The sequence below is a fragment of the Cyprinodon tularosa genome, unplaced genomic scaffold (genome assembly GCF_016077235.1).
Source record: "Cyprinodon tularosa strain WSP-4 unplaced genomic scaffold, ASM1607723v1 ctg217, whole genome shotgun sequence".
Classification (NCBI taxonomy): domain Eukaryota; kingdom Metazoa; phylum Chordata; class Actinopteri; order Cyprinodontiformes; family Cyprinodontidae; genus Cyprinodon; species Cyprinodon tularosa.
Window position 1 is genome coordinate 912,609 of NW_024038809.1, and position 72,089 is coordinate 984,697.

A 72,089-nucleotide genomic window follows, 5' to 3' on the forward strand; every position below is an offset into this window, starting at 1 on the left:
CCTCAAAGCCAACGCTGATTGGACATTCGTTTGGTGAACGGCTCCAAATTTTCTTCAACGAAGAGTCTCCAGACTGCTTAGCGAGTGAAATCTTGAAAGCTTGCGAGATCAGGATGGTCTGACGAGGCTAACATTTTTGTACAAGAGAAAATAAATCAGAAAAAACATACAGAACTAAGATCAAGTAATGAACTGGTGCCCTCTGTCTCACATTTGGATCTGTGTCTAAGAGATTCATCATGAACTGACCCACATTAGGTGAAACAGTTCCTGGGCATAGAAGGGGGACTAAATGTAATTGATCCCCATCCAGCAGGCAGCTACCTGGTAGGGATGATGGCTGAGGAATTTGTAGATGGAGAGGGGTTGCAATTCTGCCATCTCCTTGTGGAGTGCTTGAGATTGGGAACACTGGAGGTGGGGGGAAAGGGTGAAGTTGGCTGTTGTTGGACTTGTGAGCGTTTCTAGCTGTCCAGAGTTTTTTAATTTATAACTTAGCCTGTCCATTTTCAATACAGAGTCTCTGGAGCATTGGCACAATGCTCAGTGCGAAGTAATAAGACTCATCGCCCAGCCCTTCAGGTTCATAAGGAACCTTTGGTTCATGCAGCACACTCAGCTGGAGATCAGCAATGTCTGGTTGAGGCTCGTCCTGATGCAGTGGGTTGTGCCGTGACTCTTGGAATACGGACAGTAAAGGCCTTTCTGCTGTGCTTCATTCACACTCCCCCCGAGGTGGATGCTGCTGTACTCACCCTACCCGCCCATCGGTGGGTAGGGTGGGTTAATCCTGCATTGTAGCTGGTCGCAGATGGTCCAGATTACTCCTTGAACTGTCAAAAAAGTGAGCTGTAAAGTTTATATAGACAGACATATCACATCTTGTTTACTTTTTGGTCTTAATTGTAGTCGGTCCAACGATTCCTTTGCAGAAAGTTGCAAAACAAGTTGTGAACTGATTGTTCTACATGCGTATAACTCAAGGTCAATGTCTGCATAATGGAATGTATGTGTACCACATTGCAACCTACTCCCCACACTCCTTTAGGCTTGCGGCATGAAGTTTTGTAACTAGAGACTCCCTATTGTAAAAAGAAAGGAGAACAGCAAGGATGCTTCAGAGCAGTAGGAGATTGTAACTGAACACATCTTTGTCCATTCTCCTCGTAAATAAAAATAATCTTATGTCTGTTGTCCTTCTTCCTCAGGTTATTTGATTAGTGTTTGGGTGTTTAAACCTAACTCTATCTATCTATCTAGACTGTATGTATTGGCCCCTGAATGCCATAAATTGGCATATTTATGTTCCGTCACAATTTCTTCTTTAGAGCCACTGGATACATTGCAAGAGAAACAAACATATTTATATTTACCTCAGATTCTCTTTTTCTGTCTACAAAGGTATTTGGCATCTGAGATTCATTTATGAGACTTGCTTTCAGCTATCTTCTTGGCGTAATGACTGTTTGAAACTGTCTACATGTTCTTCTCAGCCATTGAAAGAGTTATAAGGGAGCAGTAGACACATGGAAAGAAATAGCAAAAGGTTTCTAGAAGCAATGGAACTTTCCCAAAAGTTTGTGAGCACTTGATGAGAAGCATGCTGTCATAGAAAGACTACAATGATCTGGTAGTCTGTACTTCAACTACAAATAAACATTATCAAGGGAACTGATGGCTTTGGTGGATGCATGGATGCAGACAACAGATTTCGTGTCATCAGTTTGGAGACCATGGGCTACTTCAGTACACTTTTTAGGTATCTGCAGTGGGGCAAAAAAGTATTTAGTCAGCCACCAATAGTGCAAGTTCTCCCACTTAAAAAGATGAGAGAGGCCGGTAATTTTCATCATAGATATACCTCAACTATGAGAGACAAAATGAGAAAAAAAAATCCAGAAAATCACATTGTCTGATTTTTAAAGAATTTATTTGCAAAATATGGTGGAAAATATGTATTAGGTCAATAACATAAGTTCATCTCAATACTTTGTTATATACCCTTTGTGGGCAATGACAGAGATCAAACGTTTTCTGTAAGTCTTCACAAGGTTTTCACACACTGTTGCTGGTATTTTGGCCCATTCCTCCATGCAGATCTCCTCTAGAGCAGTGATGTTCTGGGGCTGTCGCTGGGCAACACGGACTTTCAACTCCCTCCAAAGATTTTCTATGGGGTTGAGATCTGGAGACTGGCTAGGCCACTCCAGGACCTTGAAATGCTTCTTACGAAGACACTCCTTCGTTACCCGGGCGGTGTGTTTGGGATCGTTGTCATGCTGAAAGACCCAGCCACGTTTCATCTTCAATGCCCTTGCTGATGGAAGGAGGTTTTCACTCAAAATTTGACGATACATGGCCCCATTCATTCTTTCCTTCACAGAAAAGAAAGAAAGAACCTGCAATTCTATGTATTTTTATTATATTTGTTGAATCTTTTAGGATAACCTGAGGGACTACATATTACAAAGATGTTTCTGTACTTATTCTAGAATGTTCTGTTATGGGCATTGTCATTTTAGAAAATCCTCTATGTTTGATATTATGCTTGAGTATTTTCTCAAACAAGATAGAAAAAATTATAGCTATCCTCTGAATCCGTTTTAAGATCTCTTCTGTCTTCTTCCTCCATAAATCTATTTATGGTCTGTTGTTGTTGTTGTTGTTGTTGTTGTTGACTATGTTCTTTATTGGTGGGTAGGAAGGGAAAGAGTCCGTTATAATCAGCTGATTTCTTCTAAAGCACTTTCTGTGGCGCATAGCTTTATAGAACGCACTAATAAGCCCTATTAAGCTAAATCGACCAGAGTTTGTTTGTTTCTTTTGTGCAGGTCTGATTTAAGCCCAGCTAAATCTGGTCCAGACCAAATAACTGGATGGAGTCTAACTTGCTGAAATGGTCTGATCCGCTTCCTATTGGACTCTGGTGCAGGTTGCTTCAGGAATCATTACAAACTGGCCTCAGTCTCACCCAAATTCAAAAAGCTCACAGCTTTCAGGCTTAGCAAGCTACTGTTGTATTAAATGTAATACTTGGAAACTATACCTGATCCACCTTATGTTGCCTAGCAACATCGCTACCAGGAAGTGTTTAATCTTCTTGGGTGGTATAAGGCAGGTAATGAGGTCTTTGAAGACAGTAACACTTTAGTTAAATACTGTTTATAAATGTCTGCATTTGACTGTAAAACTGAAATACAAAACTATGAGAAATCTTAAAAATTATTCAAGGACAATTACATTTCAAAGCATATATTTTTCTTTGAATAACTTTTTATCTGATCAGTAAAAGAAAACCAAAAATAACCCAAATTGAACAAAGAAGAAAGTTATTGTTTAAAAAACAGCTAATCTATTTTAAAAAATGCATTCCGTGTTCAGCAGTTGGGATTAGAATGTTGGATAACACCTGGCATGTGATGTCACAAAGAGACTGCTGATGACATCACAGACTTTGGAAGGGATCTGAGCATAAACCCACCCAGTGTTCTTATCTGTTCCCGACCTTCATCGAGACAGATCCCTTTGGAGAAGCACGTTCGAACCTTAGCGAAACCAGCCAGACATCGTTCTCAGATATCACACGTCTTTTAGGTCGATATTCTGATTGATAGAAAGTTAGCCATGGAGCAAAAACAGTTTGTTTGTGGAAATGAAACCTCTCCAGCTAAACTTTCATGGGAAGACATGATTGACCTCCCCATCCAGGTCGACTATGATGCCATTATTTTCCCAACTGAAGATGACGGCTCTGTCACCAGCGAGCTGCATCTCAGCAAAGCAGAAGATGGTCCAGAGATCCAAGGGGAAGCGGTTTCTTCTGCTACCATTGAGGCTCCCCCCTTAGCGGAGGTTCAGCTGAAATCATCTATAGCTGCTGACTCTACGTCTCTAAACTCAGACGAGGTCCAGCAAGCATGTCAGCCATCTCTGAGGTTAGAAGAACCAAAGACTCGCCCCAGTGCAGGTCTTTCTTCTGAGGCACCGTACTCACACCATCATGGTAAGTGTTTTGTTGGTCAATACAAACATGCAGTTTGGCCACATTTTGATAACCCAGCTCTTTATGTGTCTTCCAAACCAGATAAAAACAGGAGAAAGCCATGGCACACCGGGACCAACAGAAAAACTGATGTTGATCGCCCCAAGTTCTATCAAAGCAACAGGATGCCACGCCATGCGTCAGCGGTTACGATGATCCCTCGCTCGATGTGCATCGAAGAGGCTATCAAACATATCAACGACCTCACTCAGCAGGTTACTGCTCTAAAACAAGAGCTGCATGAGAGAACATGTGATCTGCATGAGGAGAGAGAACAAAGAATCCAGTTTCAGGTTGACTGCAAAACTCAGATGAAACAAATCGCAGAACTGGAGAAAAGTTTAGAAAGTGAACGTCGCATGAGACTGAAAAGTGAAGAGAAAGAGAAGAAGCAGGAAACATTGACTGTAACCCAGCCTACAGGTGCGTCAAAGTTACCACGCATTCCCACAGTTACAGTGTGCGTCAGTGTCCTGCATGAGCTCGCCTTCCTGAAGAGGCAGGCTGAGAAAAACGCCAGTAGAGAAGGGAGGCTGGCAGAGGCTTTTGTAGAAGAACGAGAGCTGAGGCTCAAATATGAGGAACAGCTGAAGACTAAAACTGAAAATGACTCCAGACTCAAGGAACAGGAGGAACTGATCAAATCTCTGAAGAGTCAAGTCTCACAATTGACAGCAGAGTTGAAACTTCCTTTGAAAAAAGAACATCATGAAGCTTCCTCACAAACAGAGGAGTCCATGAAAACTGAAGCTTCCAGTCAAAAAGAGGCCCCCATGCAAAACAGGCCCCAAAGAAACAGATGTGGTTCCACAGTTAGAGGCCCCCACCATGAAAACAGGAGACAGAATCCAAACGGAGGCTTCAACCCAAACCCAAGCGTCTACATAAATGCCGGCCATCATCTGCATACAAGCCACCATCGAGACGCAGGGCTGTACATGAACCAAGGCCCCCCCACACATGGAAACCACCATCCAACCAGAGGCCTGCAGGCAAACAGGAGATTTCCTCCCTACAGAGGCTATTAGACAAACACAGGCCTCCAGCTTGAAAGTGTTTTCTGGCCTAAATAAAGGCAAAAGCTTTTAATATGAACATTAAAAAAGACCAAAAAAAACAATAAAAAAAAGAAAAAAAATTATCCCCTCCTTGTGTCAATTCATATATATGTGTAAACAAATTATATTAAGAATTGACAGTTTCAGAAAAACATGTTTATTACTTTAATTGAACACAGATGTTTGTTATTTCATTGCTTTGTTTCTACTGTAATCAGCTTTGCAAAGGTTATTCAGTTTTTCAACTGGGCAGAAACATGGTCTGATTTTCTTCCTGCTCCCCTTTGCTTATGGTGAATGTGTGACAAACTGTTTTTTCTAGTGATTTTTACCATGGAGCAATAAATGAAGACATTGCCCCCCTGCACCTTCAGATAGGGTGGGGGTCTCTGTTTTCAGAGGCAAAGAGGTGGAAGAAGTACCAGACCTACTTTGTATCCCTGCAAGGAGGTTTTGGAAAGCACCCCTTTAGGGATTTTATCATTCTGCTCAGGAATCTTAATTCCCATATGGAAAATAACAGTAATACCTGGAGCGGTGTGATCAGGGGCTGGGACGTGCAGAGGGGGGGGGGCTGAGGGTGCTTGAGCACCTGCCGCTAAGCTCCTTTATACCCAAAGTGCCCTTTGGCCTTTTTTTTTTATTTATTGTGTGCTTGTATCTATGTGCATGTGTGTGTTTGTGTGTGTGTGCATGCCCAAAATAATAATAATTTAGATCAGGGGTCACCAACATGGGGCCCGCAGGCACCAAGGGGCCCTCAAGGACCACAAGGGGGGCCCTTAGAGTCTTCTGAAAATAGAACAACTCAACAGTGAGCTATGTTTGAACTTTCACTGTATTCTGTTGCTCTTCTTTTTTTAATTGGGTTATAGAACATTTCATCATTTAATCATATATGGCATTTAAGCATTTATAGAGATTTCAACATAAAAATGTCTAAAAGAAAATGATGAATTTAAAGAAACGATAAAGATATGTTTAGGATGTATGAAGTTTAGGTGAACGTTGACCCTTGCCATTCATAGGTCAGTATTGGTAGCCCTTCCTGTGACTCAGTGCCCCTGAATTAGCCCTCAGCTGTAAAAAGGTTGGTGACCGCTGATTTAGATCTACCGTGCCACGGTAACCGTTGCTGGTCACATGATCAACTTAACGTGCCCTCCCTCACTCTGCCTTTAATGCACTGATGTGCCCTTCTGCAAATAACCAAGCGCTGCTTCAGAAAAACACTGACTTCCAGAAAAAGTAAACATCTGGTCCAGTATCTACGTTCTGCGGCGGTGTTAGTTTGTGCACAGTGTATTGCTGCAAGATAAGTAGAGTAGACTGACCAAGTTAAGTGAGCAATGAGCATCCTCTGTGCTTTCCAAATTTGCACACACCGCCTCTCTCAAGTTATAGCAGCTTGTCAGCGGCGCAAAAGTGGGTATGCACTATAATACGCCGGCCTGGCTGAACTGGAGAGAGCGCAGATCCAATCGCAGTAAAATAATTTATATTACAGCTGTCGCATCCCTGCCGCTAGCAGGTTGACTACACATGCAAAGCGTGTTATGGGGAAGAATAACGTCAGGTTTTTACTGTCTGTTTCTCCTGCCATGAGCAAAGTGCATCAGCACTAGAAATCCTGGAGAATTCCAGTTTTCCTGCAAGCCCCCCTCCCCTCTACAAGCTTGTGTATTCACTCTACCTTGCTAACTGTCCTTGTTGTAATGCTAATAACCTGTGATGTGACCAGTCCTTCTACATGAGACTGGATAAAGGCTAAAACAAACTGGTATCAGAACAAGAGCAAGCTCCAAACACTTTTCATTACCTGCCCCTGCAACATCAGACCTTTCTGCAGGAATATCTTGATAAGTCATATCTAAATCTATTATTTAAGCAAACCTATTAAACAACCAGATATCATACGGGTCCTAGTTCCTGAGCTGAGAACAGTTCATAACCATGCTTTTCCAACAAGGCAAGGCAGAGCCTATTTACATTGTCCATTCACCAACAGACTCATTTATATTGCAAAGCTCACTATGTGAAAGAAAGAACAACTTAGAAAATAATTGTATTTTGTCTTGTCTCGCCTTTTCACGTCATTCAACATTTCAGCTTAGAGAATGACAAACAGTCTGATTTCAGTATTGGAGTAACATTTATTCCACCCAAGGAAAAGCTCTACATATGAAGCTGCAATTTAGCAGTTTTCACAAACCCAAGGTGAGTCCTTCCAGTTGCAGAGATTATTGTGCACCTGACTTACTTATAAAAACAATTAAGAAATCTCAAACTGTATTTTTTTTTTTTTTTACATTTTTCATTGTTATTAAGCATAAAAAAGCCAACTATTACACTTTAGATCATTGTAGTGCCACCAAACTTGTAGCACACATAGATAACATCTAGTTCAGACTACAACTCTTACTATAGGAAAATGTGCTAAACTCTATTTTTCTTTTTTTTTTAGATTTTTCAATTTCATTATAAGCATAAAAACAGCCAATAGGGCTCGGGATCCGCGTTGCATTGTGGACCAGACGAAACACGTTCGTCTGGTCCTTCAAAGACTGCTTAAGAATAAACTCTTCGTAAAGGCTGAAAAATGTGAATTTCACCAACCATCTGTCACTTTTCTAGGGTTTGTGCTCAACCAAACTATCCCTCTCTGCAGATTACTCTGTGAAACCAAGTCCCGGACCAGTACCAGAACCTGTGCTTGATTAATTCTGTGTTTGTGCATCTTCTAAATAAACTGTTAAACTTTTACCCTGCTTCGTGTGGTGTTCTGCATGTGGGTTTGATCACAGAGACCCATCATGACAGGATTTGCTTAATTAAATAACTTGGTCCAAACTGGTTCTAACATACAAGTTGAAGGCTTAGATGACGATTATATACTGTAATTTTACTAACTCTGAAAGTTCAACCGGTTAAAAACATTCTAAACCCAATTCAGATTCTATAGTTACCTCAGATGCTGCCTCACCATCCAGAGATAAACCAGTCATATTTAGAGGGGTGCCATTGATTTAATTTTTAATACGACAAATGTATTTATAGATAATCCCATAAAATCATTACTGCTAAGAGCAGGTGGGATGTATGGTTCCACAGAGCTTTGGCTCTGGCTGAGTTTGGCAACTGTATTAAAAGAATTCTAGGATTATTCTTATTTTCCTCTAATAATGAGGAGGAATATTCTGCTCTTGCTTTATGGTCATTTTATAGAGTGGTAAACTATTTTTCCAGACTAGGTAGGAATCCTGTAGGCAGGTAGAGTGCCTTTTTCTCTACCCTCTGCAGTATTCTCCAGTGATACAGAGGATAGAGAAAGTGGAAATGATTCTTTAAAATTGATAATGATCTGCTAAAGCGAAACTTTCTCTTGGGGGAGGAGAACTCTGGGAAAGTAATTTGAAAGGTTATTAAAAAGTGTTCAGAGAGGACAGGGATTTGAGGAAATACTGTTATTACTTTGCATCCAATGCAATATGTCAGCACAAGGTCCAAAGTGTGAAGATGAGAATGTGTGGGACTATTCACATTTTGAACAAAGCCAATCGAGTCTAAGATAGCATTAAAGGCTGCTCTTAAGCTATCGCCTTCAATGTCAGCATGGATGTTAAAATTCCCCACTATATTGACCTTGTCAGTATTTAACACTAAATCAGATGAGAACTCCAGAAAATCATAAAATTCAGAGTAAGGACCTGGTGGACGATACAAAGTTAGAAAAAGAAGAGGTTTTATTGTCTTACAATTCGGATGAGGGAAACTATGGGTTAAATGTTCAACAGAGTTGTCATAGAGTTGTATTAACTGCCTTTGGGGTAATCAGTAAATCAGACTGGAAAATTGTTTCTACCTCTCTTCCTTGCCCAGAATTCCTGGGTATGTGAAAACTTAAATAACAAGAGGGTTTGCCGTTATTTATGCTCATGTAATTTTCTCATTGCACACAAGTTTCTGGAAGACAACATAAATCATTCAATCACAAATCAATTAATTAACTAACTGACGTTTTGAAGAAAGAAATCATGGCAGGTAGACAGGTTTTCAGGAATGCTGGATAAAACTCACAGATGGCTAGTGATAATCTCGCACTAGTGATTGGTATGAGAGTTGGTAAATAGTCAGATGAACAGGTGAATCAGATGTAGGCTGATTGGAAATGTGGCAGAGCTGACATCTGTGTATTGAATGCTGAATTAAACCAGCAGTAGTGCCAGGAATCATGACACAGGGCACTTTTCACTGAGATAACGCTAGACTATGAACATTTCCATAACACTACATTTTCAATATCGATATATATATATATATATCTTTCTTTCTTTTTTTTAAAAGCATATCCTTTGTTTTCCAGAAACCTAATACCTGACAGGTGTAATTATAAAACCTGAGAACTAACCATTTTGTCCTGAGACCTGAGAATAAGTGTTAGGGAAATATAGAAATATTAATTTATCAAGGAGCGAGACACTGTTTCAACAAAAAGGAAAGATCAATCTTATCTTCATAAGTTTATTCAAAGGCAGAAAGCAGTGTTCTAAGGATCAATAAACAATGTGTGCCCTGACTTGAGGTTGATCAGACTTCATAACAAATGCGGGGAGCCACTCCAACCTTTAGGAGATACGGGTAATAAAACTCTGACATGCAAACCCAACGTAAGAAATTCTGCTTCATGGCATTCAAGATGAAAGGGGTAAATAGGCATAGATCCAGGATTTTTCTAAGGGGGGTGCGCACCTCTGGGTAATGTCAAAAAGTGAAACCAAAAAAATTCTTCGTTACTCTTTATGGGAAAGCATGTGCGTGTGGGGTGGCATTTTATTTCACAAATAGGTGTTTTTCTAAAGTAATCTGATAGGATGGAAGTTATGATTGATGTTGGTTGCAGACTTGTTGGTAAACAAATCCATGCTAGGTAGATTATCTAAAATTGCAGACCAGCGTCCTCACAGAGACGGACTATGTGTTTTCACCCCTCAATTCTTACTTTTCATGATTAAAAAAAGACCTTTGGGGGATCACTATGACACGTGAGTTTATTTTTGGGGGAAATAAAACTGGATAATACTCTTCTGTGGAGTCTTACAGACAAAATGAGAATGTTTTTACCATGATCTGTCAACACCCGGCCGGCAGAAGAGGTAAACAAGGTAAGAGCTGGAAGTTATGAATCATAAATTGATGACAGAAACACATCAGCCTCAGGACCGGATTTTTGCAGTGGGACTGTAAATCTGATACTGTACTGCTGTTGAAGCTCCTCAAAGATTGTTAACACCCAGAATAGCAGTGAGAAATTATAGTTATTGACACCAGATGCTTTTATTAATAAATATAATGCCTAATTCTCATCCCAGGAATATAGACAAATTATAGATTATATCCCAATAAAAAAATCATAAATTTAGTTCAAGGTTACGTAAGTAATATTCCGGTTCCTAAACTTAAAAATACATTTATTGAGGGAATTAATATAATAGACAAAAATGCTAAAACATCTTTTAAGAAAGTGTCAACAAATATCTTATATCCCAATCCAATTAAAAGAAAACTCCAAAATGATATTGTTAGGAATCCAGTTTCTGTGTTTTCCATTTCCACCACCAGGAGGTGCCCTGTCTTCGCTGCCCCTCCCTGCACACCTGCGGCTCATTGGACCATTATCTGGAGGAGTATTTGAGCAGTGGGCTGTCACTACCTCAACGCCAGAGTGTTTGCCAGTTTTGGGTACTCTAGCCAAGCTGAGTTTAACTGAGTCTAACAAGTTTTTTGTCTTTGCTCCCGGCAGGAAGCTTTCCTGTGTTACTGGATTCCTAAACCTTCTCTCCCCTGGAAGGAAATAACCGAGTCACACTGAGCAGGGGAAAACCTCCACACGTTCCGTTCAAGTACCCATCGGAAATCCGAGTGACAGTCCGCTCCATTACTCCTGTGTGTCCAACGTTTGTCTACCTGTCCGCCCTCCAACGTGTGCACAATTCTCTGGATGTACCACACAGACTGGATTCAAGGTCTAACAAGGCCCCCCTCAAAAGTGAGTCCCATTATTGCATAATCTAAGAGCTTCCAAGATTCCGACGGACCATGAACTGACCACTGAACTTACGATCTCACTTCAAGTTCCGGGTCACCAGCTCACTGAACTCCTGTTTAACTCCCTCAATAAATCTGTTAAACTTTTCCCTTGTTCTCTGAGTGGTTTCTCTGCATGTGGGTCAGATTCGTAACCGATCATGACCGATATCTGTGCATTGAGAACCTAATATCTTAAATTTGCTATCCCGCAGAAATACAAAGAGGTTCATTTCAAAACTTTAAATGACATTTATCCTTCCAACCAGCTCATGTGCTCCATATCTAAAGTCCCTGTAGACAAATGTCATCTTTATGAGCAACAAGAGGAATAAACTAAACATCTTTGTTTTTATTATAGTAAAACCCAAAAGTTTTTATTCTCAGTTCATAACTGGTTACTCTCTAAATCCTTAAACATAATTTTAATCTCGGCGTCCGCAATGAAATTTGATATTATTGCCCAAGATAAACAAATAGAATTTATAATTAATATAAATATACACTCACCGGCCACTTTATTAGGTACCCCATGCTAGTAACGGGTTGGACCCCCTTTTGCCTTCAAAACTGCCTCAATTCTTGGTGGCATAGATTCAACAAGGTGCTGGAAGCATTCCTCAGGGAGTTTGGTCCATATTGACACGACGGCATCACACAGTTGCCGCAGATTTGTCGGCTGCACATCCATGATGCGAATCTCCCGTTCCACCACATCCCAAAGATGCTCTATTGGATTGAGATCTGGTGACTGTGGAGGCCATTTGAGTACAGTGAACTCATTGTCATGTTCAAGAACCCGGTCTGAGATGATTCCAGCTTTATGACATGGCGCATTATCCTGCTGAAAGTAGCCATCAGAAGTTGGGTACATTGTGGTCATAAAGGGATGGACATGGTCAGCAACAATACTCAGGTAGGCTGTGGCGTTGCAACGATGCTCAATTGGTACCAAGGGGCCCAAAGAGTGCCAAGAAAATATTCCCCACACCATGACACCACCACCACCAGCCTGAACCGTTGATACAAGGCAGGATGGATCCATGCTTTCATGTTGTAGACGCCAAATTCTGACCCTACCATCCGAATGTCGCAGCAGAAATCGAGACTCATCAGACCAGGCAACGTTTCTCCAATCTTCTATTGTCCAATTTCGATAAGCTTGTGCAAATTGTAGCCTCAGTTTCCTGTTCTTAGCTGAAAGGAGTGGCACCCGGTGTGGTCTTCTGCTGCTGTAGCCCATCTGCCTCAAAGTTCGACGTACTGTGCGTTCAGAGATGCTCTTCTGCCCACCTTGGTTGTAACGGGTGGTTATTTGAGTCACTGTTGCCCTTCTTTTAGCTCCAACCAGTCTGGCCATTCTCCTCTGACCTCTGGCATCAACAAGGCATTTCTGCCCACAGAACTGCCGCTCACTGGATGTTTTTTCTTTTTCGGACCATTCTCTGTAAACCCTAGAGATGGTTGTGCGTGAAAATCCCAGTAGATCAGCACTTTCTGAAATACTCAGACCAGCCCTTCTGGCACCAACAATCATGCCACGTTCAAAGTCACTCAAATCACCTTTCTTCCCCATACTGATGCTCGCTTTGAACTGCAGGAGATTGTCTTGACCATGTCTACATGCCTAAATGCACTGAGTTGCCGCCATGTGATTGGCTGCTTAGAAATTAAGTGTTAACGAGCAGTTGGACAGGTGTACCTAATAAAGTGGCCGGTGAGTGTATAGCTGTCTCTCGCCCGTAGACAGCTGGAGATAGGCACTAGCACCCCTCGCGACCCCACTTGTTATAAAGCGTGTCAGAAAATGGATGGATAAATATTATGGTCAATTTTTTCATACAATGTCGTCTTACTCTAACAACTTTCTTCTTAGATGAAACAACTGTTTTTCCAGAGACCTGACAATTTCTTTCATGGGCCTAGCAGAATTTGTTCTTAAGCATTACAACCTTTTCCCTGAAACATTTTTTTTTCTGAAGCTGACAACTTTTTCCTCTAAGTTGGCAGTTTTTTTGTTTTTTTGTTTTTCTGAGATCTGCCATCTTTTTGTTCTTTAGTTCAGACAAGACATATTTTAGACCTGGCTTTTTCCTGAGATCTGATTACTTTATCTTCACAGGTTTAACTTTTTCTTCTAAGACATGAAACCTTTTTCCCCTAAAATTTGTTTGTCTTAATTGTACACCATGTATGTGTCAGCAGCTTCATGTTTGACACTAGAAGGGACACAGCCTGTAACCACATGGCCGTTTCCAGGTCATTACTAATCCTCTCCAAGCTTCTTTTCTTCTTATTAGCCATCTTACCCACTCCGTTCCTTACTGCACTCACTGTAAAATCCCTCAAAGCTTTATTCCCTGATGCTGTTCCAACTCACACTATTCAGTGAACCTCCACCTAGAACCTATTCTAAATACCATAGTGTTACCACGGCCAGGACAGGTGAAAGGATACCTTAAGACTGGGATGATGTTGGATGGAGAAGAGGCTGGGTTAATTCTGAAAAAAAGGCCAAGAATGTATAATCTCCAACCAAACAGTGGTGAGCAGAAGATCAACAGAAAGTCCTGCATTATGGTTCCACCTGTTCCACGACGTCTGTGTGTGGAGACAATGGAGCGGGAGGAAATTTGAAGAAACTATGGCAAGAGAATGTGGTTGAAAGCAGAGGAAATTCTTCATGATTGAGAGTAAAGGAAACAAGCTATTAAACGCAAGGTACAGACACACCCACACGTAGTGGATTTTTAAAAATCAATTGTTTTTTCTGCTTGTTTTATGTCTTCATTTTGGTTGATGCACTGGTAAATGTTTTTAACATTTTTTCCATTCTGTAATTGTCAGTTTTCCCTATATATATTAGATTTTTATTGACATGTTACAAGCTTAAAGATATACCATTGAAAATTGTTAGTTTGCCGTTAAAACAATCCTTAAATTTGTATCACAATGCTTCTACTATTAAATACTCCTGTTCTGCTGTTTAGCTATTTTTGTCAAGATTCTAAATACTTGAATGCAGGCAGTTAATTTTATGTTATGATATGCTTCCAAAAGAGCTTCACAAGGAGGAGAAGGCTGCAGCTTTTCTCCGTTCAGGCATTTACACTAGAAGCTTGTGGCTTAGTCATCAGTCCATTTTTAGATTTTATTTTAATCAGTTTCTTCACTGTAGGTAATTTCATTCATGTTCAGTTTGTTCAGAGTGTTTGGGGTTGTGAGAAAACTAGACTAGACTGTGGGATTATTGCAGAGAGCCTGTTGGAAAACCACTCTTGCTTGAGAAAAGAATCCAATAGAGGTTGTTAACAGGACTTGGAAGCAGGGGCTCCTTTCTAAACAATGTCAATGTGAAAGTCTTAAATAACAGACCTGTTCTGTTCTGCCCCAACTTACCCAGCAGTTCTTCCATGTCTGATCCTGCATGATTGATTAAAACTCAAGTCAGTCGGCAAAGTTCAATAAGTTCAAACAAGTCTTATAGTTTGTTTTTTATATTTTCATTTCAAAATAATCAGGCCTGGCTCAGAAAGGCCATCCTCGAAAGGCTTGGAGTAGAGCCTCTTATCCTCCACATAAAGAGGAGCCAAGTAAGGTGGCATCTGTTTTGGATGCCCCCTTCATGCCTCCCTCGAGAGGTGTTCAAGGAACATCCTATTGGACAGAGGCCCAGGGGCAGCAAAGAACATGCTGGAAGGACTATGTCTCTCAGTTAGAGTAAAAGGTGCTTAGCAGATGGTTTCTGTTTCTTTGAAAACTGGCTCAGATTTAATTTGTTTAACTATTTCTTTACTAGAAAAAAAGCCAACTAGTTTACCGTTACTTTCTCCAACATATACCCCTTTCCCACTGGCCGAAAAACCTGTTTAAACCCGGGAACAATGGGCTTTTAGTGGCAGTGGGAACAGCTCACTGACGGGTGTCTACCCGGGACAAACGACTCAGCAGTTACCCGGGTTAAAATCGCCTCGTCTCTGATTGGCATACCATGGGAACACCAGAGCCGGGTTGACCCGCTAAACCGCTAAACCTTTCAGCTCAATGTACGGACATCAATACAACACCTCAGCCACATCTGATCTACCATGCAGAAACAACTCTGATAACATTCAATAAACATGGAGCAGCTCTGGTGAGGGGGATTCAGACAAATAAAAGAGTGAAACAATAAAGCACACTGACTACGCCCTGGCTTCCTTTCATGTTGATCTCAGTTGTTTACTTTCCTGATTTCTGTCACACTGATGACACCATCAATGCTAACCCAGTGTGGTAGTGTCACCAGACACGCAGCCACGGGGGGTCAGAGGCCACACAGCTGCCAGCGGGGTGTTAGACCCAGCTTTTTTTGCCAATGGGAATGGAGCCAATTGCCGACTGTTAGCGGTTGACCCATGTTTGAAAAACACGCACTAACCCGCCATTTCTCATAAACTTATAGAAACACTAAGGTAATGCTGAAAAGTTCTCACCACTAGCTCGTGAATAATCTCATCTGATGATGGAGGCAGGCAGGTTAAAACGGATCAGATGGGAACAAGAGGACTCAGTGGTTGAGAGGCAGAACAGGTCATCAGAACCTCTAAGGTAATGGTGAAAGGCTCTCACACTGGCTCATGAATAATCTGGCCCTGATGATTGGAAGCAGGCAGGTTAAATAAAAGTAGGAGTAGGTGGATTAGATGAATGGTAATGAGAAACTGGGTTGAGTTAGGCAGGTGAATGATATTAATTATCCAGCCAGTCACAGCGCCAAGATCATGACAGTATGCCATTGATAAAAACAGAATTGGTAAAGACACTCCAAAGAGTGTCATAAATAGATTAAACATTTTTACATTTTCCAATCTTGCTCACTACATAAAAAGATGAAAAACACTCAAACATTTAAAACTCTTTGGTGACCGATAAAGAACGACTGTTGCAATGGCACCGGGAAGGGTCATCAGTCCACTTCCTCATTGGAGGCTTGTAGAGAGTCCTCCACTGCAGTTCCTGTCCTCTGAGCTTGTCTCCTAACACACTACTAGCTCTAGCTTTTCAGGTCAGTTTATTCTTTAGCTTCACACTTATCTTGTACAATACTTTTGGACCTGTGCTGCACAAGTTCCTCTTTGGGTCCAAGTTACATAAGAGAGAAACACTGTCTATTGCTTAAACAGGCTACAGGTGAACCTCAGGAAATGGGTCTGTCTTGTCAGGCGATCGCTTGTGGAATGCAGATGCAGGAGGTGTCTCTTCCCAGCTATCATTCTCACCTTCCCTAGATCCAGAAAATGACAAATGAGTCTGAAAGACCGGATCCCCAGACCAGTTCTGTCTGGCTGCCTCCACCAGCTTTATTATGGTGACCACGCTGGACCAACGAAATGCCTCTGACAGACCTGGCACCGTACCATCACACACATCCAGACTTAAGGTTTACCTTTAGATCTAAGTCCTTCAACCAACCTGAAACAAATGAATGGTTAAAGTCCAGGCCTCTGTTAAACTTACTAACATGCAAACGAGGTAATTTTATCTCTTTTTTAAAGAGTGTTAGAGCAGGGATACATGTAAAAGCTGCAGGACAGTGTCACTCAAGGCCCGACGTTGCCTACGCCTGCTCTAAAACATTAAGTTTGTGCCACAACTGTGATGCAACTAGGCTGTTTATAACCAACACATTGCCTCTATAAGAGAGCTGAGAGTGCCTCCATCTGCAATTTTTTCTCCACATTTTCCCAGTTTTTCTGTATCATAGTTTTATCTCAGAAAAAGAACCAAGATAATTAACACCATCCCTGCTCGATGGAAAAATTTGGTGGAAAACTGGGAGATGTACAGACCATTGGCCAAGACAAAAGCTTCACTCTTTGCCCAGTTCACCCTCGTGGCAGACAAGATGCAAAAGTTCTCAGTGACATTAAGCAGCATGTCAGCATCTTGTTGATCTTTCATAAAAACAAGCATAGGTAAGCATAGGCGGACAATACCTTATTACTGTTAAAACCGAACCATGACCATTCAAACATATTTGTCGGAGGAGGGCGCATAAAACATCCCAACATACAAGCTAACATCGATCTACACCATACTCTCAATATTACTGTACAACACTTGGGTCTTCGCTATAAAACCAGTGCAGAACCCAAACTCTAGAATGACATGGTTTGACATGGTCAAAAGCCTTTTATTAGGGTGTCTGCAAACCCAAAGAACTGTAGATTCCCAAAACATCCCAAAACAGATGGATATTGTCCACCACTGACCTACTGCAGGCGCATTAGGTTAGGTCTCTTTGGATGGCCTGTTGCAATATTCCTCATATCTTATTTGCCAAGGCTTTGGAGATAATCAGGGAAGGGTCACAGGGCGCCAATTCTTAATTTTCTCCATATTTCCTTTTTACCAGGAGAGTGATAACTATGATATGACAGTGGGACCAAACCAGTGATCAATATATCATTAAAGACATCTAGTAGGTCCCCTGCTACGATGCTACAGTAGGTTTTTGAAGAATTCCACAGTGTTCCCATCGATGCCAGGGGCTCCTGCAGTCCCAGGGTCCAGACCAACTGGACTTTGGTCTCATTGGAAACATGGGACAAACCACTACAAAACTCCTCAACCAGCTCATTATTCCTTTCATATTCACTCTGGAACTAAAAAGAATAAAACTCCTTTGCCCTTTTTCCGATCTGCCTCTGCTCATTTATCTGTTGCCCTTTTGTCTGACAGTGTAGATGGAATCAGCCTCCTCTTTCCACATTTCTTCTTCAAGTTAAAGAAAGAGCTGAAAGATGCATCAATATCTCAGATATTCTGCATCCAAGACCTCACCAACATGCCTTGTTTTTTAGTGTTCAAGAGTCTTGCTAAAACTAATTTGAGAGCTTCAAAATGCTCTCGATTTCACACAATTTCTCTAATTTAACAATTTCCCCTTCCAGATCTTTGATACATCTGGTGATGTCACAAGAAACGTTAAGACACAGCGATTTTATCTGCACTTTGCCATAGTTCCTCCACAGTTGTAGACATGCAAAATTACCCTTCCTCTGTCTAAAAGAAAACTTAATCAAAATGCCATTAAGCATTTTTAGGTAAAATGTACTCATACTCATCATGTCCGGCTTAATCTGGAACTGGCTGGCGGGGGCAGCAGTCCCAGAAGAGACTCACAGATTTCCCTCTCCCCAGACACCCGCTGGAGATTATGCGCTCCCGGGCCCGCTGAGAGACATAGTCCCCCCGCTGTGTCCTGGGTCATTCCCCACTGCCTCCTCCTGCTGAGACGAGCCCAGAACATCTCCCCAGGGAGGTTTCCAAGGGACATTCAAAAAGATGTCCAAGCGACCTCAGCTGACTCCTCACCATGTTGAGGAGCAGCAGCCTCTCTCGTATGACCAAGTTCCTCACCCCATCTCTAAGGAAGTGCCCAGCCACCCTGCAGAGAAAGCTAATTTCAGTCTCTTGTGTCTATGATGTCACTCTTTCTGTCATGATCCAAATTTCATGACCATAGGTTAGGGTCACTTTCCTCAACTCTCTGAAGTGTCTGCATTGTTGCCACAACGAGATGTATATCGTTCTCCCACTTCATTCTCCCCTCACTTGTGAACAGGCTCCCAAGATGCTTGAACTCTTTCACTTGAGGCATGGACTCCCCTCCATCCTGAAGGGGACTATTGTCGTCACATCTGTGCCTAGCCCCTCCCACTTCTCATATCCTTGGGGCTACAGCAAAGTTTAATAACCTGGGTTTTTGCACCACTAGAAATATCATGACTGCAGATAGGACTATGAAATCCACCTGGTTGGGCGAACAGTACAGTAGAAACCATTCAAAATGACCCTTCCCAGTTAAACACCTCCCAACTCCCTTTGACTCCCAGCAGAATCCCCTCCAACTTGCAGCCACTAGAGGGACCCCCCTCTTCACCTGGGCCTGCATATTTATTTACTCTGACTCCAACCTTTAACTGAATTACAGGGATATGGCGTTTTAGATCTTAATGTCCACAAATCATGACAGAAAGTATATTTTAGTACAAAGATTGAAAAGAATTGTAGGAGACCAGCCAAGGGCCCACCAAGGAAAGTGGGGACATTTTGAATGGCTGATACTGTATATATTGACCATCTATCCGTCTTCTTACTGAAACCACATCCTTTTGTAACAAGTGGGTCAGGTGTATTGGCAGCCAGGATTCAACCCTTCCAGAACATTCTTCTGTTTCACGGCAGTCTTCTGTTCTCATAAATAAGCTCTTGGAAGTTTGTCAATAAAATTTTGTTGCTGAATAGTCACAAAGTTCTTTTATTAAGTTTCGGATAAAGAAAATGGTGATCGGAAACGTTACTAACGCCGTTACCTTTTTTTAGTAACGAGTAATCAAAATTATTACTCTTACTGTAACTATAACGCAGTTACCATTGCCGACACCACGTTACTGCACCTTGTTTCATGATAGGACTTGTGTGCGCCTTGTCATTAGAGAGGGGAGGATGGGGAGTGAGGAGGACTCCAGCAGCAAAACAGTGTTTTCCAGATGGTAATACTGGTGTTACGTCGAGCTGCGTTTCCCCATCAGATACGGTTTCCCCTGCATCTCCGCACAGCACAGGCGGCACGATTCACCGTGCAAGCGACAGGAAACGCGCATGCTCGCTAAAGGCGCGTAACAGCTGCCCTCTGCTAGTGCCACTGGGGAACTACGGAGAGTGTGAACGATCAAATGTTAGCCTATATGGATGGATGGATGGATGGATGGATGGATGGATGGATGGATGGATGGATGGATGGATGGATGGATGGAGAGAGGGAGGGAGTATCTATAACAACCCAAACACACAGGATTTCAGAATTGGACATCCCCAGTTATTAATTTCATATACTCATCAGATCTGAACGCCCTGTTAAAAAACTTCACACCCATGAGTAGAGGTAATGCAGCCTGATGAACGCTATCTGAGGGGGTTTATAGGCCCGTCAGATAGCGTTCCCCCCTGATGTCATTTACGTTGAGTTGCAATAAATGCTAAACTCTCTGCAGGTTCTTGTCTTTGTCGTCCGCTCTATTCAGCTGGCTTTGGAAACACACGGCGAGAAGGTGGGGGCCGGGTGGTGAGGGTTACGGGGGCGAGAAACGCAAAAGTAACGCAATAATTACTTTTACTAGTAAATAGTTACTTTTACTGTGGAGTAACTCAGTTAGTAACTCAGTTACTTTTTGGGAGAAGTAACTAGTAACTATAACTAATAACTTTTTGAAAGTAACGTGCCCAACACTGTTGATGTGGCGTGTCCAGCAGCTAAGGTTACATTTTGGAGCAAATGTACATGTTTAAATCTTGCAAATTTGCTAATTTTTTCTCCTTAATGTGTTTTTTTTTTCTTATTAATTTGCAACTTTTTCTCTTATATCTATATGTTTTGATTTTGTACATTTGTGTGTTTTTACTCGTAAATACTCGTGTTTATTCCCGTGAAAATGCAACTTTAAACAAAAAAGTGTAAATTCCGTTTTTGTTTTTTGTCTTTGAATGGCCCTAACACGCCGCCCTATAAAAAAAAAAAAAAAACTTTCCTTTTTGGGGGGGGGGGGGGGGGGGGGGGTTGGGTTAAACCACACAGCGTGTAACCACTTCCGGTCTTCCAGCTGCTGATCTCTATTTATTCACTGGATTGCCGATTGCCCGAAATAGTGAAGCCACCAGCCGCCATCTTGGTAATCCCCACTCCCACAGAGATGCGCAGTAAAATGCCTCCCTGTGCAGCATCTGGCTGCTAAAACCAGCAGTTTTCCAGCTGCAGGAAGACGCTCCTCATGTGATTTCCCAGTCAGTGGATGAACTAAGCAATAAATTCATCTATAGCCGATGGATCCTATAGTTTAGTCTGTAGACTAACATTAGTCCGGCTATCTCAGACCGACTGGAAGACATTGACCGAGTTAGACACTGACATTGGGTCTAATGTTAGAAAATATAAAGTAGAGGAAATAGAAAGTAATTTACTGTGAAATGACAATGTAGTAATTCGCTCATGATGCTGTAGTTTTTGTAGAGTTTGTTGTATTTCTCATTTGCTGAAATATATTGCAGGTTATATTGAGGGGAACAAAAACAACTGAAACATTTGACATGTATATATATATATATATATATATATATATATATATATATAACACTCATTTTATTGTGATGGATTTGTATAATATGTTATATTACATGATTTAAAAACTCAATTAACTTCATAATAACTATGCAGTGTTATGGGCCTATTTATTTTATTATAAGGTAAAGTAATCTACTGATGCTATGAAACAGCCAGTGTGTATCAAAGTGATGAATTTATCTTTATTTTAAGAACATCATCTTTGTTCGATGCAGCAGCGCACCTATTGTTTACATTCCGACCGGTCCATCTAGGGAGTACCAATATGGCGGCCGCTGGCTTCACTCCACCCCCGTACTACCAACAGGCAGTCAGCAATCCAGTGGATCAGTAGAGATCGTGGTTCCAGCGGCTGCAGATGCTTTGCGCTGGAAGGACTGATCCATAGAGGGGCTTCCTACCTGTTTTCTCCTGGATGGCTGTTTATTCAGCCTGAGGATCAGCCAGACAGCAGCGATCACATGAGGAGGCAGAACGGCTGCGGTGGTCAGGTCTAACTGCCTCTGGGGGCTTCAGCTGCTGAAAGGAGTGAGGCTGGTGATGTTCTGCAGAGTCAATGTGAGGCGAGGAGCTCTCTGTTTGGTAGAGTTTAAACTAAACACTTGATTCTGAAACTTGAGGCCTTTAGACAGAAGCAACAGTTTGATGATCTGAACTCACGTGTTTCAGCAGCCTCTATGTAAACACCAACCATGGGTCAGATCAGTGATGCAGATGTTTCTATGCACCCTGTACTTTAAAGTCTAGCAGCTTTTTTGCACAAACTATTTTCTGCATTTCAGCTCTGCAGTTTTTGGCCTTTTTTGTTTTTTTGCACTAGAAGTGTAATCTGAAGTATCCGCTAGGTGGCAGTGGAGCGAATTCTGAGCCCCTTTGTGTGTGAAGTTTGAAATGTCTGTGGTGGTATTTGGAAAAGTTAGCATTTTTAATGGTCAATAGATCGCTGGGAGTGAGGGCTTTGGGCTCATCCAGCTTTAAAAACATGGTGTTGGTTAAAGATCTCAGTTTTGCTGCAGGATTACTGCCCTTCCTTAAGCTTTATTATTAATTTTCCCATGAACTCTGGCCTACCTTTCTATTCCTGTTGTAGCAAATGATCTGAGGTTCATGGTTCTACAGCCCTTTGACTTTTTACTATGCATTAATCTAGGGCTGAAACAATTAATTGGATTAATTGGAATTAATCAATTATTGAAATAATCATCAACTAATTTATCAATTAATCGTTTACCGGAGTCTAAAGACTCTTAAATATGTATTTAGCTGACAGAGCGACCCACTTAGAGCAGCAATTATACCACAACTGTAAATAAAAATAAATGTATATATATATAACCTTTTCTGTCACTATGCTCTATCGAGATCTCCTCAATCGGAAAAGTTTTAGCTTCACCTGGTTTTATTCTGTAAAAAAAATTTCTTTCAGGAATCTTTTTTAACAATTTGTTTGTATAATACAGCTGCAAATAAGTATTTGTACACCTGAGAAAATCTATGTTAATATTTGGTACAGTAGCTTTTGTTTGCAATTCCAGAGGTCAAACTGTTTCTGCTAGCCGGACAAAAACATTGAAAAATCCTCAAAAAAACAAAACAAAAACGGCATCTGAAAGAAACTTCCAACTCTGTGGATAGAAATGGTGACAAACGTCCTTATTTACACCCACTGATGAGAAGCTATAGACCAGAGGCCATTCTCGGGATAGTACTAGTTTTTAATAGCAATGTTATTTATAAGATGTTATGGCATCATGAAATGATCTGGGAGGCAGATCTTTTAGTTCTCAGGCTCCTCTCCTGTGGAACCAACTACCAGTTTTAGTCCGTGAGGCAGACACCCTGTCTACTTTTAAGGCTAGGCTTAAAACTTTCCTTTTTGATAAAGCTTCTAGTTAGAGTGGCTCAGGTTATCCTGAGCTATCTCTATAGTTCTGCTGCTATAGGCTTAGACTGCTGGAGGACATAGGGACCCCTTTTTCATCATTCTGCTTCATTCTATCTCTATTCTCCCACTCTGCAGAATCTGTTAGTTTAATCTCTAACGTTCTGCTCTCTCTGCTTTTTCTCATAGTAGCTTCATCTGGTCTGTTCCTGTTTGGCTGTGACTCCATCCTGGAGAGAAATATCAGCTGTGCTGCTGCCATCAACACCTTTGTTTCTAGATGTTGGAGCTTGGCCTGTTTTCCAGTGTAGTCCTGTTTCTCTGACTGTGACTAACTGGATGTGCTCTCTTCATCCTCTGACATGGGAGCTGGCTCGGAGCTCGTCTGCCTGGCTGTGTGTTTCCTGGACGGGGCCGCCTGTGGAGCTGGTTGACAGTTGCCTTTTGTATCTATGCTTCTTTTTCTATGTCTGCTTCTGTCTCCTTGAACCCCAGTCGGCCTCAGCAGATGGCCGCTCACACTGAGCCTGGTTCTGCTGGAGGTTTCTTCCTGTTCAAAGGGAGTTTTTCCTCTCCACTGTCGCTACAAGCATGCTTAGTGTGAGGGATTGCTGAAGAGTCAATGAGTCAATGAAGAGTCAATGCAATCAGCTGGTTTTGCTTAGATAGAAAACTTTGAATCAATTTGACTGGATGATCTGGTGAACTGGAAAGTGCCTTGAGATGACGTGTTGTGAATTTAATTGAATTGAATAATTTATATTTAAGAACGCCCCTCGTTGGAAAGAGGATCCTTAGGGAAGCATTTTACATGCAACTTGAATGGTAACTAAAATGAAGCCCTGAGGTACTCCAAAATGTAGAACAGCACAGTGCAACCATTCTATTATATCTGCAGCCAAATCTGCCTTCATGCTATAATTTGAAACGTAAGGTTGTTCCTGTAATTCCGACACCCAAGTCCTGATGTGAGCCTGAACTGTTGACAGGGCTGTAGTTAAATACAGCTCCACCAATAGCAGAATTAACAGATTCAGTTAGTTTTAGTTGTCATTAACACCTCTTAAAAGCGCAGTTTCTGTTCTTTATTGAAAGGAGTAGATGATGTGATTATGTTTGTGATTTTCTCGTAGGTCCGGCGATGGATTAAGATCCTACTTTAGCAACAATCTCCAACCTTGCTAAGAACAGGATGATGTGATGGTCATCTGACCCAGTTCCTCCTGTTTGACTGTCCATGTAGTCGAGGTCGGAGCCAATGGACAGTCCCTGCCTAGTTCATCTCACCTTGACCCTGCTGGCTTTTCTGAACCCGTGTCTGATGACACCGACTCCCAGAGTCTCCTTCCCAATGGGTGAGTGGAGCCTTTAACTGAACTCTTTTTAAATGAAACACATGTTCTACATAATTAATGGATATTTGAGGCTCAAATCCAGGTATGTTTGCAGCAATTTAACAAGAGATCAGGTTTGTTTATTCATTAGTAAACACTGAGAATGTGTGGAAAACATGTTTGTGTTTCTTTCCTTTTTGCTAAATACAAGGGCTGCATATTGTTTTCACAATTACACAAGATCAACCCCACTATGAAAACTTCAGTATCAGCTCAAAATATACATTAACTAAAGAAGTCTGGTCATACTCAAAATTAAAACTTCTGAAAGTTCTTTAAATATGAAATTATTTCGTCCTGTTCAATAAATGATCAGTGTTTTTAATTCAGAGTAATTTTCATGTGAATGTGCTTTACTGGAGGCATCCATGTTTGTCAAAGAACACTACTGCCACCTACTGGTTTGTGACGTCACGGTGCGGTATCGGCTGTTGATCAAGTCCCAGTGCTGTATCTGGTGTTTATCACAACGCGCTATTATCCACTGTGGGTTTCTAGGGGTGGAACGGTTCACAAAATCAACGGTTCGGTTCGGTTCACGGTTTTCGGTTCGGTTGATTGTTAGGAAAATCTCTAACCTGACATGTTGGTCATGTTGCTGTTAGCATAAACAAAACGTGTTGAACAATGCTTGCACACTGTTGCACTTTTATCCACAGCTTTCTTCCCGCCGTCATCGTAGGTCACTCTAAATGCAAAGTGGTCCCATACAGCAGACCTATAAAGTGCTGCTGGCGCGTCTTCCAACTCCTGTTCTTTCCCACTCGCCATACCCACACAATTCTCCACAACAACTGATTTTTTTCTGCTACGCCCGGCTACGCTGCTTCGCTTCTTCTTCTTGTTTACTACTGGTGGTTGGCTTTGGTCGCAGTACCGCCACCTTCTGCTCTGGAGTGTAAACGCTTCGCTATGAGAAAAAGGAGCAGCATGAACCGAACGCAACACACGCAAATTGAACCGAACGGTTTTCATAAACCGTTCCATCCCTATTGGCTACATATTACGTGTTTTTTCTCTGGCCAGAAGTTCGATGGCAAATCCTCCCTCTTCAAGTTGGCGATCCAACGACCAACCCGTCCGTGGAGGATCAGGAATCAGAAAGGTGGAATAACTCTTTTTTTCACTTTTACCCGATGTATTCCAGCATCCAGCTGCCATGCACGTGGGCATTGTTAGTTTCACTATAGCTCTGGTGAATTTCAATGGTGAAGTCCTCTGGAAATCTTCAATAATTGTTGTTGATTGCAGATGTGTCTAATAGTTCCCATTGATTTAGCTTGGAAAGCGGGGAGAATGGCGCTAGGCTTACCGCACCGTGACGTCACTGCCGGAAGATGGCGGGAGGGAGGGGTTACTAGATTTGGGCTAAAATGGCCGCTCCCGGACTCTGAATGTGACGAAAATTATTGTTTTTCTTTTTATCACTAATTAATGCTAAATTAATGAAATCACCGTGAACGTATTAGCTTTAGGTATAAATAATTTTCCATTAATTATTCCTTGTTGATCGGACTTTTTCTTTAAAGTTTTGTTTTTGCATTTTTGAAATTTTATTCTAGAAAACATGTTCTTTGCTTAAAACCCCAATGGAGCAAAATTTCCGCCACATTTTTGCTTTTTTTTACTGAGTTTTAACCTGAAATTAGGTTTGGTTTGACCCCTGAGACTGAATGGTTTGTGACATGTTGTGGAATAACAGGCAGCGCAGGAAGGCGTCTGGTGTTGTTCAGCAGCCATGATGTCAGGAACACCACAACTCTGCTTCTCAGCGAAGATGGAGAAAGGCTGTACGTAGGAGCCCGCGATGCTGTGTTAGCGCTGGATGTTAGCCGCAAAGACGCCATCCTTCTGAGGAGCAAGGTGAGCCATGATCCACAGGCTGCCTGCTGCAGGATCCTGCTGCCGTCACTCCTGTTCCTTTAAAGTATCAAAGTAAGGCTGGAAAAGAGTTTTTATTTTTTTATGTTGGGAAGTTTCATGCTGAGTCGGAATGAAACCCCAGCTGAGCTGAATGTTGCAGAGCCCCACTCTCTGCAGGGAATGAGAAGAATGTCAGTGTTGAAGCTAAGATTCTTTGCATTTACATCCCATAAGAAAACAACAGAGATGTGTTTGCAGCTGCACATTTGAACAAAAGTGAATGTCTGAGGCTTAGCTTAGGCTGTATTTGCATATTCATATTCTGAATCCATTCTCATTATCAGTGGAGAGGAAAATTCCATTTGATCAGGAAGAAAGTTCCAGCAGACCCAGAACTAGGCTCGGTGTGAGCGGCCATCTTCTGTGACTGAATGGGGTTCAAAGAAACAGAAGCAAGCATTCAAAAGGAACATAGAAGAACTGATCAATAAATAGTTTTAATGATAGAAAAGGTATCAGTAGAGTTGATCCACTCCACATGTCTTTTGCCAAGGGAAGAGACGGATAAGCAGGCAACCTCTAAGCTAATTTTGATGTCAAAATTGATGAATAAGTGTTCATAGATAGTAAAACCTGAGCCCATCACTATGTATGGGAGAAAAACAGGACAAAACACAAAAGAACAGAGAACAACTCCATCCATCCATATTCTCCTGCTTATTCAGTCATGGTTTATGTGGGGCTGGTGTCTATCTCCAGCAGTCTATAGGCAAGAGGCGCAGTAGACCCTGGACAGGTCACCAGTCTGCCAGAGACCCCAATGCTATCATTTATAATGGAAGTTTTGACAGAAGGGCTCCTGAGGATGTCTCCTTTCAGGATAGCTAAAACGGGGTTTCCGCAGGTCATTAAAAATAAATAAAAGTCATTAAAAAATGATTTCTTAAATTAAGACCTTAATTGGCATTAAAATTCATTAAATTTGATAAACGTGGCATTAAAATGGTTTCGGAAAAGAAGGTTGAGGCGGAGAAAAGGCTAGAGAATGGGGAAAAATGCAAATTTGAACCAAAGTGGCGGGAAAACGAGGAACCACGCTGAAGATGACGAAGGATTTTGCCGTATACATAAATAAGTCATGAGTACTTGTTGGTGGCATTTAGATTATTTCTAAGAGCATTAAAAAGGATTAAATAAGAGTTACCCATTCATGTATAAACCCTGTAGAAGCAAGCCAGAGTAAGCTACTATGACAACAAAAACCAGAGAGAACACAAAGTTAGTCAATGAACTAATGAATAATCTAAAAACAGAGATAGAATGAAGCAAGATGATGAAAAAGGGGTCCCTATGTCCTCCAGCAGTCTAAGCCTATAGCAGCATAACTATAGAGATAGCTCAGGATAACCTGAGCCACTCTAACTATAAGCGTTATCAAAAAGGAAAGTTTTAAGCCTAGCCTTAAAAGTAGACAGGGTGTCTGCCTCACGGACTAAAACTGGTAGTTGGTTCCACAGGAGAGGAGCCTGATAACTAAAAGATCTGCCTCCCATTCTACTTTTAGAAATTCTAGGAACCACTAGTAAACCTGCAGATTGAGAGTGAAGTGCTCTGTTAGGAACATAAGGAACAATCAGATCTCTGATATAAGATGGTGCTTGGCCATTTAAGGCTTTATATGTGAGAAGGAGGATTTTAAATTCTATTCTGGATTTAACAGGAAGCCAATGAAGAGAAACTAAGATCATTAATTTTCATCAGAACTTATCAGAACTAAGGTTTACTGCTCTAACATTACAATATGGAAAATGTGAATAATTGATATCACATTGGAGAAATTTACTTCTGCATTTAACTAAACGATCCACTGGACTTTGTTTCCAAGTTTGAAGATGTTTCTCTTCCCATCCAGGAAGCTTTTTTAATTAAAAATGTCAGAAATAGCGTTGAGTTCGAGGTTCTATAGAGTGGACCAACAAAGCCTTATTTTAGCTTAGAAAACATTTAAACTGGACTTAACGCTATTTCTGACATATTGAATTCAAAAAGCCTCCTGGATGGGAAGAGAAATGTCTTCAAACTTGGAGCAAAGTCCAGTTGATAAATTTTTTTTTACATTTTTGGAATGACTATGACCTTAATGACTGAGAATCTTTACCAGCTCTCTGCATTTAACCCAACCCCTTAGGGAGCAGTGGGCTGCCATTGTGCAGCACCCGGGGGGAGCAGCGTGGGGTTAAAGGTCTTGCCAAGAAATAGATTTTTTTTTTCCAGCCTGTCTTCAAATACATTTTTTTTCTGAATACAGTCCTTGCACCCCTGGTTACTGATAAAACACCCAACCAATAGTAACCAGTTCTCCTTTTTTATAGCTGGACTGGAGCCCCTCAGAAGAAGACCTGGAAAAATGTTCCATGAAGGGCAAAAACAAGGCAAGTGTTGACATTTTGTTCTGCAATAATCCTACAGAATTAACCGGCTGGTCGTCGTTACCACTGGATTGTTCCAGCCTCGAGTATCTGTGGATAAAAACCCATCTATCTCTGTGCAAAGACAAAAGTAATGTGTTTGGGAGCAGGATAAAATCTTAGGTGTACATGGTTCTGGAATCCTGTACCAGGCAGTTGCAGCTCATGTGGTCTAGACTGATCAGAACCTTCTAGTCCTGGGAAGCACTACATGTCAGCAGATTTATAGACCCATATTGAGACTAGTTTTCTAGTCTGGTTTTGATCCCAGTGTGACGGTCCGGTCCATACACATCGTTCATTAAAAACTGACAGGGTCTCTTCAACCCTGTTTCCTCTATAATGAGACTGTTGGATAAAAAGCTGTTGATGGATCTGAATTGTTCTGCCTCGCTTTAGGTGGAGCGTCTGCAGAATGTTCTGCTTTAACATCTCTAGAGTTTCAGAGGCCAAACCTCCCAACTTTCACAGCTTAAAAGATCAGTTACAGTGGGCTCTGTGCCAGATAGCATGGAAGCTTTCAGAGGTCCAGAGGGGTTCAGATGTCAATAGCTTTGCTCTAAGCGAGATTAACAGCTTAGCCATCTATAAGCATGCATCTGTTTGATCCCCGGGCAACACAAGCTGTCCAGGGACACTTCACAGGTCCTCTTCAGATTTTCTGTCTTAAAAATTGTTTGCTGCGTCCTGGACAGAAAAATCCAACCAAAAATGTCTTTGTTGTTAAAAAATATCAATTGTTAAAAAAAAAAAGAAAAAGAAAAACTATTCAATTCTATTCAGTGTATTTCTATAGCGCCAATTCACATCATGTCATCTCAGCTCACTTTACAGTTCATCAGATCATCCAGTCAGATTGATTCAAAGTTTTCTATCTAAGGAAAACCAGCTGATTGCATCGACTCATTGACTCTTCAGCAATCCCTCACACTAAGCATGCTTGTAGCGACAGTGGAGAGGAAAAACTCCCTTTGAACAGGAAGAAACCTCCAGCAGAACCAGGCTCAGTGTGAGCGGCCATCTGCTGAGGCCCACTGGGGTTCAAGGAGAGATTCCTTCAAATTCAGCAACTGACCAGGGCTGTCCATGGCCCATAGCATCAGCTCTAGCTCTGCATCTGGTTTAGTTCAAAAGTAAAAGGCTACATTTGGAGATTGTGGATCTCCTTTTTTGAAATTTAGTATTTTCTTACAATCAAGGCACAACTGCAGCACGGTGCTCTCACACTAATTCCACGTTCGGGTTGAGGGGGGGTTAGTTTGGGCAGCAGGTGTTTGAGCAGAAGTAGTGATGGGTTGATGAGGCGTCATGAAACGTTTCGACACATTACCAAACTGTATTGATACTGTGTCGATACTGTGTCACTGAATACTGACACCTGGTGGACATTAAAAATCCCTACAGGCAACCTAGCTGACAGAGTTAACTGACACTGATTTGATGACCTATTATATACACTAACATGATGCAATTCATTGTATGATGCATTGTATTATTATTAAAACATATTTGATATTTTAGACACAGTCAATGAATAATGAGAACCTGCATCATAATGTAATAATCTCTAAGTAAAAATGTAGTAAATGAAGATGCTTGTTCACTGGTATTTTATTTTTACAATTTTTTATTCAAAAAATAAGTTGTTGCAACGTTTTGAAATTCAGTCTGTTGCGCTTTTTTGATATTAGTTCTCCAGCTGTGGAAAACACCCGCTCACACAGCACAGATGAAGCTGGAGTGCACAAAAATTTTAAGGCCAGGCGGAAGAGGTTTGGATAAACCGTCCTTTGGTTTTTCCAATATACAAGAGGATCCTGGGACCTCGCAATATTGCCCTCTGCCATGTATCTCTGCACCTCAAGGATGGCATCAGCTGTGGCACTTTTGGTCTGCCTCCCCACTTCGAGATCAAAATGTTCCCAAAGGTCATCTTAAAAAAAAAATAATAATAAAAAAAAAAAAAGTATTTTAGTACATGATTTACAAACAACAAAGAAATTATGCTCAATATCATGCCTGAAGTGGGGGCAGACAGCTGTTGTGAAGATGTTCCCGGCTGGGGCTCATTTGAGCTTCCAACTATTGAGGCACATTCTGTCCGCAGCCTGCTGTACTTCCATTTTCACTCGTTCCCGTTCCTCCTCGTACTTTTTGGCCAACAGTTGTTTGATGATCTGAAAACCACACCAAGTCAAACCAGAAGAAAATCAATATATTTAAAATAAATTTGATGAATAAACTACCACTTTAGATAATTTCCACACAAACCTTTCTGGTTGGCAAAACAAATGAGGGCTCAAGGAGCTGAACCAGCTCCCTGAAGCCTTCATTCTCCACAACAGCGAGGGGCTGCCAGTCCTTTACAATGAAATTAAGCACAGCCTCATCAAGCATCTGCTTCCTGGAAGCTTGATGGTTAAAAATGAGAAAGTGTAAATTATTCAGAATTATCAATAAAACAAAGTCAGTAAGTTGTAAAATACCTGTATACCTGAGTTCATCATGGGTGTATCATGGATTTCACTCTCATGCTTGGCCCTATAATGCCTCAGCATTGAGGAGGTGCTGTTATTTAAATATGAAAGCTCTGTTGAGCAATTGCGACATTTAACCTGTAGAAAATAACACGAACAGTAAACTAAAGGTCACTTTGAAATGAATTTCTACTCAGAAAATCAAGTGGAAACTCTGAGAGGAACAGGATGAAACAAGGAAATTAAAACAAATACCTTATTTTCCGAAATGACATCAAAGTGGTCCCACACGGCAGAAACCTTTCTTTTTGCTTGAGGAAGCTCCATTATTTTTTATTAATTTTATATTCGCAAAACACGCAAGATTGTTTTGGCAGATGCGCTTCCTTATAAAGGCTGGTCAATCAGTTCGAAACATCGGTCACGTGACCGATACAGGAACTGTTTCGGTCACGTGACTTTTCCGTAGTGATACACACGTCGACACAGGTTTCGCTCTATGAGACCGACACATGCGCCGACGCATCGGTGTTGCCCGACCCATCACTAAGCAGAAGAGTCCAATGATGGCACTGGTAGCAGCATGTGCTGAGCATGAAGCAGAGACCCTAAAGCTCCATATAAGAAGCGTTGCGGTAGTGACGGTTATCTCTGAGACGACCTTTAGGTTCCCACTGATGGGGTTCTAATTAGTGGGTTTTGTTCTTATGCAGAAATTCATCTTAATTGTACTGAATCATCTTATCTGTAACTTTTGTGTTTGGACCTTGTAGGTGGACTGTTCCAATTTCATCCGAGTTCTGCAGTTCTTGAACAGCACCCACATGTACGCCTGTGGAACGTTCGCCTTTAGTCCCCGCTGCATGTACATCGTAAGTGTTTTATACGACGGAGTATTAGGGCCACACATGAAGAGAAAAAATATTTTTGCCATGACGAGATTAAACTCGACATGTCGACTTTAAAGTCGACATGTCGACATTAAACTCAACATTTTGAGAATAAAGTTGAAATGTCATGTTGAGTTTAATCTCGACGTTTCGACTTTAAACTCGCCATCTCGAGAATAAAGTTGATATATCGTGGCGACTTTAATCTCGACATTCCAAAGTTTGGAGAAAAGAGCAACCGCGCTCCACAGCTGCAGTCTGCGTTTTAAGAGTGAAGGTACCCTGTGACGTGCTGCAACTGTATAGGATTCTGTGCATGTATCCTGTGCAGCGGTTGGCTCTCTTGAACTAATTTAAACTTTATTGTCGACACGTCGAGATTAAACTCAACATGACATTTCAACTTTATTCTCGAAATGGCGAGTTTAAAGTCGACAGGGCGAGTTTAAAGTCACCACGTCGACATTAAACTCAACATGACATTTCAACTTTATTCTCGAAATGTTGAGTTTAATGTTGACTTTAAAGTCGACATGTCGAGTTTAATCTCGTCATGGCAAAAATATTTTTTCTCTTCATGTGTGGCCCTAATACTCCGTCGTAGTTTTACGCTGGCACGGCTCACATGTGAATGAACTTTTCTTTCAGGGTTTAGGGTTTTTTTATTTGATTAGTGATTTAAGATGTGAACATGAAGAAAGATAAGATATTTAATGAAACAAGGTTAGCATGTGTTAACTGGAACCTAATGATGATGATGTTTCATCATTACTTTTGTTGTTTGATTGTTTTTTTACGATTTTCTGACCAGAACTCAGAGAATCTCACACAGAGCCTCACTGCTGATGAAGGAAGAGGACGCTGCCCCTATGATCCCTATCAACGCAACACTGCTATCATTGTGGGTAAGGCAATGCATGCACATTTATGGTTGGTACAGGATCAAAGAGCCCCTGTTAAACCGATCTAAATAAAAAAATAGCTTATTAATCCAAAGAGAAATTAAATGTTGCAGTAACTCTTCTGCAGTTTTTTAACAAGTTGTTACAGGCGTTGATAGCTTTCTGCAGGAAGGATCTTCTGTAGCAGTCTGTGATTCTGTGATCTGGAGAAGACGCTCTGTGTAAAGGACAAGTCCAGTCAGCAGGAATGATCAATGGATCATTATCTACACCTGAAACTAATACGTTCGCCATGATTTAAGGAATTTAGCGTTAATCAGTTAAAAAAAACAAGAACAATCATTTTCGTTGCGATCACTGAGTCTGGGAGCGGCCATTTTTGCCCAAATATAGTAGCCCCTCCCTCCTGCCATCTTCCAGCAGTGACGTCACGGTGCGGTAAGCCTAGCGCCATTCTCCCCGCTTTCCAAGCTAAATCAATGGGAACTACTAGACACATCTGCAATCAACAACAATTATTGAAGATTTCCAGAGGACTTCACCATTGAAATTCACCAGAGCTATAGTGAAACTGACAATGCCCACGTGCATGGCAGCTGGATGCTGGAATACATCGGGTAAAAGTGAAAAAAAAGAGTTATTCCACCTTTCTGATTCCTGATCCTCCACGGACGGGTTGGTCGTTGGATCGCCAACTTGAAGAGGGAGGATTTGCCATCGAACTTCTGGCCAGAGAAAAAAAACGTAATATGTAGCCAACATTTGGAAGAAGAATGTTTTCAAGATGACTTGCAGAGGCGTGCACAGACATTTTGGGGGGCAGGTGCTCAGGAGGGGGGGGGGGGCACTTTTTAGCGCACGTGGAACACTTAATTATAAAAAAAATACACGCATGTTGAATGAAATTTTACTTTTATTTGTAACATTCTCTAAACGTGAGTTTTCAATGAAAAAAAGTCACACCACCAACAGAACAGACTAAAGCTCATCTTTCTTTTTCTTTCATCTGGCTCATCTCCCTGTTCTCCCTCATCCTGGTCTTTTTCTGTCTCTGTGTCTTCCCTGAACTCTTCCTCATCTCCTGTCCTGGTAGATGTTGATGGTATAGAGCTTCCCTGCTGTGACTGGCTACAATATAATAATAATAATAATAATAATAATAGCTTTAACACATATGCCACATTAGTTTAAATAATGGGCTATTAGGGCAACATGACTGGAAGTCTTGTCACGTGGATATGACTTATGGTAGCCTACAACATAATAGCTATTTCAATACCTGCTGCACAAACCACTTAAAAATAAAATGTGAACAGCTTTTAATATTTTTCAATACAATTAACCCTCCTTTCTTGGCATTGCACTGCAATTACTAAATCAATATACAATTAAGACAATAAAGAGACCAAAATGTGTTAATTTATGTTTCCTAACAAAACCTACACAACAGAATTCTGAGATTAAAGTCAGCATTCTGACTTTTTTCCCATACTAAACTGAAATAAAATTTAAAAATCAGTTAACTTATTTTTTTTTCAGTGGCCCTAATCCTCTTCCGTATTTGCAATTGCAAACTCTACCGAAATTATTTGTAGCCTATGTGGTCGTCCTCACGTTATCTGTCATTGACTTGGGCTACTTTCAGAATCAGGTTTATTGCCATTGTTAGTGAAGGAGTTCACAAACTAGGAATTTTTTATGGTACAATCGTGCAACATGAAACATATAATATGGAATAGGTAAATAAAATTATAAAAATATCTAAAAACTGTGGGTATACGTCATGCAATAAAATAGACTAATATATACACTTCAGATAAAAATATGGATATAAAATATAAAAAGTAAAATAGCATCTTACAAGGAGACAACTAGTTTATCTGGTGACCATTCGGCAAAATGCTTGTTTGGTGCTGCTGAATGAGACATTTTAATGCACAACAAAATGATTCTGCTTGATCTGTATATTACCTGGCTAATGGGGCACGGGAGAAGCAACCTGTCAGCGACCGTTCCTGCTATCTGAAGACGCTACTGAACTGCTATGATGCTGCACATCTGGCATGCCCTGCGGGCGACCGCGCGAGGTCACGTGACAAATGAAGAGAGAGAGGGTCGTTTGTGCGCAAGTAAGTGGCTCATTTCGGGGCATTGTTTCAGTCGTTTTTAATGGCTCAGGTTTTCAAAAGATCATTTCAAAACCGACCTCAGAAAAATCTTATTAATAATAATAATTAAAAAAAAAACGAGTTTCAAAAGGGCATTTTCTTTGATAGAGGGCAAACTTCCTAGTGCTTTAGCACCACCTAGTGTCTATGTATGCACGCCCCTGATGACTTGGATAATAGCGCGTTGTGACAAACACCAGATACAGCACTGGGACTTGATCAACAGCCGATACCGCACCGCGACGTCACAAACCAGTAGGTGGCAGTAGTGTTCTATGACAAACATGGATGCTTCCAGTAAAGCACATTCACATGAAAATTACTCTGAATTAAAAACACTTATATTTATCATTATCATTTATTGAAAAGTATGCAATAATTTAATATTTAAAGTACTTTCAGAAGTTTGAAGTCTGAATATGTCCAGACTTTTCCTTTAAATCCAAAGAAAAATTTAGTGAAGTAAACTGATGACTAGTAGAGTCAGAGTTGAATGTTTCCAGAAAAACAAGCAATGAAAATAATTAAAACGCAGGCCGCTGCATGAGCCTTTTTCTTTTTCTTAATCCCAGAGACGGATTTATAACCTGTACTTCCTGTATTAATCTTGTGTTGTTGTTTTAATTTCTTAGGTGGAGAGCTTTACACCGGCACAGTGGCAGACTACAGGGGAAACCGACCAGTCATTTCCAGACACCTCAGCGAGGGCAGCCGCGTCGACCTCAAGCTGGATGACACATTAGGATGGCTCGAGGGTGAGCGCACTGTCTCTCATCCTTAAAGTTGACTTATTTTGTAAAATTCCTTTTCATGTGTGTGTTTGGTACTGTTTCTACAGACAGTCAAAGCATTGGCATCAATACATGCTAAAAATGTGTGTGTATATATATATATATATATATATATATATATATATACATATATATATATATATATGTATATATAAATACATTATAAAACCGGAACAAACAATTAATGCTTAGCTTGATGCTAATTTTCGTTGAAAGTCCCATCGGTATGCTAATGGCCGTTTCTCAGTGTGTGTACTTGTGCGTTCTCATGTGCTCGTGAAACGCCATCAGCCTCAGCCTTAGTGCTGTTCCAATTTACAAGAACAAGAAGACAGAGAACAGACAAAGTCCCCAGATGTTGTTCTCACCCTTCCCTCTTTACCCAGCATGCATCAGAGCAGGCTTGTCTGTTCTTGAATGACAGCTGTCCCAGCATGCACTGCGGCAGCAGCAGCTTCCAATGGAGCGCTCACAGAACTCAGAGTATTAAGTTAAAACTTCTCTTTTCTGTTGCAGTTGTTCAATAATAGTACGTTTTAAGATCATTTGAGGCGAGAATATTATACTTTTGGGACAATATATGGAACATTTACTGATTCAGTGCGTACTTAAAAAAAAAAAAAGTTCCCGATGTTGAGAGGACTGTGGCAACCCGTCTGCAGCGGCCAGGGCTAACGTTAGCCCGTCTGCAGCGGCCAGAGCTAACATTAGCCCGTCTGCAGTAGCCAGGGCTAAGGTTAGCCCGTCTGCAGCGGCCAGAGCTAACATTAGCCCGTCTGCAGTAGCCAGGGCTAACGTTAGCCCGTCTGCAGCGGCCAGGGCTAACGTTAGCCCGTCTGCAGCGGCCGGGGCTAATGTTAGCCCGTCTGCAGCGGCCAGGGTAACATTTGCCCGTCTACAGAGGCCAGGGCTAACGTTAGCCCGTCTACAGCGGCCAGGGTAACATTTGCCCGTCTACAGCAGCCATGGCTAACGTTTGCCCGTCTGCAGCGGCCAGGGCTAATGTTAGCCCATCTGCAGCGGCCAGGGTAACATTTGCCCGTCTACAGCAGCCAGGGCTAACGTTAGCCCGTCTGCAGCGGCCAGGGCTAACGTAAGCCCGTCTGCAGCTGCCAGGGCTAACGTAAGCCCGTCTGCAGCTGCCAGGGCTAACGTAAGCCCGTCTGCAGCGGCCAGGGCTAACGTTAGCCCGTCTGCAGCGGCCAGGGCTAACGTTAGCCCGTCTGCAGCGGCCAGGGCTAACGTAAGCCCGTCTGCAGCGGCCAGGGCTAACGTAAGCCCGTCTGCAGCGGCCAGGGCTAACGTAAGCCCGTCTGCAGCGGCCAGGGCTAACAGGCTGTCTGCAGCGGCCAGGGCTAACGTTAGCCCGTCTGCAGCGGCCAGGGCTAACGTTAGCCCGTCTACAGCGGCCAGGGCTAACGTAAGCCCGTCTGCAGCGGCCAGGGCTAACAGGCCGCCTGCAGCGGCCAGGGCTAACGTTAGCCCGTCTGCAGCGGCCAGGGCTAACGTTAGCCCGTCTGCAGCGGCCAGGGCTAACGTTAGCCCGTCTGCAGCGGCCAGGGCTAACGTTAGCCCGTCTGCAGCGGCCAGGGCTAACGTTAGCCCGTCTGCAGCGGCCAGGGCTAACGTAAGCCCGTCTGCAGCGGCCAGGGCTAACGTAAGCCCGTCTGCAGCGGCCAGGGCTAACAGGCTGTCTGCAGCGGCCAGGGCTAACGTTAGCCCGTCTGCAGCGGCCAGGGCTAACGTTAGCCCGTCTGCAGCGGCCAGGGCTAGCGTAAGCCCGTCTGCAGCGGCCAGGGCTAACAGGCCGCCTGCAGCGGCCAGGGCTAACGTTAGCCCGTCTGCAGCGGCCAGGGCTAACGTTAGCCCGTCTGCAGCGGCCAGGGCTAACGTTAGCCCGTCTGCAGCGGCCAGGGCTAACGTTAGCCCGTCTGCAGCGGCCAGGGCTAACGTTAGCCCGTCTGCTGCGGCCAGGGCTAACGTTAGCCCGTCTGCAGCGGCCAGGGCTAACGTTAGCCCGTCTGCAGCGGCCAGGGCTAACAGGCCGTCTGCAGCGGCCAGGGCTAACGTTAGCCCGTCTGCAGCGGCCAGGGCTAACGTTAGCCCTTCTGCAGCGGCCAGGGCTAACGTAAGCCCGTCTGCAGCGGCCAGGGCTAACGTTAGCCCGTCTGCAGCGGCCAGGGCTAACGTTAGCCCGTCTGCAGCGGCCAGGGCTAACGTAAGCCCGTCTGCAGCGGCCAGGGCTAACAGGCCGCCTGCAGCGGCCAGGGCTAACGTTAGCCCGTCTGCAGCGGCCAGGGCTAACGTTAGCCCGTCTGCAGCGGCCAGGGCTAACGTTAGCCCGTCTGCAGCGGCCAGGGCTAACGTTAGCCCGTCTGCAGCGGCCAGGGCTAACGTTAGCCCGTCTGCAGCGGCCAGGGCTAACGTTAGCCCGTCTGCAGCGGCCATGGCTAACGTTAGCCCGTCTGCAGCGGCCAGGGCTAACGTTAGCCCGTCTGCAGCGGCCAGGGCTAACGTTAGCCCGTCTGCAGCGGCCAGGGCTAACGTAAGCCCGTCTGCAGCGGCCAGGGCTAACGTAAGCCCGTCTGCAGCGGCCAGGGCTAACGTTAGCCCGTCTGCAGCGGCCAGGGCTAACGTTAGCCCGTCTGCAGCGGCCAGGGCTAACGTTAGCCCGTCTGCAGCGGCCAGGGCTAACAGGCCGTCTGCAGCGGCCAGGGCTAACGTTAGCCCGTCTGCAGCGGCCAGGGCTAACAGGCCGTCTGCAGCGGCCAGGGCTAACAGGCCGTCTGCAGCGGCCAGGGCTAACAGGCCGTCTGCAGCGGCCCTCTCTCAGCATAGCTGTGTGTGAAGTACCGCTGGCTCAGATGCAGATTTTTTATTTATTTTTTTTGGAAAAAAGTTAATTTGATTTGTCTTTATCTGACTGTGTTCATTATTATTCCCCCACTAAAAAAAAAATTTATTATTATCTATAGACTATGAACAACAGGAGGTGAAATGCAGCTCCAGATCAGCTGAGCATGTGGTGATGTCATCAGTACACTTCTGTTCCAATTGACCCATATTTATGCTACTGTTCTCCCAGAGTCCAGACTTTCCTGTGTTCTTCTCAAGAATGTACTTGTCTTACGAGTCTGTACTCACGTTCTTGTGAATTGAGAACGGCAAATGCCTCTGGTTCAGTTTCTGCCCGTTCTGAAACTTCACTTCTTTCACCGGGGTTGTCCGTTTTCCTTCAGGCTGCTGGGCTCTAGCTCAGACGGTGCTTTTTTGGTGCAAAACCAGCAAAACCAGCCCCCTCTCAAGCAGTGGCCCTGCAGTGAGACGTTCTGCCGCTTTGCCTTTCCAATGTTTTGTACACAGTTTGCTGCGTTATGCTGGTTATGGAAGAGACTTATTTTGATTCTGGGTCCGACTCAGTCTTTAAGTTGAATGTAGTTTTAGAGTAGTTTTTAGAGTGGAGTTTTTCCTCTCCACTGTGGCTATATGAATATGAAGTGAAAACATTTTTCAGCAGTATTTTAAAATCATGTCATGTATCATTTAGGTAAAACAGTTGTTTGCATTTGTATACAGTGATGCTGTGTCTTCTCTCCTGTAGATCCAACTTTTATCAGCTCCAAGTTTATTCCACAAGAGCAGAAAATCTACTTTTTCTTCAGCGAAGTGGGCAGAGAGTATAACTTTGTGGACAAATTTCTTGTCTCCCGAGTTTCCCAGATCTGCATGGTGAGTTCAGAGGACTTATATCATTCTGTTTAGGAGTATGAATGAAAAATCCGTAAAGACAAACGTTGATGGGAACACGACCAGTCACTGCAGAATGGAATGAGTGATCTAGAGCTTTATAGGAACAGTCCGGTCAGCAAGGAATAATCAATGGATCATTGTTTATACCTTAAACTAATACGTGTGCGCTGATTTAAGGACTTTAGTCGCGATCACTGAGTCTGGGAGCGGCCATTTTTGCCCAAACATAGTAGCCCCTCCCTCCTGCCATCTTCCAGCAGTGACGTCACGGTGCGGTAAGCCTAGCGCCATTCTCCCCGCTTTACAAGCTAAATCAATGGGAACTACTAGACACATCTGCAATCAACAACAATTATTGAAGATTTCCAGAGGACTTCACCATTGAAATTCACCAGAGCTATAGTGAAACTGACAATGCCCACGTGCATGGCAGCTGGATGCTGGAATACATCGAGTAAAAGTGAAAAAAAGAGTTATTCCACCTTTCTGGTTCCTGATCCTCCACGGACGGGTTGGTCGTTGGATCGCCAACTTGAAGAGGGAGGATTTGCCATCGAACTTCTGGCCAGAGAAAAAACCCGTAATATGTAGCCAACATTTGGAAGAAGAATGTTTTCAAGATGACTTGGATAATAGCGCGTTGTGACAAACACCAGATACAGCACTGGGACTTGATCAACAGCCGATACCGCACTGTGACGTCACTAACCAGTAGGTGGCAGTAATGTTCTTTGACAAACATGGATGCCTCCAGTAAAGCACATTCACATGAAAATTACTCTGAATTAAAAACACTGATCATTTATTGAACATTATGTAATAATTACCTGCAGAGCGTGAGGCCTGCATGTTTCCCCTGCCATCATTCTTAACACAGAATCACTGCTGTCTGAGAGCAATAGCTAGGAGACCTAACAGACGGGCACTCTGTTGTTGTGATTCTTTACAAAAAAGATAAACTCTATTATTAAAACTGGAACTCAGCTTAGCAGGACAAAACAATCCTCTGGTTTTACTCTGATTACGTGAAACCAACTTAATGTGTGGAAAGTAAACAATGAATTCAGCAAAGATTAACCTAAAATTAAACAACAGGTATCAGACAAAACTACATCTACTTTTGGTGCTTTGATTGGACTGATTCATAGGACAGCAGATATTTTTAGCCGATATTAATCTTTTTTTTGTATTTTTTTGGCCGATACGTACATGTGTTCACTGATTTATCAGTGTATTTTCCAGCCATTCATTGAGATCATGTAAGGTGCATATAGATATCAGTGGTAGGCCGTTAATGCCCGACTTAGAAGCTGGGCCTATACTAATGATGATTTTCACCTTAATATTTTAGCGTTGATGTATGTCTGGGGACAGGAAGGAGTCAATCTCCCAACCTGTGTAGGCCTACAGTGAAATTAACACATTGAACATGACGTTCTGACATGGATGCAGCTATAAGCAGAACTCCATCAGCCGTGTTAACCAATCCAATCGCTCCGTGGATAGCTGATGGGCTCGGACTCGTTCTCCAGGTGGCAGCAGGTGACCCATCTTACAAACTATCTGTGTGGCGAACTACCATGAAATTACATGACCAGCACGCCACGGAGAGCGCTGTGGAAGATGAGAAGTTAATCGAGGCAACGTTTGGGTCCGATTTTTGGAGAGGCACTGTTTTGTTTTAGTCGGATTTCTACACACTTTTGCAGCAAGTAGCAAAAAAAGTTGAATTTTGTCAAAATCCTAAGTATGAAAATGAAATTACGCCTGATTTTCCAATAATCTATATTATTTCCAAGATTATAGTGAGATTAATTCAATTCTATTCAGTTTGTTTATATAGCGCCAAATTCTCAAAACATGTCATCTCAAGGCTCTTTCCAGTTCAACCAGATCATCCAGTCAAATTGATTCAAAGTTTTCTATCCAAGGAAAACCAGCTGATTGCATCGACTCATTGACTCTTCAGCAATCCCTCACACTAAGCATGCTTGTAGCGACAGTGGAGAGGAAAAACTCCCTTTAACAGGAAGAAACCTCCAGCAGAACCAGGCTCAGTGTGAGCGGCCATCTGCTGAGGCCCACTGGGGTTCAAGGAGACAGAAGCAGAGACACAAAAAGCAGCAAATCTATTAATCTAGATTAATAAAATGTATGTATGCCCACCACTAAAATAAATAATTGTTTTATTCAGGAGTAATAATTTAAGAGAAGCAGCTTTTGCTGGCCATAAATCTGGTAAAGGGGACATCTCAAAATAGTCTTAAACTCATATATTCTCAAATGAAAATCATGTTACTCTGAATAATTGAAATAAACCCCAAATATTTTTGGAAAAGTGAGACCATAGTATAGAAACAGCATTTTTATTAAGAATGCACGCTTCTGTTGTTCTTTAAAAACACATATCATCACCTCAGTCCCCCATCCCTGATTTAAAGCGTGGCGTTGGAGTGTTGATAATTGAGCTGCCATGTTTGCAGGGATGCTCTCATTTTTCTGAACCCTTCCCCCCCCCCCCCCCCCGTCATCTCAGAGTGACATCGGAGGCCAGCGGACTCTGCAGCGACGATGGACCACGTTTGCCAAAGCTCAGCTGCTGTGCCAAGCTGGCAGCGAGCTGCCTTACAACGTGATTCAGGACATGGACATGCTTCCACCAGCAGAGGGAGCTTCAGAGGATGACACACTGTTTTATGGCATCTTCACGTCCCAGTGGTCAGTGAGGAGTTTTTCTCTGTCTTTGAAGTGCTCTGTTAGGAACATAAGGAACAATCAGATCTCTGATATCAGATGGAGCTTGGCCATTTAAGGCTTTATATGTGAGAAGGAGGATTTTAAATTCTATTCTTGATTTAACAGGAAGCCAATGAAGAGAAGCCAGGATAGGAGAGATATGATCTCTCTTTTTAATTTTCATCAGAACTCTGGCTGCAGCATTTTGGATCAGCTGAAGGCTTTTAACTACAGTTTGTGGACTTCCTGATAGTAAAGAATTACAATAGTCCAGCCTTGAAGTAACAAATGCATGGACTAGTTTCTCAGCATCACCCCTGGACAGGAGATTTCTCATTTTTGCAATGTTCCTCAGATGAAAGAAGGAAATTCTAGAAACCTCTTTGATACGAGATTTAAAGGAAAGGTCCTGATCAGAAATAACACAAAGGATTTTGTTTGTGTCTCTATCATAATGCATTAATATAAGGTGTAGTTTCAGGCTGCTGTTTCCTGTGTCGGGTCATTTGTGTTGTTGCAGCAGTCCCTTCCTCTGTAGGGTTTTATTTCTATTATCGGTTGTTATCTCTGTGTTTAGTCATATACTAAACTACCTAACAGATACTAAAACAAATGAAAACTAAAACAGAAAATAATAAAAAAATCAGAAGTTGAAAGAAAATAAGAACTAATAAATTATTTCCACCTTGCTACTGACACCAGGTTTGTCTCATTTTTTATTTTAAAGGTTTTTTATTCATTTTGTCTGTTTTTGTTTTTGTTTTTTTTTTGTATATAATGTAGGGCTGTCAACAATGGACGGTCAGCGGTGTGTGCCTTCAGCCTGACTGAGATCAAATCCATTTTCTCTGGTAACTACAAGGTGCTGAACAGAGACACGCTGCAGTGGAGCACAAGGGTTCAAGACAAGGTTGCAAATCCAGGAGAGGTAAAACCGCTGCTCACCATAACCCCAGATTGTTACCACATTTATTCAACTAAAGGGTTTAAAGTGGCGTTTAGCTTCCAGCCTACTGGCCCCTTCAAGAGTTATGACGGCTAAAGAGAAAAGAATCCATGCACGCGCATCTAATGGCAGCGGCGGCTGGTGGAGTTTTCTCCGGGGGGGGGGCCATAAATTCAAAATAGACGTATACCAAAAGCCAATCAAACGTATACTACTATCACACCAGTGTATATATACACTGCCTGGCCAAAAAAAAAACACACAACCTGGATTCAACTAAGCAAATACGAAGCCTCCTATTGGATAATTACTGCATGGGCGATTATCTTTCAGCTGGAAACAAGTTATTTAACCCCAACTGGTGCAAAGACTTGCTTCTCATTTCCTAAACAACCATGTGGAAAGACAAATCATGTGTTAGTCTGTTTGAGAAGGGTCAAATCATTGGCATACAACAAGCAGGGAAAACATCTAAAGAGATTGCAGAAACTACTACAATTGGGTTAAGAACTGTCCAACGCATTATTAAAAACTGGAAGGATAGTGGGGACCCATCATCCTCAAGGAAGAAATGTGGCCGGAATAAAATCCTGAATCCTCGGCGATCACTTAAACGTGTGGTGAGATCAAATGGAAGAAAAACAACAGTAGAACTCAGGGCTATGTTTAATACTGAAAGTAAGAGCATTTCCACACGCACAATGCGAAGGGAACTCAAGGGATTGGGACTGAACAGCTTTGTAGCCCTAAGAAAACCACTAATCAGTGAGGCTAACTGGAAAAAAAGGCTTCAATTTGCTAGGGAGCATAAAGATTGGAGTGTGGAGCAATGGAAGAAGGTCATGTGGTCTGATGAGTCCAGATTGACCCTGTTCCAGAGTGATGGGCCAATCAGGGTAAGAAGAGAGGCAGGTGAAGTGATGCACCCACCATGCCTAGTGCCTACTGTACAAGCCTGTGGGGGCGGGGTTATGATCTGGGGCTCAAATAGTGAAAGACTGGTTCAGGGAGCATGACTCATCATTTTCACACCTGGATTGGCCACCACAGAGTCCAGACCTCAACCCCATTGAGAATCTTTGGGATGTGCTACAGAGGGCAGCGGTCAGACTCTACCAACATCAATGCAAGATCTTGGTGAACAGTTAATGCAACACTGGATGGAAATAAATCTTTGGACATTGCAGAAGCTTATCGAAACAATTCCACAGCGAATGCATGCTGAAATCAAAGCTAAAGGCCGTCCAACAAAGTATTAGAGTGAATGACCTTTTTTTTTTTTGGTGGCGACTTTTTTTTTGGCCAGGCATTGTATATGAATGCAAACAATGAAAACAAAACATCATTTACTGTACAGGTTTGCATTTCGTCCATAAATGTTGCTCTTCTAAGGCTTTGTGAAGGTAAATCTTGGTTCTGCATGCTCCAATATTGGGTCACAAACCTAAAAAAATAGTGAACCAGTTTAATAAGGGTAAAACTATTAGTCAGCTTTATATTTTTTTAATATATGAAAACTGTTTTCTGAAAGATTTTTTATTCAAGAGCATCTATGCAAATTAACAAACATCTAGAAAAAGTAGACTATATTATTTTATTTTCCAGATTGTTCATTCTTCTTGGCCTTTTCTAAAACGTGCTTCAAATCAGTCCTAGCTGTCTTTATCCATGCTGGCTCAGATCCTGATGTTTGAAAAAGGAGGCAGGGAAAGCAGAATAAAGCATTAGCCTTGCTGCTATGGAAGCAAATCGTTACCATATCTCAAATGAAAAAGCATTTTCAGAAATTCTTTTTCATTTTAAGAATCTGGCTGCATTGTTTGACTCATAAATGAAATTAGTAATCAATAATCCTGTTTGCATTTTCATTTTCTTCTTCAACACTGCTCATCCTTTTACTTAATTAAAATTAAAAAGAAAAAGACATTTGAGATTTATTTTTTAAAATGTACCTCAGCAAATACATACCAAAATTCAATTTGAAATGTAAAATTTGAAAATGAAAAAGCATTTCCAGAAATGCTGGCTGCATTGTTTGACTCATAAATGAAATTAGAAATCAATCGTCCTATTTCCATTTGCATTTTCTTCTTTAGCACTGCACTTTTATGCCATAATTAAAGAGAAAACACAGCGGACATTGCTTTTTCGTTTTCATGGTCTGCTTGCAAAGTACTGTCCATAACTCGAAAACGAAAAAGCATTCTGAGCGGCAGGGCAGCAGAGTGACGTCAGCAGCCGCTCTTCCTCAGGTCCTTGCTGACAGGTGTTATGCCCAAAAATGCATGCCTGCCGAGATATGCATCCCCACTCGCGGGAGCGCGCATCGCTCTGTTCAACTGCATATCGACGAGGAAAACTGATTAAAATACTCGAGCCTTCTTGCTAAACCAGGTTCAGGAAAAGGATGTTTCTTGCACCATTGCTCTCTCTCTCTCTCTCTCTCTCTCTCTCTCTCTCTCTCTCTCTCTCTCTCTCTCTCTCTCTCTCTCTCTCTCTCTCTTCAATGCATCTCCAAATCCCGCGACCCAACCTGTTAATCAACCACGAAACATCTGCGCGGTGGCGGGAGGTGGCGAGCAAATACACTTCCTGTGACCTCAGGTCACAGCTTGGCTGCGCCCCAAGCTCTCCTATACGTTTGTAATGCAGAGGAGCTACTGCGCATTTACAACTTTTAACGAGAGACTATGGCAAAGATTTTGGCGCCCCAGGGCGGAAATACGTCACCAATCCGACAAAAAATAATGACGCTTTATTAGTCATTTAAGATATAATATTTATCTTGCATACCTAACAAATATGTATTGATAGAATTTGAACTATTTAAAATTTGAAATTAAGTTATAAAAAAAAAAATATATTTTTTTTTTTTATGCTCAGGGTCATTGGGCGGTTGGAGCGGCACCCTAGCGCCCTCCAATGGCCAGCTGCCATTGATATAAAGGCCATTTAGACAGCATTCATGTTTTACACTATGGGAGGACGCTGGAATAAGAAACGTGCACAGACATGGGATGATGATGTCATTTTACTAACTGCGTGTGAAACCTTTGTGTGTGCGTCTGTCTGCATTAGTGCGGCCTGCACAACGCATCGGACAATGCTCTGCGCTTCGTCAAGGAGAATTTTCTGGCAGAAGACAGCGTGCGTCCGGTTGGAAGGCGTCCAACCATGGTGTCTGCAGAGCACGCCTACAGCCACCTGACTGTCCAGAGAGTCCAGGCGGCCAATAAGAAGCTGTACACCGTCCTCTTTCTGCTTACAGGTAAGCAGGCCGGCCAATGATTTTATTGATTTCATTTTCACTTCAATATCAAGCCTCTTTATTAACATCATATCAATCTCATTATTTAAGTGAAATTTCAATCTTTTAATTATTATTGTAGTTTTTATTATTATTCTAGTGGCCATAATTTTTTTGTTTGTTTTTGGAAAGTATTGAGACAGGAACTAGGATTAGAGAGAGTAGTAAGAAATACAGCAAGGGTCAGTAGACCGGGACTCGATTGCTTCATCAAGGACCGAAGCTTCTGCTCAAGGGTGGCGCAATTAACCCCTGCACCACCACCACCACCACCATGTCTTCAAAGAGATCTGGAAATATCCACAGATGGAAAGACCCTGCCCCATCGGTTCACGAGATCTTTGCATTTCAGCAGCGTTTCATACATATAAACAGGTTCTGTATTTATAATTGTAACATTGACCCGTTTGGCATTATCTACATTAAGTTGTCGAGCTTTATAACTGATTTCATGGCATTCTCTGTCAAAGATTAAGCATGCAAGTATAACAAATTATGATGTCTTCTCTCTCTGTCTTAATGCCAGAACACACCGGTTGAGTTTGATTTTTTTTAACCTCCGATACTTTTTTTTTTACATGTCACACTAACTGGGTATAGAGAGGCTCTGACTAGACAGGATGAGCAGATCAGTGCAGATTATTTTCACTTCTGTCTCTGTGCTATACATGCATTAAAACTATTTCCCACATTTACCTGGACCAGATTATGATTTATTGAAACAAAAACAAAAAACACCACAGGCACATTCTATAAAGCAAAGCTCTACTTAACGAGTCTGTGCAGCATCTAGAACCAGAACAGATAGATAATGTTAATCTGTTAAAAACATAATGAGATATACATCTAAAAAAAGAAAAAAGCAGCAATAAACGGCGTGGGACGGTTTCTATGGTGACAGAGAGGTGATTCTTAGAGAGATCTGGGAAGTTTCTCCAAGTTTTTCTTTCTTTTTTCCATAAAGAGGTGAGAGAGATACGCTGCGCTGACCTGCTCTGTCTGCTCCTTCTTATTTTTGGTTTCTGTTTTATGCTCCGTCACGTAACTCCTCCTCCACTGCACGGTGCCTGCGCCATCTTTATTAGTCGCCACTGTCAGGTAGCGACAGCATATGGTGACAGCGGGCCGCTGTGACTGCTAATCCTATAATGCTTTGTGAGGATAGCTCTCTGCGCAAAGCATTCTGGGATATATCTACCTCTATTGAGCCTTTCTTTTCTTCTCATCCGCTTCGTAGACACTTTTTCTCTAACGACCCTCGGCCATTTTCAAAGAACCGCGTTGAGAAAGCTGAGCTTCAATGACTGTCTGAAACCGTAGCTCATCACAGATATACGCGTGAAAGTGCGCAGGCTCAGAAAAAATATATCTAACGGAGCGAGCAGGTAGGACGGCCTTTCGTAAACATATCACCAGAATGATTGAGCGATGGGAGAACCAGTTACTTGGACGATCCACCTGGAAATGAAAGATCATCCTCTGTGCCTTTAAGGGAAGTTTCAAAGTAGAGATGTCCCGATCCAGGTTTTTGCACTTCCGATACCGATATTGTTTTTGGACTTCCGATCCGATACCGATACTGGCCGATACCAGCCTATCCGAGCATGTGTTTAAGTTTAAGTTAAAGTATTTAGCCTTAGTTGTACGACTCATGTTGAAAAGGGTTTTAGTACTCTTGATAACATCTAGCCAGCTGAATTAGGTGAGATTGAATAAAACACAATGCTTGGTAACAACAAACTTTCCTGTTTATTAAGAGATAAACACAAACTGGACAAAATTATGAAAAGCAATCTAATATTGCACAGTGAACAGTAAAACCGTAAACAGTTAAAGGTGCAAGTATTACTGTAAGTTTTAATAAAAATGCAAAACAGGGGAACACTGGCGCAAAATAGTGGAATGGATCGTTTCAATCGGCGAAACTGGAAAATACGGACCGTATTTTTTTTTAAAAACTGGATCGGCAGTCTGGATCAGCATTTTACATGCTTTGCCGATACGCATTTTTTTGCCAATATCGGCGTCCGACAAGCCTATTTCAAAGACACGAGATATTGAGATAACGTCAAATTGGCATCAATAAAATCCTTGACACACATCAAATTGATTCCAAGTTGATTTACGATTTTGACTAGAAGTGAGACGACAATTTGATATTATTGTTTGATGCTATATTGATGTTAAACTGATGCAACAGAGTCCTATTGGAAACCCGAGGTCAGATGTAGAGAGCATAAAATTACTTAGGAACAGAGTTATCAAAAGTGTTTATGTTTATTACTCAAGTAGAAATATAAATTCTACTGTTTAACAACACTTTGTAGAAATTAGAGCAGGGGTCACCAACATGGTGCCTCCGGGCACCTAGAGGCCCTCAGGGACCACATGTGGTGCCCACTGCATGCTCACCACTGAGCTAAGTTTATTTTATTCCGTTGCTCTTCTTTTTAAATCATTTATAGAGCATTTGATCATTTTAATCATTTAAGCATTTATAGATATTTCAAAATGACAATATCATAAGGAAAATTAGGAGTTAAAAGAACCAATAAAAGTATCCGAACGATGATCCTTTCCTGTTCATAGGTTAGTATAGGTGGCCCTTCCTATGAGTCGGTATCCATGAAGTAGCCCTCAGTCTTAAAAAGGTTGGCAACCCCTGTGTTAGACTACCCATTTAAGCTTTTTACTTCAGTAAAAGTGAAAAAGTTCCTTTTTTAAAAACTACTTGAAGTATAAAAGTAAAAGTGATGCAGGAAAAAATGTTAAGGCCAGAAGCTTTACTGCTCTACCCTATTAAAGGAAAATTTTTCTACAATTCTGGATGATAACTTCCTTAGACTTTATTCTCTTAGTTTTATAACTAATGGTAACAGTGTTGAATTTAACTTTGCATCATCTTGAAAAACTATTTATTTTGGTATGTCAGACATCCCAAGTTCCAAAAACTCATTTCAGGGAGATGCTTATCGAACCCTTTTAACCCCATTCCTTATGTCTTATATTGTAGGTTCTTCAAAATAGCCACATTTAGCTTTTACTGCTTCGCTCACTCTTGGCTTTCTATTGATGAGCTTCCAGAGGTCGTCACCTGAAATGGTTTTCTTCACAGGTGTCCGCTGTCAGGTTTAATAAGCGGGATTTCTTGCCTTATATATAAAGATACCAGGTGGATACAAGGCTGATAGTCCTACTGAATAGACTGTTAGAATTTGGATTATGGCAAGAAAAAGCAGCTAAGTAAAGAAGAATAAGTGGCCATTATTACTGTAAGAAATTAAGGTCAGTCGGTCTGTAAAATTGGGTAAACTTTGAAATCGTCCCCAAATGCAGTCGCAAAAACCATCAAGCGCTTCAAAGAAACTGGCTCACATCAGGACCGCCCCAGGAAAGGAACACCAAGAGTCACTTCTGCTGCGGAGGAGAAGTTTATCCGAGTCACCAGCCTCAGAAATGGCAGGTTAACAGCAGCTCAGATTAGAGAGCAGGTCAATGCCACAGAGTTCTAGCAGTGGACGCATCTCTAGAACAACTGTTAAAGCTACAGTAATAATTACAGGGATATACAGTCAGAAATGTAATATATTATACATAACTATGTTATTTATCATCATCTACGAGCTCAGCCTCTTAACCTTAATATTTGCGTTGCCTTAGAATTCGTTATTTATAATTACATAGGAGCGGGTCTCGCAGCCATGGAGGCAGACATCTTTGCGCTACGGCAGCGCAGAGCCAACAAACTAGCGATTGCGAGATCGCCCATTACGCTCGAAAGTAACTACGGCAAGTTGAGAGAGATGAACTGAGACGGTACTGAAATCTATACCCTACACAGACTAATGAAATACTATCTGTAAAATTATCTATGTAAACAAACCTCATCACTTGAGAAGGTAGGTGATGTGGACGTCGTGGAAGACATTTTGTCCCGTAACGCTCGCCGTACTGTTGGGGGGGAGAAACGGTGGGGGGGAGATGTTCATGTTGCTGCGGTCTGCAGTCTGGACGTTAGATGTCGCTGAAAATTACACACTGTAGCTTTAAGAGGAGACTGTGTGAATCAGGCCTTCATGGTAAAACAGCTGCTAGGAAACCACTGCTAAGGACAGGCAACAAGCAGAGGAGGCTAGCTTGGGCTGAAGAACACGAGGAATTAGACCAGTGGAAATCTGTGCTTTGGTCTGATGAGTCCAAATTTGAGATCTTTGGTTCCAACCATTGTGTATTTGTACGAAGCAGAAAAGGTGAACGGATGGATTCTACATGCCTGGTTCCCACCGTGAAGCATGGAGGAGGAGGTATGATGGTGTGGGGGTGCCTTGCTGGTGACACTGTTGGGGATTTATTCAGAACTGAAGGCATACTGACCCAGCATGGCTACCACAGCATGTTGCAGCGGCATGCTGGTTTGCCTTTAGTTGGACCATCATTTATTTTTCAGCAAGAAAATGACCCCAGACACACCTCCAGGCTGTGGAAGGGATATTTGACCAAGAAGGTCAGTTGATCTGGACCGCAGAGTGAAGGCTAAATGGCCGACAAGTGCTAAGCATCTCTGGGAACTCCTTCAAAACTCTTGGAAGATCATTTTAGGTGACGGCCTCTGGAAGCTCATCAATAGAATGCCAAGAGTGAGCAAAGCAGTAATCAAAGCTAAAGGTGGCTACTTTGAAGAACCTAGAATATTAGACATATTTTCAGTTGTTTCACACTTTTTTGTCAAGTATATAATTCCACGTGTTAATTCATAGTTTTGACGCCTTCAGTGTGAATCTTCAACTCTTTGAACGAGAAGGTGTGTCCAAACTTTTAATCTGTACTGTAAGTGTACTTCGTTACTTGACACCTCTGGTGAGGAGTTTTCTCTTCCAGATCTTTTTCTGCCTCGAGTAAAATGTTGTTCATGTCATGTTGTACATAGTTATCATCATCTTCATCGATTTTTCTTGGTTTGTGCTCCTGGATGTTGTCTGGGAAGTTGAACTGTGTTGGGTTTGTTAGGCTGTCATGAAAAGCGTGCGCCTTACTGTCTTTCAGAGTCCGGTCATTTACACAAAGCAGTGCTCCTCCAGCATGGACCCTTCATCATCGAGGAGCTCCAGGTTTATCAGCCTCCTCAGGCCATCAGGAGCCTGAAGCTGTCCGTTCCAAAGGTGCAGACTGGAACAGATGTCCTTATTTCTGTGTTCAGTTTTGGTTTGACTACATCTTCATTAACATCCTGTATTCTTTGTTCAGTGAGCTAACTTACCTGCAGGGTTCCCTGCAGACATGGACTTTTAGCATCAGTAATGATGCTGGTTATTTTGTCTACCCTCATTACATAATTTTCTCACAACTCTTAACCAAACCCACAGTCTCTCAGGAAATCAAATAGGCATTCAATAGCTGGGTGGGGGGGATTTACCATTAGGCAATACTGCAATAGTGCAGCTGCCTAGGGCCCCAAGTTCCTGAGGGCCATATAACACTGCGTTTACATGACTAGTTAATGAAACTAGCCCTTATTTTATCACAAAAACATAATAAATTTGCACAAATGCCATCAGACCACTTATAATATTAAAGGAATAGTACACCCAAAACATGATTAGCCTTCATTTTCTACTCACCTCCATGCTGAACAACACTCTGGAGTACTTTTTTGATATCTCAAATGCATCTGGAGATCTGGGAGGCTTCTTGCTGTCTGCTGACATTCAATTAATGGAGGTCTATGGCGCCCGAGGCAGAAAGGTCCATAAAAGTCCACAAAAAACGTGTCAATATTCCTCCATACTGCTCGTCCAATGTATTCCAAGTGTCCTGAGTGGGTAGCGTCCAGAATTTACTCAAAACGAAGTCATTTAGAATATTTTTAGAGCATAAACAGTAGTGTATAGGATTTCCTGAAAGCTCGTTCACGAGTCTACGGAAACCCTGGCAGACCAAACCAGATGAAAGTGCGCATTCAGCTCGGCAAAGAACTCATGCTCTTCCTCAACACTGAAGTCCTCAGACATTTTTCTTTCGTTGTTTCTTTCTTTGCACAGGTAAACAGCACATTTCTTCTTCTACGCTTGCATTATCGGCAGAGCAGACGCTGAATGCGCACTTTCATATGGTTTGGTCTGCCGCGGTTTCCGTAGACTCGTGAACGCGCTTTCAGGAAATCCTATACACTACTGTTTATGCTCTAAAAACATTCTAAATGACTTCGTTTCGAGTAAATTATGGACGCTACCCACTCAGGACACTTGGAATACATTGGACGAGCAGTATGGAGGAATATTGACACGTTTTTTGTGGACTTTTATGGACCTTTCTGCCTCGGGCGCCATAGACCTCCATTATTTGAATGTCAGCAGACAGCAAGTAGCCTCCCAGATCTCCAGATGCATTTGAGATATCAAAAAAGTACTCCAGAGTGTTGTTCAGCATGGGGGTGAGTAGAAAATGAAGGCTAATCATGTTTTGGGTGTACTATTCCTTTAAGTGTGTCTCCCCCACACCGTTCAGTGTCCACCATATTGGATCAGTCCATTGGAGACAACATCTAAAAGCAGCGAACTCTGCTCTCCAGAGCGAGTAGATTGGTAACCCCGCCTCCTGCTCTCCTCTATCTTGTCTGCTGTCATGATTCATGCAGCTATTATTTCATCCAAATGAAAAATGGAGAACAGAGAAGCAGATCATGGCTTGTCTACAGTGAAAAGAAGGACTGGGTTATTTACTTTGGCCTTTTTGGAAACACAGGAAGGAGCAATCAGCTAAGTGAGCTTAGTGCTTGGAAAAAATCTTTCATTCCTTTAGAGACAGCATGAAAAGTCAGCTGAGTACAAAACATAGAGAGGAAAACAAGAAGAAAAGGGACAAGAAGAGAGGGACACAACCTAGAACAGATCATGGATGTCTGTTCTATTAACATTTCTCTATCTGTAGAATGGGGCTGTTTTATGAGTTGCTTCTTAATTCAGAGGGCCCCCTGCCTGTCTTTGCCTAGGGCCCCAAATTCCTCAAATCCACCCCTGCAAATAACAAATGTCTTTTTAGTGACCCTGAGAAGATAACATTGAACAGTGCAGCTAAGGAACATGTTCTCACCTTTAGACACTTGAACCTGAAGCCAACCTGCAGCTCTTTACACGATAAGGCGTTGAATCCACAGCAGTTTCCAGGAAAATGCAGGAATGATGTTAAAACTGCTCCATGGACATCCCTGACGGAATGCTGGTTGTGTTAATGCAGGGTATGGTGTACGTCGGCACGTCGGAGGGGGTGGTGAGGATTCCAACCGCTAACTGTTCGTACTACTGGACCTGTGCCCAGTGCGTTCTCTCCCGGGACCCTTTCTGTGGTTGGGACCCTGTGGGCAGGGCCTGTGTGGAGGTTTCTGAGACCCAAACCGCTCTGTGAGTATCACACTGCCAGACTGGAGCTGTTCTAACATTTTTCAGTGAAACCGTCTCAGCAATGCTTGGATGATTGTTTTTATCTATTACTGTTTCGTTAAAAGGAAATCTGAGAACTAGAGACTACAGCTGGATTATATAAATCCCATAGCTGTATATTGGTTATTTATTCTCCAGGTGCACCGTTTTTATATTGTTAAAACACTTCACAGTACAGGATTTTATTGTTTATCTTTTAACTCTTCATTATTAGCTGCACTCGAAGCTGAATATAAAACTTCTCCACTCTCTTTCATGATAACTAACTGTGATTTTCCCTCATTAGGAGCCAGGACATAGATGGAGCGAATGTCGAGGAAGCCTGTAACAGCATTTCATTGACGCACAGAGGCAAATTTGGGCCAAGCAAGCTGCCCACAGGTAAGTGTTGCTCACCTGGAACGCCTTTCTTAGCTGAGGATACATTCTGTGTCATGTTGCCTCTTTGCTTTGGAGATGTGGTCACTTACATTTTATTTGAGAGGATAAAAAAAAATTAAATAATATTTATAGTACTTATAATATATTGTACCAAATACTATATGAATATGTTAAAAAAAAAGTAATACTAGCCATTGAGTGCAACGTAGGACATCAGCACACCACGCAAGTCACTTCTGATCTAACAAGCAGAACCAACTCTGTTTACGTTGATAATCATGGAGCATTTCGCCCTGGCTTTCTTAAACCAGGCATCACTGTACACATTATTTTTTTCAGTCATCACATGCAGCTACAGCTCACTTTGTATGACGAAACGCGCTGCCTTGGCCATTTGTGCAATTTTGTGCTGAAAGCCCTAAAAAGAAAAGGCGACGACGTATTTGGACGAAGACATGGCTGAGCAAACGTGGCTACTTCGGTCTGACAGAAAGGACTCCATTTAACTCATTGCACCCCTGCCATGCTGCTGGGTTTTCCTCTGAGAGGAAGAAGAATCCTTGTTTGCCCACTAAGCAATTTGCCCACAACCACCTTACAAAGGCCGACAGTGTCCTGTCTGGCACTGTGGCAATAAGAATAATTGTCTTGCTGCCAAAAAGAGCCCAACAGATTTTACTTTCACAAGTGGAGCAGTACGGCTATCGCCATCGTGTTCCGCTTGGTTTATGCATATAAATTGCTTTATTATAAATCATGCAGGAAGTATTACAGATTATATGGACACTGCAATGTAAGTAGAACAGGAAAGGAAAAAAAGGAGAAAAGATAAAAGAAAGAGGAGATAAAAGGGAGATAATGATAAAACATTTTCAGTCTGCTTCATCACTTGCAAAGAGATGGAAAAAGAACAGCATGGTACGAGACATAAAATAAAGTAACACCTTGATAATATTGCTGAAGTATAAGTAGTATTATTTAATCTGACATGTATACTGTGGTAGCTGAAGATAACAATATGGGCTTTCTATATGGAAGTGAATCTCTGAGTACCTGGAGCTAAGAGCCTGTAGTTGTTTGTGAGGGTGCACTTGTGCATATAAAGTTTATTCAAAGGAAAAATGAGAGAGCCCCACTGGGGGGGAGCACCACCATAGCCCGGGGGCCAGGGACCGGCGGCAGGACCCACAAGCCAGCCGGCCACAGGGCCGCCACCCCACCCACCCTGGCCAGCCAGCCCCCACACACTATGCAGAACCCCCACCCCGGATGAAGCCCCCACCAGGGGACGGCATGAACCAGGACCGAGACAGGGAGCCAGACTCGAAGCCCTTCTAAAACCCTCTTCCCTCCATCACCACCCCCCGCCCCCCCTCCGGAGGCCGAGATCATTCCCACTCCCCCTCCCTCCCCTTCCCCCACTAGCAGAGTGCAAACCCCTGAAGGGGTAAGCATCTGCCATAGGTGTTAATGTCCGTACCTTTATTTTTGTTAATGCCATATTGCAAATTTAATCTAACAAATGTGATAAACTCCCTTCCTTCAAATAAATGATCCAGATAGTTAATACCTTTATTCTTCCAGTACGGAAAGTTTATCACATTATTGTTTTGTAGAAAGTCAGGGTTATTCCAGATGGGCGTACGACTGCACGGTAAAAGTGATGACTTCATTATTTTAAGAAATTCCTACCATGCTGTCAGGGAAGAGCTGATGTTAATATTTTTAAAACATGAATGCTACTTGAGCTTAGAGCTAACAAACGGCAAATCTGAAATTATGATATTACTGCATATTTCCTGTTCTGTGTCTATCCAGGGTTCATCTAAGGGATTAGGTTTTATCCAGTTTTGGAAGGTTGGTAAATTTAGTCCCCCTCTGTCTTTAGTTTTCTGTAGTGTCTTTACGCTGATACGAGGGGGTTCATCCTTCAAAAGAAGTGAATTTAAAACATGTTTGATTTTATCCTGACATTACCGTTCCTGATGGGGAGGTGGTTGTTAGAGGCTGATCGCCCCTCGTTACCCCCCGGTACACTACACCATGCACCATCAGGCTGAAAGTCGGCCCCATCGAAAAATTCTTGCATCACTGGAAAATATGCCTTTAAAGGGCAAAACATTGTACGGTGTATGCCTGACTTTACATGTTGCTCTCCATTGTTTACTTTCCTGATTTCTGTCGCACTGATGACATCAGCGCTAACCCAGCGTAATAGTGTCACCAGGCGAGGGGTTAGACCCAGCTTTTTTTGCCAATGGGAAGAGAGCCAAATGCCGATTCGACCCATGTTTGAAAAACATTAGTAGCCATGTTCTCTGTGTTTCAGCCTCGTGTCCCGCAGGCGAGCTGGTGTCCGTGTCTCTGAATGAAGTGGTTCGGCTGCACTGTCCTGCTGCTTCGCAGCTGTCCCAGCAGCTGTGGGAGCGACCAAACAGCCGGCTGTCCTCAGACCTCTACCTCCACCTGAAGGACGGCAGTCTCAGCTTCGTGGCCACCCCAGCCACGCTGGGCCACTACCTCTGCCTGTCCACAGAGAATGGCTACCGACAGACCATGGCCATTTATCGAGTCAAGCAGAGGAGCAATCCTGTGTCTCAGACCCCGACCGGCTACACCCGGCTTCACACGCGAGGCCAGCCCACCACTCAGGCTGCAGCCACACCTGGACTGCAAGTTTCTGTCGGGGGGGGGCCTAAAACAACAGCATCCAGACCGGCTGAGACTAAAACCTCGCTGTCCGTCAGGAACAGTCAGGTCACCACGAAACAGCTCGGCAGAAATGTCACTTTGTGGATGGAGGAATCTGGACAAACGGAAGCGGGGATCCCCGGTGGGAAACCCGTGCACTCGGCTCGCTGCACCAGCTTCCTGAAGGAGCTGGTGGTTGTGTCCATTCTGCTGGTTCTGTGCCTCAGTCTGCTCCTCACCATCACTCTGTATGTTCTTCGACAACGCTGCCGCAGAAGAACTGCTCCTGTAACAGGAAGTGTAAGCAGGAACTCTGAGAGGAGGACGCCTGAGGAGCAGGAGGCCCTCAGGGAAAATGAGTTTGGGAGCAAACACAATGGCCAGGCACCTCTGGGTGGACATGCCAGTGGGCTGGTTTGTAATGGGAATCTTACAGACTCTACACAGAATTTGCCAAACACCCCCTTCTGAGCCAGACTTAAAATCACACCGGAAATCTTCCTATGGAACCAAAGCAGATCTAATTTTATTAATTCTCCACATTTCAAGCTGTTCTGAAATCTAGGAAGAACTGTGCTGACCAATGCAAAAACCATCTACAAATAAGTTTTAAAAAATTCAAAATCTCCCCTTTATTTCGGCAGATTAATAAAAGTATTTGCCAATGGAAGTATAAGTATTTTTACTCTTTAAATACGGTAGCAGCTGTCCAAAATGGTCCTTCATAGTCAAACGGCAGACGAATGGAAGCCCACTTCCTGCCACAGGAGTGACCCCCCCTCCTTCTCCTGGGCGTGCATATTTTTTTACGAGGGCCCATCAAGGAAAGTGGTGAAATTTTGAATGGCTACTACTGTAAGAGCGTTAGATAATATGCACCAGAGAATGTGAACGGAGCGGAGCAGCGCGCAAGACTTTTAGACTTTAGACTTTTATTTGTCCCCAAGGGGAGATTCTTTTCCACATACACAGAGCTCGTTTACACGAAGACACAGTAAACACCAACACCAGCACAAGTACAAGACGCGATACGAGACATGATACACTCAACGGGGCCTTTTGTTTAAAAAGGTGATGGCTGAAGGGATCAGGCTCCTGCCAAAACGGGCCCTTCTACACCTGAGTGTACCTCCGTCCAGAGGGCAGGGGTATGAGGTCCTGTAGTGGGTGAGTGGGGTCCCGTTCTATGGAGAGTGAAAAGCATCCGATGGCCTGTTGATTTGCGTCTGTGAGGTTGGGTGTTGGGAGTCCAATGATTTTTAGCAGCTGTGTGTGTGACCTTTGTGAGTAGGGGTGTAAATAATAATCGTTTTGTATCGATGCATCGATCCAACAGCCGACGATCCGATGCATCGACACGTCCGCAAGATAATCGATTCATGTTTTTTTTCCTCTGGTCTATTTTTATCCATTTGCTCCTGGGCGTAATTCTACCTCCCGTGCTGTGGTGGCGCTAAACCTATTTTGCCCTCCTACCTCGCTTCCTGGTTATACTCTTACAGCAGTGTGTTGCAGTGAGCTTGATGCAGACATTTTTAAATTATGCTTAATATTGAAGCGTGGTCTGAGCTACACGCTGTGGGTCTAGATACGGCCGAGGCGGCAAGGAAGTGGGGGCCGTCCGACGACGGAGGGACATGAGGGCCAAAAAGAGCGAAGATCCAGGTGGAAAAAGGCTCCCAGCGTTCTCACGCACCTCGCTCTTCTAGCGGGTCAAACTTCACGAGTTGTTTTCCGCAATTTCGGTCATAAAAACAAAACAAGCCGGCCTCCTGTCTGCTGCACTGTCTGCGGTCAGCTACGATTAGGGAGAGGAGCAGCGGAGCGTCTCTCAAGGGGGCGGGGCCGTCTGGAGCCGAGGTATTGCATTGCACTCATTGCACTGATTATGTGCAGTATTTTTTGCAGTATTTTTTGATGCAACTTTTCTACTTCTGTTATTTGCTGTTGTTTCTAAAAAAAAAAAAAAAAAAAAAAAGCATAACGATATTACAGCTTTCATTGATTTATTTCAAACTTGAAACTTTGTTTAGCCTGTAAGGTGTAAAAAAAAATAATAAAAAATTAACCGATTAATCGAATCGAATCGTGGTGTATTCTAGAGTATCGAAAATAATCGAATCGTTGGGTCAGGAAATCGATGCTGAATCGAATCGCCATGATGGATGTGATTTACACCCCTATTTGTGAGTTTGGTTTTGTTTTTCACAGTGAGAAGATTAAAGAAACAAGTAGAACAGGATGGGCTGAATAATTGATTTGTACAGAAGTAATAACAGATGTGGTGAAACATAGAGTCCTTTGAGTTTCCGGATTATGGAAAGTCGTTGTTGACTTCTTTTATGAATGTCTGTGATGTGATGTTCAAATGTGAAGCTGATATTTGAAGCTGTTCACAGTTTCCACTGATTGATCGATGTTCGCTCATTCTCTACGCCGCTCAAGGTTGCGCCAGGATGCCAGAGCGCTGGGACACACGGCGTTTGATTTAATGATGTGACCGATACATGTGGATTGTCTTATTTAACAGGCTGTTAAATTATCCCAGCTGTGAGCATAACACCTCGCTCCATTCATCTTGTTCCATGTTTCCTATTCAATTATTAACTTATTTTATTAGACTTAAATGTTATTTTACAAATTTTATAATCCAACATTTTTAATTGACGTTGTGAGCGCATCGGAGCGAACTGGAGTGGTGCGAAACCTTCGCTCCGGCCTTTGAATTGAAAACGCTCTGCGCTCCGCCATATTTCTTCCTCTCCGCTCTGCTCACATGCTCTGATATGCAATTGGAATAAGACAATGCAATTGTTTTCTTATTTTAAATGTAAATTGTCTTGCTTCATTGACAAAATGTCTCACTTATTCCTCAATTTAAGAAAAAGTACTTATTTGCATTTTTTGTAGTGATCTGCTGGGTAAATGGAGCTTCCCGTTTCCATGCTGCTCCACGTGTCACAGATGTGCCTTTAGAACATGTCTTGCTGGAGTTGATGTTACACTGTTGTCTGATGATTTTTGGTAGACTGTTTTTTAAATTGTGGTTAATTAAAAGCAGCCATGATGACTCCTTCATTCCACATGTTTACCTCCTCCTCAATAAAACAGTTTCTCTGTCATAGGGTTCATTTTTGTAGCCTCCAGGGGATTATGTGCAACAATTTCAGCATAATTTTTGGATAAACATTCTTATGTTTCCTTGGTGCAACAACGTCTAAATGAATGTTTTAACAACTGGTAAAAACTAATCAAACCAACTGTCCAAGTTGGTGGTCTCACAATAATGGGCTCTCTGCACAACCTCACTACTTCCTGAACTTATGGCGGCTGCTGTTACTAGATGAACTGATTAATCCAGGTGTCTCTGGTCATTGTTGTCATGGTTACTGAGGTTACACATACCGGGATTTATCATTTTATCCAGTAGAGAAAGACGGGAAACAAAGGAGCTGCCTTAAGTTTAGGAAGCATTGAAGCATAGAGTCCTTTGCCCTGATAGGACCACGTCTAATATTTGATTGTTCAAACATATATCATTAAGTGCCTTGAGATGACATGTGTTGTGAATTGGCGCTATATAAATAAACTAAACTGAAATGAATCATTCAGTTTTATCTAAGTTTATTAATGTGGCACCAAGTCACAACATATCAATGTACTATAAGACCTGTAATTCCAATTTTGCATACAGAAATGGTATAAAAACATTAAATGTAAACTACATGTTTATTTCTCAAGGTTCACAATCCAATAGATTCTAAATTGGTTAAATAAAACTTTACATCTCTCCTTCCATCCAATCATACTAGGTGTCTTTTATTAAATGCATACAATATGTATTAAATCATGCATCTAAATGGTGGTTTTGGTATATGCATCTCACAGCATCAGATCCCAGCAATCATTGTTTTATTTTCTGCAATCAACATTTGGTGGCCGAGTGGTTCAGGCATTGCGCTTTGAATCCTGAAGTTCTGAGTTAAAGCCCCACTCCCCTTAACCCCACACTGCTCCCCGGGCGCCGCACTATGGCAGCCTACTGCTCCCCAAGGGGATGGGTTAAATGCAGAGAGCTGCTGGGGGAAAAAAACAGGTTGTGATGAAGACATGAATCACCATCTCAAACTGATGGAATATAATATAGTGGTCCACCCTGGACAGGTCGCCAGTCCATCGCAGGGCAACACAGAGACAAACAGGACAAACAACCATTCACACACTTAAGGAGAATTTTAGAAAAGCCAATTAACCTAACTCCACTGGACTTGGTTTTCAAGATTTGAAGGCGTTTCGCCACCTCTCCAGGAAGCTTTCTCAATTCAAATGTCTGCATCCACAGTGAGTTTGAGTCTTATATAGACAAAGCCTTGTATTGCTTGGAAACATGCAAATGGTAACCGATGAATGGGTCGTTTGGTTCGATTGTTAGCCTGTAATATCTGAACCTGTCTATGAGTCGGTCCTTCAGAATCAAACGTCTTCAAATCTTGGAAACCAAGTCCAGTGGATTTTTATTTTTACTTTTACGGAATGACTATGACCTGGATGACTGAGAATCTTCATCAGCAATTAACCTAACAGTCATGTTTTTGGACTGTGGGAGGAAGCCAGGGTACCCGGAGAAAACCCACGCATGCTCAGGGAGAACATACAAACTCCATGCAGAAAGACCCTGGGCCGGGAATCGAACCCAAAACCTTCTTGCTTCAAGGCAGCAGTGCTTGAACCAAAAAATCTGATAAAATAGAGAACTCAAGGGGAAGCCTCTCCAGATGGCCTGGGAGTCCTAAGTCAATAAAGGAGCTCAGAGGGAATCAAACCCAGAACCTTCTTGCTGCAGTGCTACCCACTGGGTCACTGAGCAGCCTGTTTCCTGCCGGTCTTTATCAATAAAGAGACTTATCAGTATATCTTACTATTGTGACTGTTTAGCAGATTTACTTGTTAAACTACAGTTTAGGGGGGAAAAAATCATGTCATCTTAGGTAACTTTACAGAGAAAATGCGATCAAATTATCCACGCAGATTTTTATTCCAAGTTTCTATCAAAGGAAATCCAGCAGACTGCATCAAGTCATTGAGTTTGGAGGAAGCCTTCTCCTGAGACCACTGCTCTAAGCAATCCCTCACACCGAGCATGTATGCAGCAACAGGGGAGAGGAAATACTCCCTTTGAACAGGACGGAACCTCCTGTAGAATGAGGTCTGCCAAGGTCAAATTGGGGTTGAAGAAGCAGAAGTAAAAAACAAAGATTTCCCTTAAACTTTATAGCTGTTGGCCTACTCAATCATCTCCTTTTGCATTACACAGTGTACCCTTTAAAAAGAAGGTTATCATTAAAACCAGAATGTCTCATAGTGCTAACCTGACTCCGCCAGATGGATTTGCTCCGCATATCCATCTAGAAACCTTCCGTTGAAGTAATTTTGGGAAGGGGCGAAAATACTGGTTAGCTGATTGGCCTATGTTGGTGATAGACGGGCCAAATAAACCAATCAGATCAACGAAGCATATGACGTACTAACAGAGCGACGACGAAGAGGAGCCAATTGATAGATCAAACTCTTGCCGAAACCAGTCGGGAGAAGAGCAAAAACATCTTTTCCTCTGAGAAAAGCCTCCAGAGCAGTGTTTTGCTCTTCTTTCAGTGAAGAAATACTCTGTAATTCCAATAAAACTTGCTCGATAGCCACGCTAACGCTAGTTTCATCGGCTGAAGCCGCCATGTTCTTTAGACTTAACTGTCGCGCTTCTCGTTGCGTCACACCTCAACCTGCCTCAAAGCCAACGCTGATTGGACGTTCGTTTGGTGAACGGCTCCAAATTTTCTTTAATTGAGAGTCTACAGACTGATCTGCGAGTGAAACCTTGAAAGCTCACGAGATCAGGATGGTCTAAGGAGGCTACCATAGTGTCTGGATAATTAAGAGAAAAAAAATTATGAAAAAGGACAAAAGCGGATTAAAATAATCAGGTTTTGTTCCCAAATACCAACTAAAAATCTGAGCAGGACCTTCAAAAAAAAAACAAACATGTAATTTCAGGCAGTCTGACAACAACCACAGCTAGTTCTACCATGTTTACACTTCGAAATCTAAGGTTAGTTGATTATTTAGCACATAGAGAGCAGAGGTTATAGAAAGGAAAGGATAGTTGCAATGATGAATCCCTTTTGGGTTAACAGAGGTTTGAACAAATGTTTCCTTGAAGATCTTGCTACCCTAGAAATAGTGGCTTTATTTTCCTTAAAGAGAACCAAAGTCAGCGGCTCTCTGGGGAGTCAGCACCCTGGAAGGTCATTTTCTACTTTCACCCCTAACAAAAACAATCTTTAAACAAATTAGACACTCTTCAAGCAACACTGAGTCATACATAGAAATATACATCTAATATACACATTGTTCACAGTTCAGTTGTTGATATCATGTGACACGTGGTGCGTCACTAAGCAGTTCATGCAGTTCATTGTAAGGCTCAGCAAGAGGAGACAAAAAAGCAAAGGATTAGTCACTCTCATTTATTATTATTGAAAAATAATAACACACTTTGCAATGCGTCATAATAAACTATGAATAAACCAGCTGTTTTCTCTTTTTTTATTGTTAAAAACGGTCAGAATGCAAAAGAAGTATTGCTAGATTTCAGCTGTTACTCTGTGCTTATTACAGGAACCATGCCAATTATTTAGAGTTAAATCCATGGATAAATGAATTTACTTTGATAACCGGCTGATTTTTATAATATATTTGTTATTTATACATATCAAAGATCTTGTGTCTCATTGTTTCAACAGCCCACTTGTCATCATAGTGATATGTTCATGGCAGTTATTCTTAATGGTCTTGCCCAAGGACCAACACTGGATGATATAGGCCTGTTATATAGCCCCATGACATATCAGCCATGCAGGATTTGAACCCTAGTCTCTCACATGGGAGTGACAGATGTGACCATTCCAAAAAGCTGTAAATATCAAGAGTTCAGGGAAGAACTACGTGTGTGTGTGTGTGCAGACAGACAGACGGACGGACGGACAGAAAGGCCATTTAAGGCTTTATATGTGAGAAGGAGGATTTTAAATTCTATTCTGGATTTAACAGGAAGCCAATGAAGAGAAGCCAGGATAGGAGAGATATGATCTCTCTTTTTCATTTTCATCAGAACTCTGGCTGCAGCATTTTGGATCAGCTGAAGGCTTTTAACTACAGTTTGTGGACTTCCTGATAATAAAGAATTACAATAGTCCAGCCTTGAAGTAACAAATGCATGGACTAGTTTCTCAGCATCACCCCTGGACAGGATATTTATAATTTTTGCAATGTTCCTCAGATGAAAGAAGGAAATTCTAGAAACCTCTTTGATATGGGATTTAAATGACAGGTCCTGATCAAAAATAACACCAAGATTTTTTACTTTATTATCTGAAATCAGTTTAATCCCATCCAAATGAAGTGACTGACTAATCAGCTTATTTTTCAAAGACTCTGGTCCAAAGACTATAACTTCGGTTATAAAGTTAAGAGTCATCCAGGTTTTTATGTCTTCAAGTATGCTGCTCTTGCTTTACAAAGGGTCCTCTTATCCAGCAGTTAACTCTTTTCCAGACTAGGTAGGATTCCTTTAGGCCTGTGGAGCGCCTTTTTCTCTCCAGTTTCCGAGCATTTTGCTTCAAAGTGCGCAGCTCTGCATTAAACCAAGGAGCAAGCTTTCTATTTTTAACAGTTTTCATTTTCAAAGGAGCTGCGTTGTCTAAGGCAGTACGCAGAGAACTAGCAACACCATCAACAAAACCATCAACCTGTGAAGGGGAATAATCTAAGCTTTTGCACTCTGCAGCACTGCTCAGCGACACAGAGGAGAGAGAAAGTGAAACAGATTTTTTTAAATGTATAACTGCACTATCTGATAATGATCTGCTAATGTGAAACCTTCTTTTGGGGGAGGAGAACTCTGTTAAAGTAATCCTGAAGGTTATTAGAAAGTGGTCAGAGAGGACAGGGTTGTGAGGAAATACTGTTATTTCTTCACATTCTATGCCGTATGTCAGCACAAGATCCAAAGTATGAAGATGAGAATGTGTGGGACTATTCACATTTTGAACAAAGCCAATAGTGTCTAAGATAGCATTAAAGGCTGCTCTTAAGCTATCGCCTTCAATGTCAGCATGGATGTTAAAATCTCCCACTATGATGACCCTGTCAGTATTTAATACCAAATCAGAAATTCAGAGTAAGGACCTGGTGGACGATACAAAGTTACAAAAAGAAGAAGTTTTCTTGCTTTGAACTTAGGATGAGGGAAATTAAGGGTTAAATGTTCAAAAGAGTTGTAAGTATTAACTGCCTTTGGAGTAATCAGTAAGTCAGACTGAAAGATTGTTGCCACTCCTCCTCCTGGGTATGTAAAAATGTAAATAGCTTGAAGGAGTTGCCACATTTATGCTCACATAATCCCCATAATCACAAATCAAGTCATTAACTAGCAGACTTTTAGAGGAAAGAGATCTTATGTTAATAAGGCCACATTTAATCATTTTAACTTTTTCCCCAATTGGAGTTATTTTAATTTTAATAAGTTTATCATGATTTACTCCTTTGGGAATCTTTGCTAATTGATTAGATTTTGGTCGTGGGCAAGACACTGTCTGGATGGAGTAAAGAGTGGGTAACAGTAGAGAAGCTGCAGAGAGGTCTGTTAAAATACAACTCTGCCTCCTGGTCTGCACCCTGGGTGGAGACTTAGACAGATCTATTTTGTCATTTTTCATACACTAGTGTAAACAAAAAGAAATTTGATTTAGAACAGCTCTCTAGACAATTTCATATTTTAAAGTTCAGCCTTAATAAGGTAGGCAGCAGTTGTTGAGCTGCTACTACTGCCTCCAGCTCCTAAAGCATATGCTTCTCCTGGCTCAGGGGAGGAAGACGACGAGGATGCTGTGAGGGTGGTAGCCCCCTGGGTTGAAGAGGCTGATGTGGTTGAAGCAGCAGTTGTGCCATCGGCAGGTTTATCAGTAACAGACGAAGCTGGAGAAGGTGTGGAAGCCGGAGGGGGCCGAGAGGAGCCGGCTGGGCTAGAGTGCTCTCCTCATTTTCACCTGCTGAGGGCTGTGCATCCTCTCCAGATAACCTAGGAACAGTCTCAGATGAGCCTCCATTCATGCAAAGCTCTTTATCTCTATTGGTGCGGTACAGCATCAGCCAACCACCACCCCCACCTCCAGGCCATCAGCATGGTCTGGTACTGCCAGACGCAGCCAAGTGCTAGAGGGGTCTGAAAAGTCACTAAATATAGCGACAAAGGCGTTAAGTTGGCAACACTGCTCTTTGCATCGTTTGTTTTTAAATGGGGGGGGGGGGGGGGGGGCTGAGACACACTTAATATTATAAGGCAAGGCAAGGTAAATTTATTTGTATAGCACAATTCAATACAAAGACAATGCAAAGTGCTTTACATGATTAAAATATAGGAAAATAAAACAGAATCAAAGCAAGTAGGAAAAAAAATAAAAAAGACAGAAACAAAAAAGAACATTAAAAACAGTTGGAGTAAAGAAAATAAAAAAGCTGAACTAATGATGTTTCAGTTAAACTGTTTAACTAGAACAGTCGAAGGCAATCCCAAACAAATGTGTTTTTAGTCTTTTGTGTTTTTTTTTTTGGGGGGGGGGGCGTCATTGCACGGCCTGAACCTGGAATCTTGCCTAGTAGAATAGATTTGGGCCTCTGGCTCTCGAGGCCTGTGTCAGTGCCTCTCTGCTGTCCTTTAGTACGGTCATCTCTAGCATTGGTAGTTTTTCAGTCAGATCAGCTATTCCAACCTCTGTTGGGGGTACATGCCATGTTAGGTTTTTTCCTCCAGTAATGGTTCTTTCCACTTCCTCCTCTTCCAGCTTCCACAGTCTGAGGGCTTCATCAGTTGGGGCACTCTTGTATGTATTCTTCTAGCTTTCATGTTTCATCTTCAGTGATGGCTCTGGTTTTAACTAGGCTTATACCTCCTTCTTTGCACTTCATTTATAGTCTGTAGATACTGAATTTGGGGTGGAATCCACCATGCACGGTGAGTAGTTTTTGTGTTTTAAGATCAAATAAGATTAAATTGCCCCTTTGGCCAACTTATAACATCAGTACGTAATCCCATTACAGGAAAGGAGTAGCTGTTGATTGCCTGAGTCAATGTCTAACATGCTCACTCTTAGCATGGTCCACGCAGAACAGCAGGGGGGGTGGAGGTACGGTATATGATTTGGTATATTCCACTTTTGACTGAGATTTTTGCAGTTGGCCTTAAGTGTAGTTTGCCATGTAACTACCATAGAGTTTGCAATGGAAGATCTTAGGGCCCTGTCACACCTTGCCGATTTAGCCAGTGTATGCCTGACATCCCAGAATCTTCTAAAACGCTGGCATATGCTGAACTTTCTATGTATTTTTTTTCAATTTTGGGCATATACATAGAATATTCAGAGTCCAGAAATTATGTCCGACAGCCTAACTTATGCATAATGCACAGCAGCATAATGCTCACCAACTGATGCATTATGAAGCATCAGTTATAGCTGCTCTCAGGCGCATCGCTGCTCAGAATGCATCAAGTTACTCACCTTATGACTAACAGTTACAATGTATGTCAACGATCAGATAACTTACGTGTAACTTATGCCCCACGTACGAGCATACGCACTCATACGTCGGGAAATTTTGAGCAAATTTATTAAGTGTGTTTCATTCCTTTAGAGACAGCATGAAAAGTCAGCTGAGTACAAAACAGAGAGGAAAACAAGAAGAAAAGGGACAAGAAGAGAGGGACACAACCTAGAACAGATAATGGATGTCTATTCTATTAACATTTCTCTATCTGTAGAATGGGTCTGTTTTATGTGTTGTCTTCTCAATTCAGAGGGGCCCCTGCCTGTCTTTGCCTAGGGCCCCACATTTCCTAAATCCGCCCCTGTAATCTATGCACCTTGGTGAACATTGTAGTTTTATCCAGAAAAAAGATATAGTTGTTGTACTGATGGGGTACATGAGTTTGTAGACCAAGGACAGCGTCATACACAATCCTGAGAGGCAGTTGATGTTTGTAACGTTAATACATTAAACAATGAACCTAAACTGATGGCCCTATTGTTCTAAACAAGAACCACTGTCAGCAGATCACAGGGAATTGCACCTGTGAAAGGTTGGATTCTTAAATCTTCAACAAAAATCCTTAAACAAATTAAGACAGTCTACAAACAACACTGAGTCATACCAAGAAATTTCCACCTAATGTCCACATAGTTCACAGTTCAGTTGTTGATGTCATTTGACACATGGTGCGTCACCAGCCTTTTCATGCAGCTCGTTGCCGTTTAGGAAGTGAAGACAACAAAGAGGCTGAGTATTAGTCACATTTAGAAGACTATCAACTGTTATTTACTAGAAATCTGCTTTTTTATTGAAAACTGCCACACACACACATGCATTCACATCTTGCCCTAGTTAGTGCAGGCCATATGTTAACATCCATTTATTTTCAGCCATTTTAACATATCTGTCAAGTTAAACAACCAATCTCTATTTAGTCTATTTAGTCCCCCCGAAAATGAGAATATCATTGATGTTTGATGCTGTAGCGCGATGATTGTTTACATTGAGACCGGTCTAACTAGGGAGTACCAATATGGCTTCACTTCAACCGAGTACTAGCAACAAGCAATCAGCAATCCAGTGAATAAATAGAGATCAGTTAGTTAAACCAGGAAAGGGCAAGTTGACAGTTTCTAATGTCCACCCGCCTGAAGCGCTCTTAACATAAAATCAGGCGCTCTCCCTCCCCAAGCCAAACTGCTAATTTAGAAATAACCCTGCTCACCTGAGCTTTACAGAAAGATGGCACAACAAGCAAACAACTCCAACTCTAAGCTACAACAAAAGACACCACTGGTAGGAGATGATAATGATTTGTTTATTCAAATGTTTATTACATGATTCATATTTTGTGCAGTAAAACCAAGGGAAATGTGTGTTTGACAGAATGTCTTAAATATTTGAAATTATGGACATCATGATATGCAGGGCTTGCAATATGCAATTTATTGTTTATTGATGTCATTTACAGCTAAGTTTTAAAAGCTGGTTGGAAATGTAAAACATTCAAGATATTTCATTGTAATTTCTGGTGTGCATTTTTTCTTTGTAGGTTATCAACTTACTCACGTGTTTGTGAGATGTGTCCGAAGCAAGGGAAAAGACAAATAAAGAGACCAAACGGAGTTGAGTTGTCTCAGCATCCTTTTGATTGTAGATTCGCCTCGTCTGTTCCTGTTTGGCTGTGACTCCATCCTGGAGAGAAATATCAGCTGTGCTGCTGCCATCAACACCTTTGTTTCTAGATGTTGGAGCTTGGCCTGTTTTTCAGTGTAGTCCTGTTTCTCTGACTGTGACTAACTGGATGTGCTCTCTTCATCCTCTGACATGGGAGCTGGCTCGGAGCTCATCTGCCTGGCTGTGTGTATTTCCTAGATGGTTTCTATGGCTACGTTCACACCGCAGCCTGAAGTGACCAAAATCCCATTTTTTTGTCCAAATGTGACCTGGATCTGATCTTTTCATGGCAGTCTGAACGACACAGATCTGATTTTTTCCAATGCAACCCAGGGCACTTGGCTCTGTGGTCCTGAATCCGATCCAAATCTGATCTTTTCAAATGAGACCTGTGTCTGAACAGCCAGGTCGCTTTCATCTGACCTGAACGTCATTAATACCCGACAGTGGTCACTCTTCCGCTTCCTACTACGCAGAAGCGGCAAGAAAAACAACAACAATGGTGGACAATGATGAGGAGAGTATTATTTATGTTTAACCATCTTGGAAGGATTGAATTTTTAAGGTTGGGAAAGATCGTTAGATACGCTCCAGCGCTACCATCCATGTTTACTTCCATAAACACAGAGCACGCTTGCTTGTGACGGTATTGCGTCCTCTACTGCGCTTGCGGGACACTTAGGTTGTAGGAATGCAGTTCAAACGGGAGATCACAAACAAGTCACATATATTTGGAAATGTGAACAGCAAGGCAAAAAGAAATCGTATTTAAAAAAAAAATAGAATTGAGAATCAAGGGCTGGAGTGTCTATGTCTGCTTCTGTCTCCTTGAACCCCAGTGGGCCTCAGCAGATGGCCGCTCACACTGAGCCTGGTTCTGCTGGAGGTTTTTTCCTGTTCAAAGGGAGTTTTTCCTCTCCACTGTCGCTACAAGCATGCTTAGTGTGAGGGATTGCTGAAGAGTCAATGAGTCGATGCAATCAGCTGGTTTTCCTTAGATAGAAAACTTTGAATCAATCTGACTGGATGATCTGGTGAACTGGAACCTGCCTTGAGATGACATGTGTTGTGAATTGCCGCTATATAAATAAGCTGAATTAATTGTGGCTAGATCTTGTCAAGTTTGGGCAAGAGCTGGAGAATCTGAGAAAACTTGACAATGTCTATGCTTGAACTTTGAAAAGGACCCTAAACTAAACCATTACCATTGCACACAAACTTAAGCCTAAACTTAATTCACACCTTAGTCCTAAAACCTTATCATTTGCAAACAGGAAATAAGGACCCACTAAATCATTTTGGTATAAACAGTCCTCAATTTAATGTTGAAAGTGGAGAAGTGGTCCTGATTCATTTTGACATCAAAACATGAGCATGCACACAGACAGCACTGAAAACAGGAAAGCAAGTAATCACCCAATGATTAGGGATACCTGCTGCAGCATCTCCATATAGCCTGCCAGTCATGTTTACCTGCTGCGTTTAAGACAGACATTTTTTTTTTTTCTTTGCAATCAGGATTTTCCAGCTGGAACATTTTGTTTAAGTAACTTCTCAGTTAAACTGGATGAAAATGCTTTAGAATTTACATCAAACCTTCTGAAGAGTCATAATTTTTAATAAATCTAACAAACTATTTGCACCAGCCAATGCTCTTGGCATTTCGAAAAAGGCACATTTATGATTAAAAACATTTTTTGTCATTTAGGACACTTGTAATGTTTAGTACCAAAACAGAATGGACACAAGGAGACACAACCCAAAGAAGCAGTTAACCATTTTTCTTAAACAAAACAAAAATCCATTCCATCCATTTTCCTTCACGCCTTATCCCAGCTGGGGTGGGGAGGAGTGCTGGTGCCTATCTCCAACTGTCTACGGGTGAGAGGCGGGGTCCATCCTGGACAGAGAGGCGGGGTCCACCCTGGACAGGTCTCCAGTTCATCGCAGGGCAGCACAGAGACACACAGGACAAACAACCATTCACTCACACTTGAGGAGGATTTAGAGAAGCCAATTAACAGTGTTGTAGTACTCGAGATTGGTCTTGGTCTCGAGCCAAATGCGGTCTCGTCTCGGACTTGACCGCATTTGGTCTCGGTCTTGTCTCGGTCTCGGGCGCTGAGGACTCGGCATTTTATTTCAAGTCCAGTCAAGACCACAACTGTGGAAATAACACTAATAATCAGAATATTATCAGTTTCTTTAAGTTCCTTCTGTTTATTGGATGCTTGGATTCAAATCCAAGCAATAACCTCATAGTCTCATTGGTAAATGCAGTGAAGGAGATCAATCTATTTTTTCAACAAATTATCTGTCTCATAACATATTTCATAACTTGGT

The 72,089-nt window shown here is 42.2% G+C and overlaps 1 protein-coding gene across 2 annotated transcripts; it reads left to right on the plus strand.

Annotated features, from left to right (window-relative positions):
• Window positions 1-13,534: 13,534 nt before the first annotated feature.
• On the plus strand, window positions 13,535-58,160 carry sema4ab (sema domain, immunoglobulin domain (Ig), transmembrane domain (TM) and short cytoplasmic domain, (semaphorin) 4Ab). 2 transcript variants are annotated; one of them, XM_038285913.1, is made up of 15 exons: window positions 13,535-13,905; window positions 24,365-24,586; window positions 26,328-26,488; window positions 28,861-28,920; window positions 32,207-32,305; window positions 33,135-33,228; window positions 36,026-36,148; window positions 39,786-39,913; window positions 42,471-42,652; window positions 43,454-43,598; window positions 46,695-46,884; window positions 51,967-52,082; window positions 54,157-54,320; window positions 54,646-54,740; window positions 57,070-58,160. In XM_038285913.1, exons 2-15 carry the CDS (start codon window positions 24,490-24,492, stop codon window positions 57,900-57,902), a joined length of 2,487 nt encoding a protein of 828 aa, XP_038141841.1. In that variant the 5' UTR covers window positions 13,535-13,905; window positions 24,365-24,489; the 3' UTR covers window positions 57,903-58,160. The 2 variants fall into 2 exon arrangements, with proteins under 2 accessions (XP_038141841.1, XP_038141842.1); XM_038285914.1 differs by lacking the exon at window positions 13,535-13,905 and adding an exon at window positions 21,610-21,912 and having other exon boundaries at window positions 24,475-24,586.
• The last annotated feature ends 13,929 nt before the right edge of the window (window positions 58,161-72,089 follow it).

What these genes read in the sequence shown, in the direction of transcription:
- sema4ab (XM_038285913.1), top strand. Translation starts at nt 24,490, where the DNA reads ATGGACAGTCCCTGCCTAGTTCATCTCACCTTGACCCTGCTGGCTTTT. An exon ending in CCATGAAGGGCAAAAACAAG is followed by an intron (nt 28,921 to 32,206) that starts GCAAGTGTTGAC and finishes TGGACCTTGTAG; the next exon opens with GTGGACTGTTCCAATTTCAT. An exon ending in CACATTAGGATGGCTCGAGG is followed by an intron (nt 36,149 to 39,785) that starts GTGAGCGCACTG and finishes TCTCTCCTGTAG; the next exon opens with ATCCAACTTTTATCAGCTCC.